Genomic DNA, 72,089 nt, shown 5'->3' with positions numbered 1-72,089 from the left:
TGTTCATTGGCCCCTAAAAGCACCATGGGCCAAAGGCACTGTGCCTAGTGGAGATCAGTCTTACACCAAATACCATTACTTCCACTCTAATGTTAAAAATCTGAAAGATTAAGGGACTTAGTGGAGACTTACATACTTAACAAGTGGCAGAACAGGGATTTAAACTCAAGTTTAACATCAAAGATCATATTCTTCTTCCCTCCACCTGATGTGTCTCAAGCAGCACATCAGAAATAGTACATGTTTTCCTTCACCATTGTCCCTCCTCTCTCACTCAGGGCAAGCTTCTCCTTGTTGACTTTCTTTTGGTAGCATCCCTCTTCCCACTTCCTGTCTCTGAATTTGCCCTTTAAGATTTCGCAGGATTTTTCTCTTCTTTGGAATATCAAATATTCATCCCCTTCTAGGTATTGATTGCATTAAAAACAATCCAATAGACAACCTGTCACAAAGACATTAATGGCTGATAATGACATGTTTCCCGCTGAAGAATGTTCTCATTTTAACAAAAGAATCCTGAAGTTAAAGCTTTTATGTAAAAGAATACCTTGATAATTTTGTTACTGTGTTTGGCCTGCTTTAACAAGGTACCACAGACTGGGTAGCTTAAAAAACAGAAATGCATTATCTCACAGATTTGGAGGTTTGAAGGCCCAAATCAAGATGTCAATAGGGCTTATTCCTTCCAAGGCCTCTGAGCCTTGAATCTGTTACAAGGCTCTCTTAGCTTGTAGAGGGCTGTCTTTTCCCTGTATCCCCACATATTGTTTTCCCTCTGTGTGTGTCTGTGAGTCCAAAAGTCCCCTTTTTATAAGGGGAAGTCATATTGTGTTGGAACCCACCCTAATAAACTTATTTTAACTTGATTACACCTGTAAAAAACCCTGACATCAAATAAAGGCATATTCTGAGGTTCTGGGGTTAGGACCCCCACTTGGGAATTGTGAAGGGACACAACTCCATTTATTATAATAATATTATAGGTTGAAGTGTAATGAAAGTCCAGTGTGGACAAAGTTTTGTGATTGAAATATATGTTCCAGCCTCCCTATCACTCTATTAAAAAAATAATAATAATAACTCACGTCCACGAACAATGCATTCATTCAGACCAATATTTTCTTTTCCCAGTCTGCTCTAAAATTTGCCTTTTTGTGTGTCCGTTTAAATTTGTCACCACTTCTTAAAAATAAATCAAAATGTATTAATATTATTAGGCAAAGAATAGTAGTGCATCAAACCAGAACTAAACCACTTTGGCACTATTGACATTTAGGAGAGACTGTTTTTTGTTGTTGTTTTTTTTTTAAACCTGCTTTATTTTTTTTTAATTTTTTAAATTTATTTTTAGTTTTTTATTTTTTTAATTTTAAAATCTTTAATTCTTACATGCATTCCCAAACATGAACCCCCCTCCCACCTCCCTCCCCATAACATCTCTCTGGGTCATCCCCATGCACCAGCCCCAAGCATGCTGTATCCTGCGTCAGACATAGACTGGCGATTCAATTCTTACATGATAGTATACATGTTAGAATGCCATTCTCCCAAATCATCCCACCCTCTCCCTCTCCCTCTGAGTCCAAAAGTCCGTTATACACAGCTGTGTCTTTTTTGCTGTCTTGCATACAGGGTCGTCATTGCCATCTTTCTAAATTCCATATATATGTGTTAGTATACTGTATTGGTGTTTTTCTTTCTGGCTTACTTCACTCTGTATAATCGGCTCCAGTTTCATCCATCTCATCAGAACTGATTCAAATGAATTCTTTTTAATGGCTGAGTAATACTCCATTGTGTATATGTACCACAGCTTTCTTATCCATTCATCTGCTGATGGACATCTAGGTTGTTTCCATGTCCTGGCTATTATAAACAGTGCTGCGATGAACATTGGGGTACATGTGTCTCTTTCAATTCTGGTTTCCTCGGTGTGTATGCCCAGAAGTGGGATTGCTGGGTCATAAGGTAGTTCTATTTGCAATTTTTTAAGGAATCTCCACACTGTTCTCCATAGTGGCTGTACTAGTTTGCATTCCCACCAACAGTGTAGGAGGGTTCCCTTTTCTCCACACCCTCTCCAGCATTTATTGTTGCAGATTTTTGGATTGCACAGCCATTCTGACTGGTGTGAAGTGGTACCTCATTGTGGTTTTGATTTTGCATTTCTCTAATAATGAGTGATGTTGAGCATCTTTTCATGTGTTTGTTAGCCATCCGTATGTCTTCTTTGGAGAAATGTCTATTTAGTTCTTTGGCCCAGTCCATTCACCATTGCAATGAAAAGAATAAAATACTTAGGAATATATCTACCTAAAGAAACTAAAGACCTATATATAGAAAACTATAAAACACTGATGAAAGAAATCAAAGAGGACACTAATAGATGGAGAAATATACCATGTTCATGGATCGGAAGAATCAATACAGTGAAAATGAGTATACTACCCAAAGCAATTTACAAATTCAATGCAATCCCTATCAAGCTACCAGCAACATTTTTCACAGAACTAGAACAAATAATTTCAAGATTTGTATGGAAATACAAAAAACCTCAAATAGCCAAAGCAATCTTGAGAAAGAAGAATGGAACTGGAGGAATCAACTTGCCTGACTTCAGGCTCTACTACAAAGCCACAGTCATCAAAACAGTATGGTACTGGCACAAAGACAGACATATAGATCAATGGAACAAAATAGAAAGCCCAGAGATAAATCCACACACATATGGACACCTTATCTTTGACAAAGGAGGCAAGAATACACAATGGAGTAAAGACAGTCTCTTTAAACAAGTGGTGCTGGGAAAACTGGTCAACCACTTGTAAAAGAATGAAACTAGATCACTTTCTAACACCGTACACAAAAATAAACTCAAAATGGATTAAAGATCTAAATGTAAGACCAGAAACCATAAAACTCCTAGAGGAGAACATAGGCAAAACACTCTCAGACATAAATCACAGCAGGATCCTCTATGATCCACCTCCCAGAATTCTGGAAATAAAAGCAAAAATAAACAAATGGGATCTAATTAAAATTAAAAGCTTCTGCACAACAAAGGAAAATATAAGCAAGGTGAAAAGACAGCCTTCTGAATGGGAGAAAATAATAGCAAATGAAGCAACTGACAAACAACTAATCTCAAAAATATACAAGCAACTTATGCAGCTCAATTCCAGGAGAGACTGTTTTGTGCCTTGTAGGATATTTAACGACACCTCTGGCCTCTGCTCCCTAAATGCTAGCAACATGTCCTTCCCCCAAGTTCTGAGGACCAAAAGTGTCTCCAGATATTACAAATGTCCCCTGAGGAAAAAGGAGGCAAAATCACCTCTAGATGAGAACCACAAATGCTTAGCCAAAAAGTATTGTTACTTTATTCAGTTCAGTTCAGTCACTCAGTTGTGTCCAACTCTTTGTGACCCCATGAACTGCAGCATGCAAGGCCTCCCTGTCCATCACCAACCCCCGGAGCATTCCGAAACTCATGTCCATTGAGTCAGTGATGCTAGAAAAAACCTTCTAATGAATAGTGAGTAATCATCTTGCATGTCAATCACTTCAGTCCTGTCTGACTCTTTGTGACCCTACAGACTGTAGCCCACCAGGCTCCTCTGTCCATGGGATTCTCTAGGCAAGAATATTGGAGTGGGTTGAGTAATCATCTTAAAAGAACTTAACTGAGAACAAAGCTATAATCTCTACACATGGTAGGCTGTATATGTCAATCACAGTCTCCTAATTCCCATCACACCCCTGCCCCTACCCCGTGTTCACAGGTCTGTTCTCCATGTCTGCATCTTTATTCCTGCCCTGCAAATACAGTCATCTGTACCATTTTCCTAGATTCCACATATACACATTAATATATGATATGTGGTTTTCTCTTTCTGACTTACTTCACTCTAGTGGGAGTCTGCTGTTCAGAGCAGGGGAGCTCAGTTGCTCTGTGAGGACCTAGATGGGTGGGATGGAGGGAAGCAGAAAGGAGGTCCTGGAAGGAGGAGATACTGGGCTTCCTAGGTGGTGCTAGTGGTAAAGAACCCACTTACCAATGAAGGAGACTTAAGAGATGTGGGCCAGATCTCTGGGTCAGGAAGACCCTCTGGAGGAGGGCATGGCAACCCACTCCACTATTCTTGCCTGAAAAACCCATGGACAGAGGAGCCTGGTAGACTATAGTCCATAGCATCATAAAGAGTTGGACATGTCTGTGGCAACGTGGCATGCAAGCACACAGCTGATTCACTTTGTTATACAGTAGAAACTAACACATTAGTTCACAGGAACTAAACCTGAATTAAAACAAAACAAAAAAAATCTACTTATTTCTTGTAAGAAAAAGTGGGAGCTAAAAAGCTTGACCATCAACCTAGTGGTAAATGCCAGGACAGAGAATTCATGGTAATTAAAGAAAAAAAAAAGCTGACTGAAATTAATGATGGATAAAACAAGATGCCTCTCTTGGCATTCTTCTGACACTGGGAGATGAATTATGTGCCCTTTTACATCTCAATTATTTTTCAGAAACTGTGCATGTTTATAACATTGATAAACAATTTATTACAACACATTTATTTGTGTGAAGTGTCGAGGAAATAGTGCCATTTTAGAATCCAAAAGACTTTCACTCATGCTTCTAGTCCTAGTCAGTCATTATTTAAGGCACATGTTTATATTTGCTTGCATCCCTTCATGTGTTAATTCATTAATTCACTTATTCATTCATTTGTCAGATTTTGGTTCATACATACTGAGTACCAGATGCTATGCTCGACATTGTGGAAAGACAATCATATATTACACAGATTACAACTATATTTGATAAGTGTTATTATTGAGGAAACAAAAGATATAAAGAGATCTGAGAACTTGGAAACTAAAATGAATATCCCAATAATTGGTTCAGAGGAGGATAAGTAGAGGCTTATCTAATCTGTGTGTAGGTCAAGATTTTTTTGCAATTAGGAAAAGAAAACTTTTGTTTCTATTGAACCTGAATGAAGATGCCGATAGCTTTGGTTGTGACTGCAGCTGACTTACAACCACAGAGAGAAGCTGTCTCAGGTGAGAAAAGAAGAATTACACAACAGAGAGATGAAAGGACACTTGGTAATTGATGGCATCATTAGGTAACCATATATATATATATTATTTTTTCTGATAATTGAAGTGCAGAAACTATTTTCTGACACTATGTCAATTATTCCTCTTTTCTAAAAAAACAAGTTTTACAGATTTGCTTATAATCTGCAATTAAAAGAGTTCTGCCCATCCAATACTCCATGAACAAATATAGCAATGTTGAGGGGGCATTGCCTCTGTTTTGTTTTGTTTTTTCCTTTGAGCTTCTTTATTTTAATCAAATTAAATATCTCTTCTAGGTTGATGCAAAGCACAGAAAGTTTTAGATGCCCTTTGATATTGATGAGCTGGGGATTCAGCTTCTTCCTTTCTTATCCTCCATAAAAGCAGATGTCTGTGAGTTCTATCCAGGTGTGATTTATTTATGAAAAACAAAGATGCAGCTTTGAGCTTGCCTGAGAACCTCTCATGGAATCATATTGATGGTCTGACTGTTCTAATCCACACGTTCTCATTTCCATAACTCTTACTCTTCAACTCATACCTCAACTCTGTCACCACAGATGCCTTAAGAACAGCTTTGAATGGTAGTCTTTGTGAGCTATGGGATAGAAATATTGAAAAAATAAAATGAAATACAAATTATGTTGACCAGGAAAATATTGTTTCTTACACATGAAAATGCAGGGATTCCAAGTCTTTGAGGAAGTGATAATGAGAAAGGATTCCTGCTCTTTCTGTGTCTATGGTCTGTTCCTGGATAACCATAGGACTGACCCTGCTCTAGGCGGGCCCCAGTGGGTCCTGCGTGCTACTTAGATGTTCCCTGGTCATCTGTGTTCTCATCTTCATTCATTTCGTCTTGGGAGCCCGTGAAACTTCACTCCGGCAGTCTTCAGTCAGCTTGATGAACAACTTTCCAAATATTTCCATAACACCCCCTCTACATCAGTTTTCAGATCAGCAAACTCTGCAGATGGTTTATTTTGATCAAATATATCAGTGTAAAAGACTGCATTTGATAGAGGAAAGTATGAATTTTAAATCCCTGAAAATTGTCATGTTTTCTTTGGTGGCATTCAGTGACAAAATGCAATTGTAAAAGAATTAATTATTTGGCCTTGTCTTTATGGGATCTATCTATCTATCTATCCAACTTTCTGGAAGGAACAACAGGTCTCAGTCACTGCACAAGAACAATGTCGACTGACCTCTACTTGCTTTGTGCCTGGCGGCACTATCTTTAATGTGTTGACAAACAAACCACAGCAAAACCAAAGACGTAAAGTGTATTTATACTTCAAAGAACTTTGAATCTGACTCAGGAAATAATAGCAAACAAAAGCATTTTTTTAAAGCATGATACTGACTCAACCTGCATGTACTGAGGGATACAGCAGTCAGCAAAAGCCTGTGAAGGAGGAAGCATTGGAACAGGTGAAATGACAAATTAAAATGGACAGAAAGATTGAAAGAGAGTATTGCAAATCAGAGTGAGGAAGTGGGAACCAGGCCCAAGACTCAGACAGGAGAGTAGGCACGTAATAGGCACAGAGGAATGATAAGTACAAGGAATGATAACGATAACACAGAGTTTGCAGGTCTCTTCAGCTCAGTTCAGTTCAGCGTCTCAGTCGTGTCCGACTCTGCGATCCCATGAGCCACAGCGCGCCAGGCCTCCCTGTCCATCACCAACTGTCTACCTTGGATAAAGAGTTTACAAGGCATTTTGCATGTGATTTTTCAGCTTGAGAATTGAAACATGTCCTTCCTTATCAGTAAACTAAGGCTGTCAGGGTCATCAGTGACGGCAGCCCTCAAGTGAGCCCTGAGGAAACTCAGGAAGGAAGATAATGCCTACCCTCTAGAGACGTTAGACTGCAGCCACTGTCTATGGTGAGCCCTGAGGAAACTCAGGATGTGAAAATACAAGGATACTGGCCCCACGTAGCTGAGGTGCATATTAAAGGGATGATTTCAGCAAGCCCAGACTCTTGCATCTTTCCAGACATAGAAAAGCACTAAATTCCTTAACTTTATGTCTAGTTTTCTTAGATTAACAATAATCTTCTAATGTTCAGACTACCTGTCCTTTGTTGCACAACTTCTGCATAACCTCAATCCCCCCATCCCATCACCTCTTCAGACCAGAGGTTTATTTGAGATGCTACCTCTTGGGCCAGAAGTACTGAAGCTCCTTGCCAAATAAAACATAACTCTCAAATGTTGGGCTGTGAATATTTTTTAAAGTCAATAAGCCAAATACCTATTATTACCTGTCTACTTTCCATAATAAAAGCCAGGTTTTTTTTTTTTCTTAAATGCAGATCATTATGTTCATCATAAAAGAAGTTTGACTATGTATAAACATACTATATATATATATATATGCATATGTAAATATATGCTATTGCATTGTATGTGCATAGATAAGCATATAAAATGATCTGAAATCTTGCCTTTGAGAGAATTACTTAGCTTTTCATAATTTATATGCTTCTTTTATGTATTTATATACAAAATATGAAAGAGGTTCTACCAAATACTTTAGTAGAATGTGTCTGTGTGTGTCTATTTTGCATAAAGCAATTTGTTGGAGGGAAGCTTTTCCAAAGCTCTTTCCATCAGTTTGTAGTTGTGTTTTTAATTGCTTCTGTTGTTATTTTGGGGGAGATTAGTGTCAGACTCCCTAGTTTGTCACCTTACTGATGTCACTTGCAGTCCTCAAAACAATCTAATAGAAGAATATTACTATTTATGAAAAATATGTTTCTATTGTTATCTTTCTTATATTTATTCACACTTCTTTTACCCTAATTTTCCTGTTTTTCTGTTGATCATTTGTAGAAATATTCTCCGATCAATTTTTCACTTGTAAATGTAGATATCCTATTGCCTTTCAAACTATTAATATGTACATTCCCTTACAATCATGCCTGATCAAACATATTTATATACTATTATGCGAACAAGAAACTATGTATTTTCCCTACTAACTCACTAAATTTCCTCATTGATCCTATATTTAACTGAGTAGAGTAAAATGTTTAGAATTATTTTGTCATTGTGTTAACATCAGATGTGACTTTTAGAATATTATAGTTGCCTTCATTATGAAAAATATTTCATCACTCAGTGATCAGGGACCTGGTTATAAATATGCATATACCTTATTTAAACTAATGAAAAATAACACATGGAATCCTAAAGCAGGAGATAGAAGATCCAACAGAAGTTGTTATGATCAAATGTGCAATTTATTTTTAATGTTTAAAATTTTGTTCAGAATGTAGAATTAAAACTGCCATAAAACAATGAATTTGAGTCAGCTAAAATGAGGTGGATGAACCTAGAGCCTGTTATACAGAATGAAGTAAGACAAAAAGAAAAAAAAAAATAACAAATATAGTGCATGTATATGAAACCTAGAAAAATGGTACTGAAGAACATATCTGCAGGTCAGGAATAGAGACTCACACATAGACAACAGACCCGCGGACGCAGTGGGGGAAGGAGAGGGTGGGATGAACAGGGAAAGAAGCAATGGAATATGTACACTATCATGTGTGAGACAGCTAGCGGAAGCTGCTCTATAACACAAGTTGGTCAATTCTTCTCTGTTGATGACATGGAGAGATGAGATGTGGGTGAGAGAGAGGCTCCGGGAGAAGGGATATGTGTATAATTATAGCTGATTCACATCGTTATACAGTAGAAACTAACACAATATTTTAAAGCATTTATCCTCCACAATTAAAAATACATTTTAAACATTTAAAAGTAATTCATTTAAGTTATGAAGATCTTAATGACAGATAAAATAGGCAACTATTATTTGTAACAACCAAAGTTTTTAGTTCCTATCTAAAATTCAGACAGCATTCCCAGAGCAAAATTTCTCCAGTTTTTTTTTTTTTCTTAAATTCTTCTCTATTAAAAAAAATATCAGGAAGTATCCCATTTCATAAGAAAGATTCGAATAATACTGTACCTCAAAAGGGAAATGACCAGAGAAAGCATTTCCTGCCTCTTAAGAGGCTAATTAGACTTCATGCAAACACACCTATGTCCTCCCCAGGGGTCAGCTTTACTACTGAGGGTCTTTCTACAATGGTCTTCAGTAGACCATGAAGTGTCTGCCACGGAATGCCTACTTACCTGTCATTGGCATCATCTTAAAAATACATTCAAATGTTCTATAAAGAGGAATGAGAATCCCAACTAGGCAAATTTGAAATCTTAAAGAATTGCTTTCTTCTCAAGGCATCACATTTTAAATTCTACCCCATCAGGTAAGGAGTTAGCTGTTTAAATGAGTAATACTCAGAATTCTTACAAGGATCCATATTCATGGAAGTACATACATATATCATTCATAAGAAACAGTTAAGAACAGTTTTTAGACAGCATATGATTTCAGGCATGTAGCCCACAAAAACCAGAAATAATTTATAATCCCTATTATGTGGGTTTTAGCTATCTAATCTTAATTTGTGGTATTTGATGATATGGGTATTTCATAAAAGAAAAATTTATAAATGTCTCTTCCTCCAAGTTAGTTCTGAATAAGTGGCTGAAATGGAGTCAAACAGGATAACTAATTTGGGGATGCGTTCCCAGAGTAATTTGGGATTATATTTATTGCTCAGAAGAGAACTGGTTTCTAGAAGCTGTTAGACACTAGGCTTTGAAAACAATTATAGTAATAAATAGGACTTTCTATGTATGTCTCTCATGTCTGTCAGGGAAAAACAAGCTCTTGGAATTTTGTTTGGGGACTATTCACATCCAATACTCAGAAGAAAATAATCAGATATTTAGGGGAAAATGGATACTCAAGTGGTACCTATAATCATAGAAGACATTCTTTAGAAATATATAAAATAAAAGCAATAAAGTCTAGTTTCTTCTGTTGATGACCTAAGGGGTCATCAGATTTTAGAATAAAGTTCAATGTCTTGGTCCCTAGTCTGCACAAATCAATTTTTTATGTATTAACATGAGATATCTTTTGCTTAGTGTTACAAGGTAGTTTAGAGTGCAGCGTCAGTTTCTAATTTGATAATTCTTGATTCAAAAGAAAGCCACCTCATATCTCAGAACCTCAATATTCTCTTCTGAAAAACATAAGGATAGTGATCTTAACTTTTATATAATTGTGACCATTAAATTATATTGATTATGTACAAGGATCCAACATACTCCCTGTCTCATTTGAAAATTTATTTCCTTGCCATCCTTTCTTGTCATGTGACTCTCTAATTTCAAAAAATTTAAGGGTCTAATAAGCTGTCTCAAATTTTTGACTTGAAGTATAAGCAGGTTTCCCTGAAGAGGTTAAAAAGAATACCCCAAGTTTGGTGTGTTTGACTATTATTTTATCAAAGAATTAGAGATTACAAGGAGAATGGCTCAGATGGCAAAGAATCTGCCTGCAATGGAGACCTGGGCTTGATCCCTGGGTCAGAAGACCCCCCTAGAGAAGGGGATTCCAGTATTCATGCCTGAAGAACCCCATGGACAGAGGAGCCTGGCAGGCTACAGTCCCTGGTATTCCAGAGTTGGACACGACTGAATGACTAACACTTTCACTTTTTTCAAACCATTTCAAAAATAGATTAAGGGACAAACGGGAGTTTATTGAAAGGTCAGAGAGATTTCACAAGGACAGAGAAAGTGCTGAAGGCTGGGAGGAGCTGGTCACAGCACCTGGCATGTCACTGGCTGTGAAGTTGTTGTTAATTCCTTCTGTCTCCAGACCAACTTCTTCCGCACTTTTATGGCTTGACCTGGTGGCCCCAGTTAGTTTTATTTCCCAGGACCTCAAATCATCAAGCGTCATCCAGAGACCACAGATAGCCAGCTGCTTCTGGTCTGAATTGTCAGCTTGACTCAGACTCTCTGGGTTAAAAGTCCGTGTCTAGTTCCATTTTCCCTGGCAAACTGGTCAAATGAAGGAAGGGGACAGGGAGTAGGGAATAGAATGTCATAGACTCCTGTCTCCAAGATTATGAGTCAGATTAAGTTTTCCGTGAAGAGACTTTAGAATGAGGATAGGATGTAGACTATTTCATGTGCATTCACCTTCTGCTAGGGTGAGACATATACAGAGGGCTCTCAGCCACTGATTTTCCAGGAGAAATAACATGGTTACCATTATAAATGACAAGTCACCAAGCGTATGACCTCAAAACACAATCAGAGATCGTTGCAGGTTGTTGTTAAGGCCATATCTTAGTCATATTTCATCTGTCTTGCACTGTTTCTTTTTATCCAGCTCCTTTAAGCTCAGAGCTGCTTTATCTAATTCTTTCTTTGATAATTAGCAAGTGTAAAATACAAATATCATGGTTATTAAAAATTTTCACCTGAGCCGAGCTTTCTGGAGAATGAAAAAAGTGAAAATGTTAGCTGCTCAATCATATCCAACTCTTTGTGACCCCACGGACTATATATAGCCCACCAGGCTCCTCTGTCATGGAATTCTCCAGGCAAGAATGCTAGAGTCGGCTATCATTCCCTTCTCCATGGGATCTTCCCAACCCAGGGATTGAACCCTGCTCTCCTGCATTACAGGCAGATTCTTTACCGTCTGAGTCACCAGGGGACAACACAATATAAATTCACTCCTATAATACTTCCATTTTTCTCCCTAAAAAAAATTGTTGTAAATATCTTATCTCTATTTATATTTAAATCAAGATATATTAAAATGCATATTTTGAGGTGGACTAACCAAGACATTCTGAATTACACAAATCAGACCGTTTTTATGTCATTTCAAGTATATTCTTTCAAAAACTAACAAAAGAAATTTTTTTTCCTCTTGCGCCTTAGCGATGAGCTGATTTTTTTTTTTTTAAGCAACATCTGCTAGGGCTATAAAACAAATGAAAAATTAATTAGGTATTTGAAAATCTCCTTTTGAGACAATGGAGTTTAGTCGTGTCTTAAATCCTCTTACAGCTTAAACTGTGTGTTCAGTCTGGAAAAGATCTTTTCTTGTTTCCTGACCATTGTGTTTTCAGATCATTTTCTTCCTCTTGGCTGGCTTGGGAGTTTTGGTTGGAGGAGCTGCATTGTCCTTCATTAAGTTACAAATGCTTCATCAGCACCCAGAAAGCCAGCTCAGGACGTCTTCATGCCTTCAATAACTTTCTCATTCTTAAATCCTGCAGTACTAAAATAGCTTGTGAAAAATATTTTTAACTATATTTGGTAATTGTTTTGTGACGATCTATTTTGCACCTTATGTCTAACTTTTAAACCTCCTCTTGCCTTCCTCTTGGTTCTCTTAATTCTGAAGTATTAGACCCCAAGAGACTTTGTAGTATGGGAGTATTTTTGAAAATACATACATTAAATACTTTTAAGTACCCGATAGTATGCTGAGTACTAGAATTATACAAATTAAAAACAAACACAAACAACACGGGTTCTGCCTTCTAGGAAGTTTCCACTATAATGCTCTCTGGTTACCTAAATGGGAAAGGAAATCCAAAACAGAGGGGATACTTGTATGTGTATGGTTGATTCCCAGGTGGCACTAGTGGTGAAGAACCTGCCTGCCAATGCAGGAGACGTGGTTTCCATACCTGGGTGGGGAAGATGCCCTGGAGGAGGAAAATGGCAACCTGCTCCAGTACTCGTGCCTGAAAAATCCCATGGACAAGAGGAGACTGGTGGGCTACCAACCACAGGATGTAGGAAAGAGTTGGCCATGACTGAGCGACTGAGCACATAGTTGATTCACTTTGCTGTTCGGCAGGAATTAACACAATATAGTAAAGCACTTACACACCATTTAAAACAATTTAACATAGAATGTAGTGTGTTGAACAGTTTGATAGTAGTTAGTTACAGAGTCTGGAGGATTTTATCTCCAGGGGTATTTCACTCATGTGTGGGATTTAGGTATGGTTTCTAAGAAAAGGAGGCTTCTAGTATGTGTTTGGAAAGATGAGGAGACGTCTTAGAGTGAGGGGGAAGTATCCCAGGCGCTAAGAGAACACAGGCAGCAGCTATATCATGAATGACAAGACACACATTGAATATCGAATTATTTACAATATTTGGAACATAAGAGTTACTATGATACAGTGAATTCACACGCAGACAAACACACAAAGCAAGAGCAATAGAGAACAAAAACCATCTCAGTTCAGTTCAGTTCAGTCGCTCAGTCGTGTCCGACTCTTTGCGACCCCATGAACCACAGCACGCCAGGCCTCCCTGTCCATCACCATCTCCTGGAGTTCACTCACACTCACGTCCATCGAGCCCGTGATGCCATCCAGTCATCTCATCCTGAGTCATCCCCTTCTCCTCCTGTCCCCAATCCCTCCCAGCATCAGAGTCTTTTCCAATGAGTCAACTCTTCGCATGAGGTGGCCAAAGTACTACACTTTATTTATTTTAATAGACTTTGTCAAATCTAGTTAAGGGCTTGGAGAGGAGCTTAGTTTGCTTGACAAACTCCTAAGGAGAAAAGCCCTTTTCCATTTGAGAGTTTGAAGGTGTGGTTCTCAAACACTGTAACCCTTCTTCCTGCCACTGTTAACAACTACAATGAGACTCACCTTGGTGGCCGATGACCAAAACCCAACTAGACCTTCCAAGGCTTGGAATGGTCCAGCCAAGAACTTCAGGAGCTTTAATCCTGGGCAAATAATAAGAGAAATGACACAGAGTGGAGTCACTGTTCTTCAGTGTTCAGGTCATCATTAAAAGCAAACAATCAAAAAATACCCTAATGTAATTACAGTCCTTGAGCTCATGTCCTCTATCTGATCCTCATGGATCAAGTCAAAGCACCAAAAGGCCATCACAGATTTCACTTTTCTCTCTTGCTGCTCCCACATCTACTAACCTCCAAATGGTTATCTTCAGGTTCGTTTTATAATCCCTCTCTCCCTAGATTTTATCAGAAAGGGAATAAGGGAAATAATTGACAGCTATTTTTTTTTTTTTCAAATGGGCTACACAGATGAGATTTAAAGACTCTATGTTTCCAGCACCCATTCCTAAATAAAATGCCTTGCCCTTATGTCTGGTCTCTCTTGCCAAGCCCAGAAGTGTATTAATTATCCTCTCACAGGAATGGCAGAGATGATACAAAATGATAAGAATAATGAAACCCACCTTTTTTGTCACAAAGATCCCTTCCCTTCTGGACATAAAATGTTCTCCCTTATTCTTAAAGCAAAGCATTCCAAAGAGCTCATCCAATCACAGCATTAGGGTCAAAGTTTGGAATCTTGTGGCATTTCTATAGGGCATGCAGATAAGGCTTCTGTTGATGGAGAAAGTGACGAGCTCTAAAGGTAAATTTCAGGCTTCCCAGGTGGCACTGGGATTCCCTGGCAGCTCAGCTGGTAAAGAATCCACCTGCAATGCAGGAGACCTGAATTCAATCCCTGGGCTGGGAAGATCTCCTGGAGAAGGGAACAGCTACCCATTCCAGTATTCTGGCCTGCGGAATTCCATGGACCGTATAGTCCATGGGGTCACACAGAGTTGGACACGACTGAGCGACCTTCACTTTCAAGCGGCACTAGTGGTGAAGACTCCACCTGCCACTGCGGGGGACGCAAGAGATGCAGCATTGATCCCTGGGTTGGGAAGACCTCCTGGAGGAGGGCGTGGCAACCCCCTCCGGTACTCTTGCCTGGAGAATCCCATGGGCACAGAGGCCTGGTGGGCTACCATCCAAGGGGTTACAAAGAGTCTAACACAACTGAGCATCTGAACAAATGTAAATTATCTGTTCCCGCCCCCAGAAAACATAGTCAGTCATGAATAAAGAGCAGAATATACCCAATTAACATTCCTGTTTAGAAAGCTGGATAATGGGAGGCACATGGCAACCCCTGGTCTAAAGCAGTTGTGAAATCCTGTGCAGATTTTTGAAGGGTTTTCAACCCTGAAAGTGCGGGATGCTCCTTGATTAGGTTCTGGTTCTCTTCTCCAGAAATATTAATGTAGTGCCTTGTAGTTCATAATTCTAGTATCAGAGGGAACAGAGAAATGGCAGGACCATGAGATCCCTACACACGTTTCTGCTCATTGCATGGGTCAACACCAATCACATGGACAGGCCTAATGTTAATGGGACAGAGAAGAACTTCTTCACAGGGAAATTCTGCAAGTCACAAGGCAGCAGCGTGCATGCAAGGTCCTGTGGGAGAGTGTGGGGCAGGGGGAGGAAGGAATGCTTGTAAACAATCTTGGAATCTATACCAGTTGATACCATAATACAGAGGTCATTACGATTTGGTCTCTTGCTCAATGAAACAAAAATATGCAATTTTTATTTTCTAAACCTCAGAGTAGAATAATAACCTCTTGGGAAAATAGAGAAATGTCTTTTATTGCTGAGTAGTTAATTCTATACTTTGACCTCTTATACCTCACATAGGCCATTTTCATTTATTAATATTTACAAATTGCTTAGTAAAAAGTTTAAAATAGAAGGAAAGACCATTAAATAAAAAGTAAGCTAGATCTACTCTGATTACTATTGTTGATACCAGTTAGCAACTGCAAGTTTGAGGGTACTGAGTGAAAATTCATGCAACTAGATTGTATATGGTTTAAGTCATAGCTAATAATAAAAATATTTTAAAGGAAAAGAGGAAAAAAAAAAGGTGTTTTCAAACATCGCAGGTCCACCTGTCTTTCTCAAGGGTCAGCTCCTGTGCTCCTGTAATAAGAAGTTATTTTATTAGTTGTGTTCCCAGAAGATTATAGTTATTACTCTCCATTCTTAAGTTTTATTTTTAAAACCTAAGAAGAAAATTCAGAAGGTTTCTGTGTCTTCGAAACCTCTGGCCCTACACTCAATTTTATTTTCTTGTTATTCTGAAAGATAGAGCTGGGTCAATAAAGAACTAGAGAAAACTGAATTTCCTGGAAGGCTCTGTAGCAAGGACATGAAGTTGTGCTGACTCACAGTATACTGGTTTTAAAACTAGAGACGGCTGTTGGCCAGCAGTAAAACTCAGAGGAAGTGGCTCAGAATGAAAGAAACAGAAAAGAAACTCTATTATCTGATAGTAATAAAACACAGTCCCTCACAGATAGCATTGGTATAAGCCAACGGATAAAATCTGTCATGTTCTGAATGAAAAGAAATAGCCCTCTCCCCAGAGTTTGCTAACCCTTGAACAGACGTCTGTCTATGTGGTAAAAGTACTAAAAAAATACAGAACATTTTTCTGACTTGTATATCTGCTTTTGTAAAATGAATTGTTCCCGAAAGTTTATATGAGGACGTTTAAAAGAATCAGTGACAGTGTCGAACAATGCCTCCCTTACGAAGGTGAATCTCACAGCTAATTAGAAACATGGGAAAAATACACGCATTCTTAGATTTATTTAGTGTGAAGCTTATCTGAGAAGAACAGATACAACCAAAGAAACATTTGCTGCTACAAACATCCCTATTGATGTCTGCACTCTGCTATCCACATTTGAAAACATTTTAAAGTTGAGATTCAGACATCATAAAATTTACCCATTTAAATGTGTAATTTTTGTTTAAAGTTATGCAAACATTATAACAATCTAATGTAGAATATTTTTATCACCTCTAAAAAAAGATTCTGTACCCATTAGCTGGCAGGCCCCCACCCTCAACCAGAATCAACCATAACTCTCATTTTGGTCTCTATATAATTGCCTCTGTGTGTGTGTGTGTGTGTGTGTGTGTGTGTGTGTGTGTGTGTGTGTCTGACACACACTCGGATATGCTCAGCTGCTCAATCGTGTCCAAATCTTTGTAACCCCATGGACTGCAGCCTGCAAGGCTCCTCTGCCTTTGGAATTTTCCAGGCAAGAATACTGGAATGGGTTGCCATTTCCTACTTTAGGGGATCTTCCTGATCCAGCAGCGATCAAACCCTTGTCTCTTGTGTCTCCTACATTGGCAGATGGACTCTTTACCACTGCGCCATCTGAGAAGCCCTAAGTAATTGCCACTCTGGACATTTCGTACAAATGGAATAATACAAAATGCGTCCTCTTGTCACTGACATCATTCACTTTGTTGCATTATGTTTTCAAGATTCATCCATGTTGTAATCTGTATCAATACCTTAATCCTTTTTATTGGCCAGTAACAATCCCCTGAATGAATCTGTCACATTTATTTCTCTCTTCCTCAGTTGATGGGGGCATTTGAATAGTTTTCACTTTTTGACTACTATGAATATTTCTGCTGTGAATCTCCATGTTTTGTGAATGTTTTTATTTATCCTGTTTAAACGTCTAGCAGTGGAACCACTGGCTCATATAGAAACTCCGTGTGAAATCTTTTGAGGAACTACCGATTATTTCAAAAGTGGCTGCACTGTTTCTGCTATCCACATTTTGCATCTGCATTTTAAACCCTCCACTTTTTATAATCCTAACTTATAGCAGGTGTGCTGGAATACCAATGAACTACCTACAGATAAGGGTCAAAATGTGGTTGACAGTGTAATAAAGTGAAGGTCAAATTAAATTAGCCCTGAAATCCCATAAGCCTCTTTTGAGAGTGTCAGTAAATAGTCTTCACAATTGCCATCATAACAATGAGCTGTGTAATTATACGCTGACGTCCAAAGAGATCCCGGCTCTCATTAATACTTACAAACCCTTTGGGATTCAGGGAGGACGCCTTCACACTTTTAAATACAGCAGAGCAAAGCAGGTGCTGTGTGTCGATGTGGTCGCCAGCCTATCACTGGAAAACTGCAAAAGGGATTCCCAGAGCATCAGCAAACTTGCATCAGGAAGAGAGATGCTCTGGGTGACTGAAAGTGCTTTATTTGTCACATTTAAAGCAAGAAATACTTTTAAGAATTTGATAGCAGAATGATAAGAAGTCAATCTCTTGTTGCAGGTTTTTTACTTAGGATCCAGAAAAACACTGGTTGTCTGTTCATTTTTAGAGATGGATCTAAAATTTAGGAGCACTGATTTATCTGGCTGAAAATCTAAAAGGAAGGCCTCAAGGGGAAAGTAACTGGCATTATTAAATGAATGAAATAAGCACTAGAAATGTTAGAAATATCACACCGTTAAAGATCAAATAACATTAAAAGGGTTCCATTTAGTCACATAAATTGTTTGCCCAGATGCTAGTTAGGAGCTGAAACGATAAGAATACAAAGGGCTAGCATTTGGAGGACTTGTGTGCCTTTTTAAGCTACAAACTATTGACCTTCCCACTGTGCCCTGTAAGGATTGTATGTATTCTTTTTGTCGCACAAAAATTTTGAAATCTAATCATTTATAGTAACAAACTTTATAAAAGCTTTTTTTGGGTGTGCCCTACATTAATTTAACATTTTTGCTTCTTATTATTTGATCAGTGTGTAATGTTACCTCATTCATTCACCATTTAACATCTCATCCCACTGAATTCTTCCTATTATTTGCACAAATTTAATGGAAAATTTACTCACCATTACTTTCTGTGTGGCCCCCTGAGATTAAATGGCTGTGCTTAGTACAGTTAACCCAAAGTTGTTTCCGTGCCAATATCTTTAATCAAGCTCTTTCTACTATTCTACTTTTCTCTGTATGTCGTATCCCTCAGGGCATCAATCTCAGTCTGCCAGTTCTTGAAAAAACCCATAAAAGCAAGAATTTTTCTTTATAGTCATTAAAATGTGTCAGTTGTATTCTCCTGGCAGTTACCAATTTCCCTCATATCTTAACAGGAATTGAAGTATATATTTTCCCAACTGGAAGCCCAGAGCTGTTGTTTTATTAGGAGTGTCCCCTTCCAGGCATCATACCCTGGAGGTGATGGCAGGAACCCACTGTGCTTCTGTTGAAAGTGGCAGAATTTCAATCGCATTTAACTGATCTATAATCACACCATAACCCAGACAAAACTGGAGATAATAATACAACAGTTTATGCTGTGCGAACATGAAATGCAGTAGAGTGTGGCGCCCACTTTAACCATCGGCAACCCAGCCAGCAGACAATGTTCTGCTTTTTGTGTCCAAATCTGCCAATATCATTTTAGGCCTCTTAACCTAAGAGCTGTGCAGAGCTGTGGAATTTGGGCTTATGGCCAGAGGAGGTGCATTTTATTCCAGCTCTGCCACTAATCAATAAAGGAAACTGAGGCTTCTAACGTATTAATGGTAAGGCTGCTTTCGAATTTTCAAATGGACATGGTAATTAATGACTGTCTTGTCAACAGTGCAAAATCATTATGAGCCTTCAATGCACTGTGTGGTCCAGATATGAGCATATGTTTTAAATTGTTAGGAATACCAGTTATGGTCGGTTTCTGCACCAGGCTTCTTGCTCTTTGTCTGTGAAATTGATGAGAAGATGAAGCTAAATTTCTTTTTTTTTTTTTTTCATTTTCTTTTTTAAAAAATATACATGTATTTCTTTAAGTTTATATCATTTAATAGTACTTTGAGTTTAACGTGAAATATAACATATACAGAAAATAATATATTAATCATCTGAGTGCATTTTTTAATATATTAAAGTGCATAAACTGATCTGCACGCCACCCAGCTTCAGAAAGAGATAACTACTAGGAACTCAGAAGCACTCTGTGTGACCTCCCAGTATTGTCTCGCTGATAACTTTCTTCTTCATGTTTATCGTGCTGCCATCCGTGTGTGGGCCACGTCTTCTTCATGTTTACAGTGCTGCCATCCGTGTGTGTGTCATGTCTACGTGTGTGCATGCATGCTCGGTTGTGTCTGACTCTTTGTGACCCCATGAACTGCAGCCCTCTAGGCTCCTCGGTCCATGGAATTTTCCTGGCATATTTACTGGAATGCGTTGCCATTTTCTACTTCAGGAGCCATGTGTATGTGTCATTTGCCTTTAATGATTTGCTTCATTTAATGAAATATTCTATTATTCTGTGTCTTGCTTCTTTTGAAGAATAGGTATTTTGAATTTATCCAAGTTGATGTGTATACATACAATGCATCCATATCTGTTATCTTGAATATACCACATACATTCATCGTTTTTGTCATCCATGGGCAATTGGATCATTTCCAGGTTTTTGTTATGCAAAAAATTTTCAATGACTATTCTAATATACCCTATCAGATGCACACATATCAGAGTTTCTCTAGTATTTATGTCATATTTCAAGTCTAAGATGCTATCAGTAGTAAGATACATACCATTATTTTGCACAAGAAAGCGAAAGTTTTCAGTAAAACAATATAATGTTTTCTTATTGACTCTAACAGTACATTTCAATTTCAAGACTATTAAACTTTAAAAACAGTGCTTTAGAATAAATGAAATAAAATACCTTGGAGTGGGATTGTTGAACCACAGACAAGGTACAATTTCAAATTTTCTAGGACTCAGTCCAGTGGTCCACAAAAATGATTGTGGGGATAAACATATTCTAGCTCTCACTTTGATCCTGTCCACTGATGCAGGAGACTCGGGTTTGATCACTGGGTCAGGAAGATCCCATAAAGAAGGGAATGGCTACCCACTCCAGTATTCTTGCCTGGAGAATTTCATGGACAGAGGAGCCTGGCAGGCTACAGTCCCTGGTATTCCAGAGTTGAACACGACTGAATGACTCTTTCAATTTTTCAAAGTGAAAAAAGTTGCAAAGAGTCAGCCATGACTGAGCGACTAACACACTCACACACATTGCCTCCTGAGCCAAAACAGCAATTCATTTTAATATTTATTTTAAATTTCATCAGTATTTTAGCACTTCATGGAGAAGAATCTAATCTTCAATCCTGTCATAAATAGAAGCTTCCACCAGTAATCTTCATTGAGGAACATATCCTTTCATGCATCTGATGAAATCTTGTCATTTATTTTCTCTTCACAATTTTTCTCTATTTTCACCCCATGGCCAAATCTTTGGAGTATTTTATAATTTGTCTCCAACTTCATGTTCTCTATGCTTCATTTCTAGTTCCTCCTTGGAAGGATCAAGTATCAACTCTTCCGGTTTCAGAAGCCATATTAGCCCATTGAATTGTGTTTATATGTTTACACTGTTTATTGCAGCCATAGAGTGCAGTCTTAATTTGAATGATGTCCACGTGACGTTCCTGTTTACTTTCTGGCTCCAGGACTTGCTTAGATTGCAATTTCTCATCTCCAGCCACTTATAGGAACATGAAACGCCGCCTTTGCACTCACCTGCTGCAGCTGTGCACAAACCCATAATTATGTAAATTAGTGATAAGTAAGAGGAAAAAAGGAGATATCACCAGGTGTGAAAAAAAGGACATTCACCTGCATGATGCAATAGATTTTAGATTTTGCTTCCTTCCTATTCCTCAAATATGTGCCATCCTTGCCATTGTGTTAGTTTAAATCTCTGCACTTTCACTTCAGTGACTGTGACCGCTCGGAACCAGAGGTAAATCTTCATAACACTTTGACTTTTTATGGTTTTCTTCTCAGGGATTGGCAGAACCATGACATTGTATTTATATGTTTATGTAAAATCTGCAAAATGAAGCTGGGTGGACCATAATCTGTTTAAAGTACTTTCTCTTTCTCCTTCAGTTCCTCCACCACACTTCTAGAGTGCTTGGTCTGATGTGTGGATGAGCATTTTTGGAAGCTAGGCAGAAGGAGACTTACACTAAACACAGATATCAATGAAGAAAATGTAAAATAAATTGTGATGGCAGAGACATCAAGAACAAATAGATTAATTAGTAGTAGCAATAATTTAAGTGGCATTTAATTCCAGCCATTGTACAGGAAACCTTGAGATGCTAGGAAATCTTAGAACTCCTATGAAAAAGAAATTTAAGGGATTTCACCAAATTTTAAATCAATCCTAAAATATTTTTTGCATTATCAATAATGAGTTATTAAACCTAAAGTAACTTTTCTGAATCATCAATTTAAAGAGAAAACAAATTAAATCTTGATCATGCTAGAGAAGAGATTAAAGCATCTTTCTCTTATCTCTATAGAGAAACGTCATGTGAAGAGTTATTCAAAGAAAATATGATCAGATTGAAGCAAGGAAGTATTACAGTGGAATATCAATAAGTCAATTCATGCAGCTAGTATGGGACATTTAATGCATTTTATAATATCTTTGCATAATAGGCAAACATTTCAAAATGTGTAACTTGTTGCAGTTGTGATTTTATAGTTGGAATAAATGTTTACTCATGGACTTAATACTGCATGTTTTCTTAAAAAGTCCATTTTCCTCACTTGCATAAGCTTCAGGCCCCATGCAAGTTGGAGGAAAACTTGGTGCCTTTGGATTTCTAAGTGATTTCTCTTTCCAGGCTTTCAGTGTGCTTTCAGTGTATTCTCTGTGCACGCCACCAGCAATCTCTGCAAAACTCAACACACTCCTGATACATGTATGTGGCTACTGTAGGAGATTCAGGAGACATTTTTGGAAGGAAGGAATGGATGATTTAATTAATCAACCTATATATTATTCTTCAAACACTGGCTTTTTACCCTCCCTTACTGCACTGGTTGCCTACTAAGGGTTTTTGCAGCAAAACGTTAAAATACCTGAACTATAGTATGTGCTCAAGAAGTATTTGATAAGCAGATGAATCAATCAGTGGATTAATAAGTCTATGTCCTAGATAAATCTATGTCATATCTCTGTCCTAGCTGATTCGTTTGTAATGTCCCTACCCATATTATAATTTTTCAGTCTAAGATATTTGAATAAAATTTTTCTCACTGTTACTGCTTTTAGTTTTTTTCCCCCCATGTGTCTTTTTTTTTTAAATTTTAATTGGAGGCTAATTACTTTGTATGTGTGTACTCAGTCACTTCAGTAATGTCTGACTCTTTGCAAGTCTATGGACTGTAGGCTGCCAGGCTCCTCTGTCTATGGGATTCTCCAGGCAAGAATACTGGAGTGGGTTGCCATGCCTTCTTCCAGGAGATCTTCCTGACCCAGGTATTGAATCCACATCTCTTAGGCCTTCCACATTGGCAGGCGGGTTCTTTACCACTAGCCTTAATAAATTCAAAAACATTATGTGACATTCCTAAACAACTTACTCCTGATCAAACTAAGATCTAAGAAACAAACTAAAACAAAAGACAAAGTTAAAATCAAGTGTTATTTCTCTTGTGTCTCATATCCCGATAGCAGTGCATTCATCTCTCTCTTTACTAATGACAATTTCTTTCACATGCAAAAAGTACAATTACATAAGAGCTGAAAGTAATCAATCTTTCCAAGTAAAGAAATATAAAACATCAGTTCAAAACCATCGCTCAACCTGTTCCTTGATGTAAAAGAATAAGATGTTGGCAGAAGAATAAGAATTGGATGGCAAGGTATGATGAAAGAGCTGATTCCGAGGTGCAGAAAGTTTCTGATGTCAATAGGTGAATTTAATGGCTATTGTATCTTGAGAGATAGAGTAAAAAAGAAATTGGATTCTGTTTTTAGAAAACTTTGTTTCTCAGGAAAGTTTTTCTTCCAAGCAATCACTAATAGGCACAGCATGAAGCCTAAAGCCGCAAAAGGAAAAGAATAACAGTAATAATAAAAATGAGGAAACTTATGATCAGGTCAGTTTCTTTGGGCCTGGGTGGACTTTCTCTTCCCAAATAATCTAAGAAGAAGAAGATCAAAGCAACGGATAGAATAAATAGAATAGAATTTTCTTGGAGAAAAGCTGATTTCTGAATATTTTCTTGGAGATGACATGATTAAACCCAATTACTTATTTATCTTATAAAAACTTTGTACTGGAAAATATTCTAGTAATTAATGCCCTGATGGTTTCCTGGTGGCTCAGACAGTAAAGAATAGGCCTGCAATGCAGGAGAGCAGGGGTTCAATCCCTGGGTCGGGAAAATTCCTTGGAGAAGGGAAAGGCAACTCCCTCAATGTTCTTGCCTGGGAAACCCGTAGACAGAGGAGCCTGGTGGATGCCTTTTGCCCACCCTACTACACGGGTAACTACTAGTATGTTCTTTATAACTGTGAGTGTGTTTCTTTTATATATGTATTCATTAGTCTGTTGTATTTTTTGGATTCTGTTAATAAGTGATATGATACAGAATTTGTCCTTCTCTGACTCATTTCACTTATCATAATGCCTTCCAAATCCATCTATGTTGCTGGAAAGAGCAAAATTTTGTTGTTTTGGGGGCAAAGTGGTATTCCATAGTATATGTACCACCTTTTCTCGGTTTATCTATTGATGGACTCTTAGGCTGCTACCGTTTCTTAGCAGTGTTGAATAATGCTGTCATGAATATTCAGTTCAGTTCAGTTGCCCAGTCATGTCCAGTTCTTTCTTTCTGTTCTTTATTGTGCTCATCTTTGCATGAAATATTCCCTTGGTATCTCTGATTTTCTTGAAGCGATCTCTATTTTTTCCCCTTGTATTTGAATCAGCATGACTTTTCTGGAGGGGATATATATAGCAGGAGTGGAATTGCTGGGTCACACAGTAGTTCTGAGGAGGGGGCATGGCAACCCACTCCAGGATTCTTTCCTGGAGAATCCGCAGGGACAGTGGAGCCTGGCAGGCTACAGTCCACAGGGTCTCAAAGATCTGGGGACACAAATCAGTGACCAAGCGCTGCACAGCAGATAGTAGTTCTACTTGAAGTTTTATGGAAAGCTTCTGGAATGTTTTCCACAGTGGCTGCAACAATCTGCATCCCCACTAACAGCGTACGAGGGTTCCCCTTTCTCCACATCTTGCCAATATTTATTTGTGTTGTTTTTGATGATAGTCATTTGGACAGGTGTGAGATGATATCTCCTTGTGGTTTTGACTTGCATTTCCCTGACAATTAGCGATGTTTAGTATTTTTCACATGTCTGTTTGCCCTCTGCATTTCTTTGTTGGAAAAATGTCTGTTCAGGTCTTCCGCTCAGTTTTCAATTGAGTTTTTATTGTTTGCTGTTGAGATGTATGAGCTGTTTATATACGATGGATATTAGTTCTTTATTGTTCATATCATTTCATATTTTCTCCCATTCAAGGAGTTGTCTTTTTGTTTTATCAGTGGTTTCCTTTGCTGTGAGAAAGTTTTAAGTTTAATTAGGTCCCATTTGTATATTTTTGCTTTTATTTCCTTAGCTTTAGGAGACAGAGCCAAAAAAAGGATTGTTCAATTAGTGTCAGAATATTTTGCCTATGTCTTTCTGTAGAAGTTTTATGGTAATCTGTCTTAAATTTAGGTCTTTAATCCATTTTGAGTTTCTTTCTTGTATATGGTGTTAGAGAATGTTCTAATTTCATGTTTTCACATGTAGCTGTTCAGTTTTCCCCGTACCACTTGCTATATATAAATATTAATGCATCCATAGTTGGTAACATTTCTTTAAGTGGAAGGCACCATTGACTCCCCCTGCCTTTCACGATAATACTCTATCATTTGTCATCTTTTCTTATTTTAATAAAAGCTGGGAAGTTGGTAACACAGTGAAGCTGCTAAATCACTTCAGTCGTGTCCGACTCTGTGCAACCCCATAGACAGTAGCCCACCAGGCTCCCCTGTCCCTGGGATTCTCCAGGCAAGAACACTGGAGTGGGTTGCCATTTCCTTCTCCGATGCATGAAAGTGAAAAGTGAAAGTGAAGTCGCTCAGTCGTGTCTGACTCTTAGCGACCCCATGAACTGCAGCCTACCAGGCTCCTCCGTCCATGGGATTTTCCAGGCAAGAGTACTGAAGTGGGCTGCCATTGCCTTCTCCTAAAACAGTGAAGCTAATTCTCACTTTATTTTTTTTTTCCTGTATTCAGTCTTTGTAATACACACTTGACAAATATGCCTTCGGCTTAGTTTAAAAAAAAAAAAAAGAATAAAGTAAAAGGGAAAACGTGAGCACACTGCTCACCTTTAGCTTGCTATTTGACAATGGAGGCTATCAAAATGGTATGTGTTTCCTTGAACGTGTCTTCCTGCCGTGAGATGATTGTGACAGTGTGTTTCATATAGCGGCCAAGAAAACCCATGGGGGTTTGGGAAGATAGAACAAGGGACAGTTGGAGTTTCTGAAAGAGAAATTTGCTTTTTCCATCTTCCCTTTCTCTTGCAGATGCTATTTTGTACATGAGGTGCCCACAAACATCTTTGGCATCAAATAAAATGCTACCCATCAAAAGAGCCTGCACACTCTTTATAAAACAGATGTAATTCTGATGGAGCCAAGCATGAAACAAGAATGTCCCAATAGCATAAACTTGTAAACTGAAAGGAAGTGTAGCAGATACAGAAAACAAGATAAAAAACCAACATATGTGAAAATCTTGTCTCGTTGATTCAGAAAATGTGTGTGGGAGTGGTGGTGATGGAGGCTGATTGAGAAACTAAAAGCATTTGAGTCACCTAATTTATAGAGGAAAAAATAACTATATTTTGAGGGTAAGACACTTTTAAATCTCTTTATCTGTCCTTGTGTGCTGGCACAGTATTTGTGACAAAAGTATTAATAGTGTAACTACTTAACCTCATAAAACAGTTTCTGATTTATACAGACTGTTCATATTCATGTGTGTACCATAGTGATAAAAAATAGATAATAATAAAAATATGCCTAAGGTTTTCCTATGCTTATACAGAAAAACCAGCATTCTCAGGAAGAATTAATTAGTGCACATTGTATCTGTTTGATTTATTCCATGTAATATCACAATACAGTGCCATATCAAAGAGTGGGCATTATTTTTTGCTCAAATGAAGTAGCAAAATGAGGGAAAAATATTAAATATATATATATATATTTACCAAAACCAAACTTCTACTTCATTTTTCTCTCGAGTTTTAGCCACTACAATTTAGTGACTCTGGGAAAATATAAAAAGCGTGGTAGGTGGTGGTGTGAAATGGGTTTTCTACTTTCTTGAGTCATAAATCAGAATAAGAAATTCCCAAGGAAAGAACATCTTAGTTGTTTTATGTCCTTCATCCCATGCACACTCTTTTGTCTCAAGTGAGATGGGGGAGTGGGGGGCAGTAAAAAAAAAAAAAAACAAAAACAAAAACAAAAAACCAGAAAACAAAGCTGCTGCTTCTGTGGAGGAATATAGTTCACATTATGGAATGAGTGAGAGATAACTAGGTTGGCTGACCCTTGAAGATACTGGGAAAGTTACCTTTCAATTATTTGTGACTAATTCAATCTGTTAATTTTTTCATACAACATTAGAGGGTAATTCTAAAATTTCCCCTGGCCATTTCATAAAAGAGCAGGTAAATGATCTCCATAGGCAAAAGTTCCTTGTCTGGCAGCGGAAAGTTGTGGAATGTGTGGATGGAATAATCTAGACATTCTTTTTCCTTTCAAGCATGACATTAAGTGAGTCCTACCGTGTGCCAAGCATTAGTACTGAGTAGAACATGCAATGGCACTAACAATATAAAGTTTCCACTCATGCTTTATTCTGAGAATAAAGCCCTGCCCAGCTGTTTGCAAACCCAGGGACTGCAGCGTGCCAGGGGCTCCCTGCCAGCCCTCACCAGTTTGCCAATCCTCACGACCACTGGACCAGCGATGCCGTCCAGACGCCTCGTCCTCTACCACTCTCTTCTCCTGCTTTCAATCTTTCTCAGAATCGAGGTCTTTTCCAATAAGCCAGCTATTTGCATCAGGTGGCCAAAGTATTGGAGCTTCAGCTTCAGCGTCAGTCCTTCCAGCGTATATTCAAGACTGATCTCCTTTAGGATCGGCTGGTTCAATCTCCTTGCAGTCCAAGGGACTCTCAAGATCCTTCTCCAACACCACAGTTCAAAAGCATCAATTCTTCAGTGCTCAGCCTTCTTTATGGTTCAACTTTCACATCCATACAGGACTACTGAAAAGACCATAGCCTTGACTAGAGGAACCGTTCTTGGCAAAGTGATGTCTTTGCTTTTTAATATGCTGCTAGGTTTATAGCATGTTTGGGGCTTCCCTTGTGGCTCAGCTGGTAAAGAATCTGCCTGCAGTGTGGGAGTCCTGGGTTCGATTTCTGGGTTGGGGAGATCCCCTGGAGAAGGGAAAGGCTACCTACTCCAGTATTCTGGCCTGGAGAATTCCAAGGGGTCGCAAAGAGCTGAACACGCTGAGCGACTTTCACTTCACAGGTTTGTAATATTTCCTTCCAAGAAGCAATTGTCTTCTAATTTCATGGCTGCAGTCACCAACTGCAGTGATTTTAGAGCCTAAGAAGAAGAACGTTGTCATTGCTTCAACGTTTTCCCCTTATATTTGCCACGAAGTGATGGGACCAGATGCAATGATGTTAGTTTTTTTTTTTTTTTTTTTTTTTTTTTTTTTAATAATGAGTTTTAAGCCAGCTTTTACACTCTCTTCTCTCTCCCTCATCAAGGAGCTCTTTAGTTCCTCTTCACTTTCTGTTATTAGAGTGGTATCGTCTGCATATCTGAGGCTGTTGATATATCTCCCAGAAATCTTGATTCCAGCTTGTAACTCATCCACCCCAGCGTTCCACATGATGCACTCTGCATATAAGTTAAATAAATAGGGTGACAATATACAGCCTTGTCAGATTCCTTTCTCAGTTTTGAAATAGTCAGTTGTTCCACATAAGGTTCTAACAGTTGCTTCTTGATAGCATACAGGTTTCTTAGAATCCACACACTCAAAGACTTTAGCAGAGTCAATGAAACAGAGTAGATTTTTTTTGTGTGAAATTCCCTTGATTTCTCTATTATCCAGCAAATGTTGGCAATTTGATCTCTGGTTCCTCTGGTTCCTCTGCCTTTTCTAAACCCAGTTTGTAAATCTGGAAGTTCTCAATTCAAGTACTGCTGAAGCCTAGCTTGAAGGATTCTGTGCATAACCTTACTAGCATGGGAAGTGAACACAATTGTCCAGTAGTTTGAATGTTCTTTAGTACTGCTCTTCTTGGAAATTAGGGTGAAGATTAACTTTTTCCAGTCGTGTGGCCTGGAAATTGCTGGGCTTTCCAATTTTGCTGGTATATTGAGTGCAGCATTTTAAGAGTATCATTTTTTAGGATTTTAACAATGCAAAGAAATAGGCATTCTCCAACACACATTGTGACTCTTCGCCTTCACTTTTTAAAAAGTTTCTTCCCAATAACCTATCCACCTGTGCCTAAATCTTTCCTCAGTATGATACAGGGCAATAAAGAGCTTGAGTCGAAGGGTTGTAGTAACTGCCAAGTGTGTCACAGAGATTTTGGGCTGGGTAAAATGCAGTAACACTGGACATTAGGCATCTAAAGTAAGTGCCAAGATAATCATCACAGATTCGTGAAATTACCCTGGGGATATCCCTTAGAATATCTTGTTGGAGGCTGACAGTTCAGTGAGTCCATTGAAGAAATTTCTCTTTTGTTATGAGTTAGATCATTGTTTCATGGGTCTAACATTAGATGTAGTAGCTGGATTAAGATTAGAGTACATGAAAAAAATACATGTGTCTTAAACACTGCAAGCATTTTAAGGCAGTTAAGATTCTCTCCCTCCAAATGGTGAGAAGACTAAAGGTGTATTAAAGGAAGTCAAACTGGCATCCTGAACCCAGCCTCACTCAGTGAGAGACAACAGGTGGTGGAATGACTTGCATGATTTAAACTTTTATTTTCTCTCCTCTTCTCTTTGCAAGACATATATAGTGGACTTCATGTAAGTTAAGTGTACATAGAATGGGAGTTCATACAGATTAGGCTGCTTGCTTCAGAATGATTGCTTATTTAGAGACGATTTTGAAACATACAGCCTTCTTGTGATGTAACTGATGTTCCATACTCCAAGCCAATCTGCAGGTGCCGTCTGAACTACTGCAAAAATTCAAGAAATATATATATTATTTCTTGTTATATAAAGAATCAAGAAAAACTTATATAACATTATATATATTTAATGCACACTCATATATTGCTTGCTATATTTAACCATAAGCACAACCGAATTGGAAAATGAAGATATAATGGCTCTATGAAGAAAAGTATTATATAAATCAGAGACTAAAAATGCCTGGTGCAACTTTAAATATTAATAACTTTGGATGAACCTATGACAAAAGCAAACGACAAGCATCATGTGAAAGCATATTTCTTAGACACTAATGTGAATATTTAATGTCCTTTTATTCGGCATTACTGGGCTCTCAGAAAGCAATGCATTATTGCCCATTACTTTTTATAAAAGCAATGATCAATGCTAAGTTTACCTTTTCATAGTTTCTTAGCACTGCAGGTTTCCAGATCTTTGCTGGGCCAGTTTCTACTAGTGCTTCCTTCCAGCATAATGCTGCTTTCGCTACTCTGTTTGAAACACTTGACAGTTGTTGACTATTTCATTGCCAGATCAGTTTGCATGTTGACTAGTTTCTTGCCATCTCATGCCCCTATTTGTGGTAATTCATCTAGGATGTTGTTTTGTTTTGTGCCTTGCAGTTCATTTCACACTAATCAATCTAATTCCTGTGGCCAGAATAAATGCCATTACACACTTCGAGTCAAAGCTATGGCTGTTCCAGAGTTATATGCAAATGTGAGAGCTGGACCACAAAAGAGGCTGAGTGGCAAGGAATCAATGCTTTTGAGTTGTGATGTTGGAGAAGACTCCTTAGAGTCCCTTCCTCTCAAGAGGAAATCAAACCAGTCCATCCCAAGGGAAATCAACCCTGAATATTCACTGAAAGGACTGATGCTGAAGCTGAAGCTTCAATACTTTGGCCACCTGATGCAAGGAGCCAACTCATTGGAAAAGACTCTGATGCTGGGAAAGATTGAAGGCAAAAGGAGAAGAGGGCAACAGAGGATGAGATGACAGGAGGGCATCACCAACTCAATGGACATGATTTGAACAAACTCTGGGAGATAGTGAAGGACAGGGAAGCCTGGTGTGCTGCAGTTTACGGGGTAACAAAGAGTCGGACATGACTCAGAGAATAAACAACACATGGGAGTAAAGAATAAAATATATTAGTCATAGAAAGCAAAATAAAGATTTATCATGTGTCTCTCTTTGCAAACAATAGAAACATTAATAAAAGCCTACTTTATAGAGATGCAGGTAGCTTTACGAGGACCAACAAACGTTGGTGAAGAACCAAGGAATTAGCAAAAGAGGCAAGTTATCAGCACCCAAAAGCTGAAGAGATAATGGGAGGAAATAGAATTACCAGGGTGTGCTGAGAATAGAACATTTGGAAGGCGATGCTACAGTCATGTGAGAATGCAGCTGCGGCCAAAGATGTGTCAGTAACTTTGATTTAGGAAGAGAACAAGGAAGAAAGGATTTCCTCTCTTTGCTCACCTCCCTGTGTCTTACTACTGCTTTTCAGTGAATAGCACCAAACACAAACCAGCCCGCAAAGACATCTGAGACCTGCAAAAAGGATCCACCCTTCTGTGTACTTAACAAGACAGAGAATAGTGGAGAAAACTCTAGAAGGACAGAACAGAGGCTTATCTGGCAGTAACGGGAACTCCAGCGGTTCTCTCTTTACCAGGAAAGTGCTAGAATAGCTATATGACCTTACAGTGACCACATGAGACTACTTGTGCACCCCACAAGATTCATGACTAACGGATGGATTTGAGCTAATGGCTGAAACCAGACGCGGCTACTAACCGGCAGACTAATTACGGTCAGCAGAGTTGACATTCTGTTGTCATTTGCTTATGACCATTATTTCCTATTATTTAGCAATGATGCAGCTGAATCTCAACACTGTGTATATTTTACAGATGTAGTCAGTATTTTTACAAATTTGCTGTCACTCAAAAGGATAACATCTTATAAGCAATTAGCCTTCATAGTAGAATTATAGATATGACCCCAGAGTAGGGAGCTAATAAGAGTTGTTACCTGTTTTGAGATTTCTCTTACATAGCACTTGCTAGTCATTGTGTCCTTTTCTTTCATATCATTTGATGAACTATTGGCCATTCATTTCTGGATGATTTTTCCATCCACAAAACTTAGGCTACATACCCTACCGTTTCAAGATTTAAGTAGAGTGCACACTTATACTTCTCATTCTTTGAGTCAGCAAGTATTTATTGAGCTGGTGTGCCCTGCTGTGTCATTTTGCCTGGATAAGTTTCAACAACCTCAAATGAACTGGTCACTCTAAGCACCTACTGTATGCCAGCCTTCAGCAAATTCCTAAGGAGCCATGTAGTAGTGGAAGCAGACAGTAGCATACTGGGTTGTGATAGGTACTAAGTAATGATATGATAGTCATGGAAAGTGTTTCTAATTTGAGTTAGGATGGCCATAAAGAGCTTCCCTGGTGGCTCAGATGATAAAGCATCTGCCTGCAATGCAGGAGACCCAGGTTCAATCCCTGGTTTGGGAAGATTCCAGGAGAAGGAGATGGCAGCCACTCCAGTACTCTTGGTGGGAAAATCCCACAAACGGAGGAGGCTGGGGAGCTGCACTGCATGGATTTGCAGAGTGAGACACGACTGAGTGACTTCACTTTCTATGGCCATAAAGATTAACTTAGAAGGAGGAATTTAAATAAAAGTATTAGAGAAATGAGTTAACAAACATGCTAATATCTGGGAGAAGACATAAGAGGTCAAAGAAACAGCACACCAGGGTCCCTGAGGTGAAGGTATGTCCGATGTATTATGAAAAGTGAGTAACTCAGTCGTGTCCGACTCTTTGTGACCCCATGGACTATAGAGTCCATAAAATTCTCCAGGCCAGAATACTGGAGTGGGTAGCCTTTCCCTTCTCCAGGGGGTCTTCCCAACCCAGGGATCAAACCCAGGTCTCCCACATTGCAGGTGATTTCTTTACCATCTGAGCCACAAGAGAAGCTCAAGGATACTGTAGCAGGTAGCCTCTCCCTTCTGCAGTGGATCTTCCCAACTCAGAAATCAAACTGGGGTCTCCTGCCTTGCAGGCAGATTCTTCACCAAGTGAGCTATCATGGAAGCCAGTGTGTTGTAGGAACGGCAAAGTCAACCTGTTTTGACTCAAGTGACTGAGATGATGAGGTCAGAAACGTAATGAAGCCATACAACATTTGAGAAAATGGATCCTTGTAAGGACTTGGGCTTTGAAAACTTATGAGGAGAGATATAATATGCTCTCACTTACATTTAGGAATGACTGGGCTGCATTATTGAGAAAAGACTATGGAAAGGGGGCAAGAAATAAGAATAGAAATCTGTTTGGAGGCTATTGCAATAATACAAAGGAGTGGCGATAATGACTTAAAACATACAGGTAAATGCAGGGGTGAATGCGGATTATTAGTCAGAGCCTGGACATATTCCGAAGGTAGAGTGGACAGCATTTCCTAATCAATTGGAACGATCTGTGCAGAAAATAGAAAAATCAAACAGGAATCTAGTATTTTTGATCTAAGCAACAGAAAGAATTGAGTTGCTTGTTACTGAGATGGGGGAAATGGAAAGGAACCAGGGCTACAGGGAGTGAAGGAGATCAGAAGTTCAATTTGGGGCATATTATATTTGAAATATCTGTTAGACCTCCAGGTGGGTGTGTCGAATAGGCAGATAGCTATGCAAGTCTGAAATTCAAGGGAAAAAGGATGAGCTTGTTAGGATTTAAGGCGATGAGGTCAGGTGAGTGTAGACACGAAAGGAAAGAGCCACGACTGAGTGCTGGAGCACTCCATGCTGTCGAGGTCTAGAAGGGGAAAAAGAAAACAGAAATAAAAAAGCAGGAGGAAGTCTAGGAGCATATGCGGTCCTGGGAGCTAAGGACGTATTCGAGGAGGAAAGAGCAATCAGTTTTCTTGCACGCTGCTTATAGGTGGAGCGAGGGAAGAACTGAAGGTAGCTTCATAATGAACAGGTCAACTCTGTGATCTGAAGGTTACCAGGGATTTTGAAAAGAGCAATTCCAGTGCAAAAACCTGATTGAAGTGAATTCAAGAGAAAATGGGAGGAAATACATTGAAGAGAGTGAGTATATATAAAACTTTCAGGAGTTTGCTGAAAAGGAAAAGAGATAGTGGAGTAAAAAACCAGAATCGCCAGTCCAGGTTCGATGCATGATACCGAATCCTTGGGGCTGGTGCACTGGAACGACCCAGAGGGATGGTTCGGGGAGGGAGGAGGGAGGGGTGTTCAGGATGGGGAACACGTGTATACCTGTGGTGGATTCATGTGGATGTGTGGCAAAACCAGTACAATATTGTAAAGTAATTAGCCTCCAATTAAAATAAATAAATTCATATTTTAAAAAAACTGGATGCAGAAATGTGGTTAAGACAGAAACATTTTAAGATGGAATTAGCAGCTGTTCTTAGTAGCACACATGGGAGTGTGCCGCTTAGAGAGAAAGAAAAAAGAAAATTTGGCAGCAAGGCCAAGAGAGAAGTTCTAGGCAGAGTCTTTAAGTGGGGCAGAAAGTATACTGTCCAGGTAGTAAGCCAATGTTCTTATAAGCAAAAGGTAGGACCTACTCTTGCCTGCCTGCCTGCCTACAAGCTCAGGTGTGTCCCACTCTTTACAACCTCATGGACTGTAGCCCACCAGGCTCCTCTGCCCATGGGATTTCTCAGGCAAGGATACTGGAACGGGTTGCCGATTCCTTCTGCACAGGATCTTCCTGACCTAGAGATCGAACCCACATCTCCTGCGTCGACAGGCAGATTCTTTACAACTGAGCGACCTGGGAAGCCTCAGAACACACTCTACTTTAAGACAAAAGGGATTTACATGAAATATAAGGACACTCACAGAATCTCTAGTCAGTACAACAGAAACAACGCCCAAATTATAATGTGGGACTCCCATGTTAGAGACCCCACTGCGCCTGCCCCGCCACTGTGCTGGGACCTGGATGGGATGGTTGGAAGGCTGACCATTGTCACCCGCAAGCGGTCCACCGCTGTCACCATCCTTGTTAGAGGGGACTCTGCTCCACTGTTTGAAGAACAGTCTAATTGGGTGAATTTCTGTCACATCTGGGGCCAGATAGCTGGAGAGGACATGAGAGGAATGCTTTCATTTTCTAATTTGAAGAGGTTTGGATTACTTAAATGTGTAAATTTCCCCAAACATAGAAAGGTTGCTCAAATGTATCAAGTGGTCAAGAAGGCATGACAGATAACCTGTTCTAGTGTGGTTCTAAGATTTCGAGGCTTAAAAATTCCTCAGATTTTTGAATAGGACAAAGAAAAGTTGAAGATGTATTTCCCCAAAATGTGCGCATTCATCCAAATGCACTGGAGATCGCATCATTAGAGATCTTTATTTTATTTTATTTTATTTGTGAAGCCAATAATTTGTCCTTCCTACCCCTCAATTTACATATATGCATCACATATGTGTTATACATATATACACTGATTTCATAACTATATCTCTCTGTACATGCATACATACATGTATATATGTATACATATATATATATATACATTCTCATCCTCATATGCTACGAAATAGAGTCTGTGCTCACACATGGATGAGTAACCGTGACCTTAGTAAAGTTACATCCTGTCATTCTACATTGAGGGATTTAGTCAATTTTGGTTCAACGTAGGCAATTTTGATTCAAAGTAGGGCTTCCCAGGTGGTGCTAGTGATAAAGAATCTGCCAGTGCAAGGGACACAAGGGATGCGAGCTTGACCCCTGGGTCAGGAAGCTCCCCTGGGGGAGGAAATGACACTTCATTCCTGCATTCTTGTCTGGAGAATTCCATAGTCAGAGGAGACTGGTGGACTACGCTTCTCGAGGCCGCAAAGAGCTGGGCATGACTGAGTACACACAAGCTCACATGCTAACATACTTTCAGATTCAGTGTCTGTGCTCGTTTGGTTACTGTATCTCTGCATGATGATTCCTATCCTAGAGCAATTGGAAGACTCTGAAGTCATAAGAGATGGCTTGCAAAAAACAAATATATATTAAAAAGAAATTTTTCAAACCTACATGCAACCTAAGCAATACTAAACATCTCATTATTTTACTCAGCAATCCCTCAACATGAAACTCCTTATTTCAACTTTATTTCTATTTAAAGTCTTCACACCAGCAACTGAATTAATGTATCTGCATAATAGAATGTCTCTCTTTGGGATAATAAAACCTTATGTTTTATGTATCCAAACTTTTAAAGAGTCATCTTTTATTTTTTACTCCTAATCTAGAATAAAACTCTAATTGGAATAAAAGTGTACTTTTTGTTAATTTTTTGGTGATACACAACATGATTTGAATGGGGGGATTTAAACAGATTCTCAAATAAAATTTTGGAGTCACTTCACTGTATCTTTCTGGGTTCTGAGATCATTGTTAGTGACTTTCTGTGGACAGATTTCACATTGTGGAAGTGTGCTTCCAGTAGCTTCAGCTAACTCAAACATTTCTGCGCAGAAACAGTTGGTCATTTTATGATCAAAGAATCATGTTATCTCCATAAACCCAGGTCCCATTCCATGCATATATCCTGAGAGTAACCTTGAACTGAATTAGCGACACTCATATCCAGTGACAATTGAGGCAATTTCTATACTTAAACCAAAATCCACTGTTCCCCATTCTCTTAGTGTCTTTGAAGTTTATGTAGTAGCTCTGGTTACATCCTAAGCAGGATTAGTGAATTACTCTTGAGTAGCAAAGACCGTTTGTTCCTCCTCAAATTAACTATGAGAGAGAAATAGCATAACAGGCACCCAAGTGAGAACTGATCTGGGATGGAAAAATTAGTAATAAAATACAGCATTTTGGATTTGATACTATATGGAAGAGTTTTCTAGTGTCAGTTGGTGGAAAAGGGGAAAGATTAAGAAAGATTAAGAAGAACAGTGACCACTCAAACTCTGAAAATTTTAGAGCCTGCAAATGTGTGGAGATATTTTTGTTAGCCAGATGTTTCAGTTTCTGTATCAAAGTGATAGAAAGGTCCTTATTATCCTCAATCTTTTCTAAACCCAACTTTCACACACGCCCGTGCACACACACACATATGTGTGTGCACATGCCAAGTTGCTTCATTTGTGTCCAACTCTTTGCAACCCTATGGACTGTAGCCCTCCAGGCTCTTCTGTCCATGAAATTTCCAGGCAAGAAAATGGAGTGGGTGGCCATGCCCTCCTCCAAGGGATCTTCCCAACCCAGGGATCAAACCCATATCTCCCATGTCTCCTATGTTGGCAGCAGGACTCTACCACTGCTGCCACTGAGGCAGTCCATATATACCACACACACATACACACACATGCACACACACATGCACACATGCACACACACGCACACATGCACACACACGCACACATGCACACGCACACATGTGTGCACACACGCACACACGCACACGCACACACACACACGGTTGGCTACTATTTGATATAAGAAGTAAACGATTTCTATTAGGTTGCTTTTCTTTGGTCATTTTTTTCTGTATTTATTTATTAAATATTAAGTCCTATTAGGGGCTTTGAAGGATGTTAGGAATACCAAAATGAAAAACAAAAAAAGTGTCCTTTAGCATCAGAAGTTTCACGTATGAATCATGACTCCATCGGTTCTTATTTGAGCGAGACAATCTATTTGTATCTGAACTTTTTTATCTGAAACATTATGGATAATTATATATTGCCTAGAAAGTAGGCAGAAGGTGAAATTAAGTTATGTAAGCAAGGTAACTGATGTAATACAGGCCAAATAAAAAGCTAGTCATGTTTCATTCATCCTATTCCTTGGATGTGAAAATTGTGGATATGGACCTGTAAAGAAAACATTTAATTATAGTGTGACAAATTTTAATAGAGATGTATGATATGGAAGAGAAGTACACAAAAGCTAGAATGACTGTTTTCCCTGAGAAGAATCTTTTGATATATACAAGTTCACCTTGAGGATGAAGCTTGTTTGAGTTTTTTAATGATTTAGGATTGGCAATATGTTTGTTTAATGAAGGTTCTAAAGTTAAGAAGGAAAATGGTGATCCGAAACACTGAAATATTTTCCAAGTCTCGTGAAAAGGCTGGAGTTGAGAGGAGGCATACAATAAATAGATACCCAGGCTAAGAACATCTTTGTCCCTTCACTCATTCGGTACTTACCTGGCCTCTCTCATGGCCAAGCAGGTACAGGAGCTGGGTTCCAGGAGAATGAAGGACATTAATGACCTCTGTTTAAGCAATCAAGTCTGTCTAATGGCCACACATCTGCCCCTTAGAGCTTGTAATCTTGCAGGGGAGCACCGGTATATACATACCACTTGCATAATTTTGGTGCTCGTTCAGGGAGAGAAAGACCATCCTAGTCCCCACACACTTACACTCACCTGCACATCTAACCAAACTACTAGATTAGAGTTGACAGTGGGTCCCGAACAATGTGATCAATGGAATAGAACAAAGAAAATGGGCAGATTTGGAGTCTCAGGATGTTTACTCACTCCACTCAGAATGTAATAAATATCCAGGTGACTAGCTAGGATCTCTTGTTAGTTTCTGAGTAACAGTGTATTCTATATCCAGAAAATGATCTCAAAACTGATTCTACATACATTTGAAGGATGTTATCCTTGTAACTCAGATGTTAAAGCATCTTCCTGCAATTCAGGAGACCCAGGTTCAAGCCCTGGGTTGGGAAGATCCTCTGGAGAAGGAAATGGCAACGCAATCCAGTATTCTTGCCTGGAGAATTTCATGGACAGAGGAGCCTGGCAGGCTACATACAGTCCATGGGGTTGCAAAGAGTGGACACCACTGAGCAACTAACACACACATCTTGGATCAGTCTGAAAATCCCCAAAGCTTGATCCTGAAATAAGATGAGGAGGAAAATCTTGCAGTTTAAGGACACAAATGACTTGATTCTGCATGATATCCTGGACCAATAGCTCTCTTTGGCCATTGTGAAATCATCTTCTTTTAACCTAGCTCACACTGAGAAAGTGGAAGTGTTATTTGCCTTAGCATCTTATTGCTTGTAATGGCATTAGTGTAGAAGTACATAAGTGCTACAGGATATATATGTGAGATCATAAGTGATGGTTAATCCCTTCAATAATGGGAATCATCCTAAGATTCAGTTCAGTTCAGTCTCTCAGTCGTGTCTGACTCTTCACAAAGCCGTGGACTTCAGTATTCCAGGCTTCCCTGTGTATCACCAACTCCTGGAGTTTACTCAAAATCATATCCATTGAGTTGGTGATGCCATCCAACCATCTCATCGTCTATCATTCCCTTCTCCTCTTGCCTTCAATCTTTCCCAGCATCAGGGTATTTTCCAATGAGTCAGTTCTTCCCATCAGGTGGCCAGAGTATTGGAGTTTCAGCTTCAGCATCAGTCCTTCCAATGAATATTTAGGATGCATTTCCTTTAGGATGAACTGGTTGGATTCCCTTGCAGTCCAAGGGACTCTCAAGAGTCTTATCCAACACCATAGTTCAAAAGCATCAATTCTTCAGCGCTCAGCTTTCTTCACAGTCCAACTCTCACATCCATACATGACTACTGGAAAAACCATAGCCTTGACTGGACGGACTTTTGTTAGCCAAGTAATATCTCTGCTCTTTCAAGGAGCATGCATCTTTTAATTTCATGGCTGCAGTCACTATCTGCAGTGATTTTGGAGCCCAGCAAAACAAAGTCAATCATTGTTTCCCCATCTATTTGCCGTGAAATAATGGGACCAGATGCCATGAGCTTAGTTTTCTGAATGTTAAGCTTTAAGCCAACTTTTTCACTCTCCTCTTTCACTTTCATCAAGAGGCTCTAGACTTCACCTTCTGCCAAATGGATGGTGTCATCTGCATACCTGAGGTTATCGACGTTTCTCCTGGCAATCTTGATTTCGGCCTGTGCTTCATCCAGCCCAGCATTTCTCATGATGTATTTTGCATATACGTAAAATAAGCAGGATGACAATATAAAGTCTTGATGTACTCCTTTCCTGATTTGGAACCAGTCTGTTCCATGTCCAGTTCTAACTGTTGCTTCCTGACCTGCATACAGATTTCTCAAGAGGCAGGTCAGGTAGTCTGGTATTCACATCTCTTTCAGAATTTTCCACAGTCTGTTGTGATCCACACAGTCAAAGGTTTGGCATAGTCAATAAAGCAGAAATAGATGTTTTTCTGGAATTTTCTTGCTTTCTCGATGATCCAACGGATGTTGGCAATTTGATCTCTGGTTCCCCTGCCTTTACTAAATCCAGCTTGAACATCTGGAAATTCACAGTTCACATAATGTTGAAGCCTGTTTTGGAGAATTTTGAGCATTACTTTACTAGTGTGTAAGATGAGTGCAATTGTGTGGTAGTTTGAGCATTCTTTGGCATTGCCTTTCTTTGGGATTGGAATGAAAACTGACCTTTTCTAGTCTTGGGGCCACTGCTGAGTTTTCCAAATTTGCTGGCATATTGAGTGCAGCACTTTCACAGCATCATCTCTCAGGATTTGAAATAGCTCGACTGGAATTCCTAAGATTAAAGGAGATTATTGAATTAGGAAAGGAGGAATAGAACAAGATAATCTTACATAAACTAACTTTCAAGAGTCTTTTTATAGTAAAAGAAAATCAAATTCTTTAATAAGAAGCATTACTCAGTATACAAGTTTGTCCCCAAGCCCAGTGTTGTCCAATAGAACCTTCTGCAATGGTCGTGTATCTGTGCTACCCGACACAGTAAGACACTAGCCACATACAACTACTGAACACTTTAAATGTGGTTAGTGTGATGGTGAAATTGATCTTTAATTTCCTTTAATTTTAATCAATTCAAATCTAAATGGCTACAGGTAGCCAATGTCTACCATTGAATAGCACCAACCTAAATTTTACAAAGGTTTGTCTTGATGGCTCAGATGGTAAAGAGTCTGAAAGCAATGCAGAAGACCTGGGTTCAATCCCTGTGTCTGTAAGATCCCCTGGAGAAGGAAATGGCAACCTCCTCCAGTGTTCTTGCCTGGAAAATCCCACAGATGGAGGAGACTGGCAGGCGACAGTCTACGGGGTCGCATGACTGAGAGACTAACAGCTTAACTTGGGCTTCCCTTGTGGCTCAGCTGATAAAGAATCCGCCTGCAATGCCAGAGACCTGGGTTCAGTCCTTGGGTTGGGAAGATCCCCTACCCACTCCAGTATTCTGGCCTGGAAAATTCCATGGACTGAATAGTCCTTGAGATTGCAAAGAGAAAGACACAACTGATGACTTTCACTTTCAAATGTTACAAAGAGGTGAGCAAAGTTAGAGCATGGGATCATTTTGACTGGAATGCGTCCAGTCCTGTTCTCTCAGAAAGAAATGAGAAATCAATGAAGGAAGTATATTGGGGGGAATATGAGCTGGGGGTGTGAGGGAGGTCCAGAAGGGAAGAGGTGTATATCTATGCATATGGCTGATTCACTTTGTTGTGCAGCAGAAATGAATACAACATTGTAAAGCAATTATACTATGAAAAGAAAAGAATATATCTTGTACTTAATGAACACAGTCCTAAAGCAGCAATGTAGCTGCCTTGCAGGTGCTCATAGGGCCCAGACCTCAATATCATTTGGCCAAATAGAGAAATTATTATCCTTTGGTTCCAAATGAGAGCTACTCAACTTGAATCTATATGTTAAGCTTCTTTTATGGAGAAAGTTTAGATACAGAACTTGTAGCAGCCAAAGAATAAGACTGAAGAGAGACTGGTAGGTAAATATAATACAAATGCTAAGTGTTATGTAGTGATGATTATTTATTAGCACACTGTTTAAGTAGAGTTTCATTTCTTTTACTCTTCTTTCTGGATTCCCACTGAGTCTCATAGTTTGTATTTTAACAAACAGCACATGGCCATTTCCTCTGCCTTTTTAGGCAACCATGGTTTTTTTTTTTTTTTCCATGCTATTTAGCTTGGGGCTTTATTGATACTTTTACTATTACAAATAAAAATCTGCACATCTCATTTTTAGTTTTCTTTATTTAATGTGGATTAGCCTCACTCATCCTTTGCTGCCCTTTTAAAATATTTTTGTCTTTTTTTTTGAAAATAAGAATTAGATATATATTTTCAAACCTGTTTTTTTTCCTTCTGTTGTCAGTAATAGTTATTTATTTATTATTATTATTTTTTTATTTTACAATAATGTATTGGTTTTGCCATACTTCAACATGAATCTGCCACAGGTATACACATGTTCAATCTCATATGAATGAAGCTTAAGTTAAATTAGGAAGCATTGGTAAAAATTAATGTAAAAGAAATACACACCACTGAAGTGTAAGCTCTTAACTGATACATAACACTTTACCTGATGTGTATTTTTTGAACGAAGATGAATTAATTTTTGGTAAGTCTTGTTTTGACATATTCTTCAAAATCTTTGCTGTTGCTGCTAAGTCGCTTCAGTCGTGTCCAACTCTATGCGACTCTATGGACAGCAGCCCACCAGGCTCCTCCATCCACAGGATTCTCTAGACAAGAATACTGGAGTGTGTTGCCATTTCCTTCTCAAAAGCTTTGGAAGGAAGTTATTCCTAGCCATTCAATAGCCTATGAAGTGGGACAGAGAGGAGCATGCTGATGTTCAATATTTTTTTTTTGATAGAACCAGAAGACAGTTTCACAGTTACAGATCAGTCTACTATCTGAAATTGATTAAGCTCAGACCCATTCATCCTTAAATTTCTCTTGATCACTGTCTGTTCAAAGTGTTATGCTATTCTTTCAATCACTTCCAGTCTCCATGAAAAAAAGAGGTCAGGAATGACTTCCCATCCATGCTTTGATGAAACAGTGCTGGGGACAAGCATACCAATGCACATTTCACACCAATGCACCATACAGACACGCAGTGAGCTCCTGTTTGATTCATGGAAGAACATCATCTATGTAATACAAAGGGGACTGTGGGCTGCTCAGTAATGGCTGGTTAGCGTAAACTGCTCTTCTGAGAGGTTGTCAACCAGCCCTGGACCAACAGTCACCAACAAATGAGGATTCTGAAAGGGAACCGAGGTCTGAGGACGGCAATTTCTTTGAGTAAAGGACCTAGCACTCATACCTAGGGTGTGGTTCCAACAGCAGATTTCAGTGCAATATGGCTGTCCTTGAAAGACAGATCAGAAGCATCAAGGGCAATTAACGGCAACAACAGGATTATTTGCCCACTTACGCTTCTCCCAGTTCCTCTACAGATTTGTGATACAAATACAGTCATTTTCCCCTTTCTGTATGTATTGCTCCATTGGGAATTCACAACTGATGTCATCAAATGGGTGCTTGCAAGAGGAATTTGAAAATATTCACCTAAACCTCACAGGATCTGAAGTTAGTGAAGGTTGTTCTCTAAGTTAAAATGGGAACTGAAGTCATGCCATATAGATTCATCTGTTGAGATTTTGAGGAAACATGACTCATTTGGTTTAAAAAGTCAGTGAATGCTGAACGATAAGGATAACAATGATGAAGTTAAAGTTTCAAGATGCTAGAAGTACCTAGATTAATAAAATTATATATCTTGGCATCCAGTTTCAAGTTTACAAATGAAATTAGTAACGAAAATGAAGCTGGGAAATTATATAGCATCCTCCATTATATTACAGGATGGCAGTGGTGTGTTAATAATACTCTGGAGCTAGTTCCAGCCTTCAGGTTTAACCACATGCTAACCCTATGGGGCACTGGGCATGACTTAATTTATAAAGCTGTGTCAAAAAGGGGCTTATAAGAAGAATATCTATTTCATAAGGTTAATGAAATTATTAAATGAGTTAATACATTAAAAATACTTTTAAAAAGCTCAGTATATAGAATAACACTCAATAAAATATTTACTATTAATATTAGAAACATATATCTGCTAGGCAGTTAGAATAGGAAAAAGGAGTCCAGAATGGCGATGGTTAAAAGACAAGGAAGGGAAAAGCCTGTGAAGACAGAACAAAGGAAGGCAGAGGACTGGGGTGAGGGCCTCAGGGGAAACAGACAGCACCCCTGGTTGGCCCGGTACATAGAGCGGGCCCAGGGGGAGGAAAACACAGAAGAGGAACCTCTCCTGGCGTCGGCATGCCCTCATGCCTCAAGGGTGCATTTTCCTTTACTTTCTAAATAAACCTGAGCTGTAACATAGAGCTTTAACACTGGTTCGTCTGAGGGCTCTAACGCTGGTCCATCACTTCAAATTTTTTGTTGCAATGAGACAGAACGAAGGAAATTACAAACTCCCTTGACACATATATAAAGTCAAGACAGATCCTACTTAGCACTGGTTCCAGAGATTAATAAAGATATGTAGAAAAAAACACAAAAACTGTGTTTTACCAATTCCCTGATCACCTCAGAATGCTTTTGAGTTCTTCATATAAATGTTGTTTATACCTTCTTGGGGGGATGGTTCCCTGGTGGCTCAGAAGGTAAAGAAGGTGCCTGCAATGCAGGAGACCCGAATTTGATTTTGGGGTCGGGAAGAGCCCCTGGAGAAGGGAATGGCTGCCATTACAGTATTCTTGCCTGGACCATGGACAGAGGAGCCCAATGGGCTATAGTCCACAGGGTCGCAAAGAGTTGGACATGACTGAGTGACAAACACTATATCTTTTTGAAATCATTCCAAAAGATGACATATTCCTTTTTTTCTTAAATCCCTCACTTGATTCTATGAATATTGTGAAATTTATGGAATTTTTACTAAGTATTCGTCTTTTCACTCCTGTACTCTTGCCTGGAAAATCCCATGGAAGGAGGAGCCTGGTGGGCTACAGTTCATGGGGTCACTAAGACTCGGACACGACTGAGCGACTTCACTTTCACTTTTCACTTTCACGCATTGGAGAAGGGAATGGCGACCCACTCCAGTGTTCTTGCCTGGAGAATCCCAGGGACGGCGGAGCCTGGTTGGCTGCCACCTATGGGGTTGCACAGAGTCAGACACGACTGAAGAGACTTAGCAGCAGCAGCAGTCTTTTCACAGCTACGGAGCCTCGGTCAACAACCTAGACTTTGCACTATCCTTCTAGACAGTAAAGCACTTCATGTCAGAATGCTATGAGTTGAATTCACGTGATCTTCTTTGTTGAATTTGCTTTTGTCCCCACCGGTTATACAAGAATGGACATATGTTCTCTAATTTGATTTATTAAAGAATAATTTTTGAAAGAAGCCTCTCATCGTCAGATGCACACAGGCATGAAAATAGCAAGGATTTGTCTTTCTCTTTTTTAGTCTTCTTTTCATTGTATTCAGAAAGCAGCAGACTAAGGAGGTGCTGGTGGTGAGGCAGAAGGCAGTCATCGAAGACAGCAAATGCACCATGCCGTTTTCAGCTTAGAAAAGCTATTTTTAAAGACTTTGTAGAAGGAAACTTCATTTGCAGAAAATCAAGGAAATTTCATAGCTTTCATTCTGTGTTCTGTCATTTGAATACAAATGAGATCAATGGAAATATTCTTGTCTTAGCTAGAAAATTTCAGATCAAGCGCAGCAACAGTCTGAAGTCCTGGAGTGACAACTGGGGAGGAAGGGTTACAGGCTAAGTAACTGTGCTGAGAAGAGTAGTGTGGGAAAGAGAGGACAGTCAACATCTTCTGTGGCTTTCAGATATTAATGCTGATATATTGGAGGCATGGCAATGTTTCACAAGTGGAGAAAGTGAAGATAAGAAATATGAATGCTTTGCCTAAAGTCTCAATGCTACTTTATCAACAGAAATATAACTAAATCATTTTGATTCATTGACTTTAATATTATCTTTCATAAAATTTGCACTTCATTATTTTCAAAATTATTGCTATCTTTCTATCCCAAGAATTTTGCATTCTTAATTTTTAATGCCTACCTCACCTACAAGCAACTTAGCAGCAGCAGCAGCAGCACCTACAAGCAGACTATTTTCTAGTACCATTTTTCAGAAACTATAATTTATTTTCTAAATATCTGCCCCACCTTCTACATGACTACTTGTGTATAGATTTCTTTTATCTTGTATCTGTCAAAATTCTAGAGATACTGCTGTATAGATTTGTAGTCTTTGTTCTTCTGAATGTGATTCCTTCACAGGTATTATGCTTTACTAACATGCTTAAAAAATATTTTTTTCCATTAAAATTGAAAAAGGATCTTCAAGTTATAGATTGATGTTGTTGCCATTGCAGTAACCCTAATGCTGGGAAAGATTGAAGGCGGGAGGAGAAGGGGATGACAGAGGATGAGATGGTTGGATGGCATCTCTGACTCAATGGACATGAGTCTGAGTAAGCTCCAGGAGTTGGTGATGGACAGGGAAGCCTGGCATGCTGCATTCCATGGGGTCGCAAAGAGCTGGACATGACTGAACGACTGAACTGAACTGAACTGAACTGAATATTTAATGATGTTCTTTTATTTATTGATGTATTTAAATCTGGACACAGTCTTTTCACTGGCTCAGGGGGAAAAAAAAGGTTAATTACAGTTTTGCATAATGCTTCCCTTCCAATTGTCTTTCTTAACTGATGTGTTATTATGTTTATACTTATTTAATCCCTTATATCCTCTCAAATTTTCATCAGTTTCCTTTAGCAAATCATTTTTAATGATAAGTTTTTCATAGGCATATTCTTTGGTGGAAATATCAGGGCACTATTTATTACTCCATTCTACTCATTATCATTTCGAAGGCCTAGTGCAGCCTTGCTCTCTGTTTACTCTTCCCTGGGTGGCAGGTGGTATGCTCAGCGTTTGACTGATGTTCAACATAGGTTGATGGAGTGTCCTTAATGTTAATATTTATGTGAAAACCTGGTGCTTTATCATCTTCATATCCTAATAGTCATCTATTCAGGTTAGTTGTCTGATGGATCTTCTCCAGTTTGATTTTGGCAGTCTTCTAACATTTCCTTTTAGGCAGGTGTAGGTATTCTGTTTCACTGAGTTAAACAAGGCTGTGGTCCATGTGATCAGATTGGCTAGTCTTCTGTGACTGTGGTTTTAGTCTGTCTGCCCTCTGATGCCCTCTCTCAGTGCTTACTGTCTTACTGGGGTTTCTCTTACCTAGGACGTAGTGTATCATGTGCAGCCGCTGTTCCTTATCTCTGACATGGGGTATCTACTCGCAGCCACCGCTGCTGACCTTGGATGTGGGGTATCTTCTCTCAGCCATGCACCGTTCCAGCGCTGTGCAGCTCAATGAACTAACTGAATGAACTAACTCAATGAAACTAAACCATGCCACAAAGGACCACCCAAGACAGACGGGGCATGGTGGAGAGTTCTGACGAAATGTGGTCCACTGGAGAGGGGAATGGCAAACCACTTCAGTATTCTTGCCTTGAGAACCCCATGAACAGTATGAAAAGACAAAAAGATAGGACACTGAAAGATTAACTCCCCAAGTCGGTAGGTGCCCAACAGGCTACTGGAGATCAGTGGAGAAATAATTCCAGAAAGAATGGAGGGATGGAGCCAAAGCAAAAACAACACCCAGTTGTGGATGTGACTGGTGACAGAATCAAATTACGATGCTGTAAATAGCAATATTGCATAGGAACCTGGAGTGTTATCTCCATTGAATCAAGACAAATTGGAAGCAGTCAAACAGGAGACAGCAAGACTGAACTCAACATTCTAGGAATCCGAGAACTAAAGTGGACTGGAATGGGTAAATTTAACTCAGATGACCATTACATCTACTACTGAGGGCAGGAATCCCTCAGACGAAATGGAGTAGCCTTCATAGTCAACAAAAGAGTCCGAATGTGGTACTTGGATGCAATCTCAAAAATAACAGAATGATCTCTGTTCATTTTCAAGGCAAACCATTCAATAATAAGTCTATGCCCCGACTAGTAATGCTGAAGAAGCTAAAGTTGAACAGTTCTACGAAGACCTACAAGACCTTTTAGAACTAACACCCCAGAAAAGATGTCCTTTTCATTATAGGGGACTGGAATGCAAAAGTAGGAAGTCAAGAAACACCTAGAGTAACAGGCAAATTTGGCCTTCGAGTACAGAATGAAGAAGGGCAAAGGATAATAGAGTGTTGTCAAGAGAATGCACTGGTCATAGCAAACATCCTTTTCCAACAACACAAGGGAAAGCTCCACAAGTGGATATCACCAGATAGCCAACACTAAAATCAGACTGATTATATTCTTGGCAGCCAAAGATGGACAAACTATACAGTCAGCAAAAACAAGCCTGGGAGCTGACTGTGGCTCAGATCATGAACTCCTTATTGCCAAATTCAGACTTAAATTGAAGAAAGTGTGAAAACCACTAGACCATTCAGGAATTACCTAAATCAAACCCCTTATGATTATACAGTGGGAGTGAGAAATAGATTTAAGGGACTAGATCTGATAGACAGAGTGCCTGATGAACTATGGACAGAGGTTCGCAACACTGCCCAAGAGACAGGAATCAAGACCATCTCCGAAAAAAGAAATGCCAAAAATCAAAATGGGTGTCTGTGGAGGCTTTGCAAATAGCTGTGAAAAGAAGACAAGCAAAAAAGCAATGGAGAAAAGGTGAGATATACCCATTTGAATGCTGAATTCCAAAGAATAGCATGGAGAGATTAAAAACAAACAAACCTTCCCCAGTGATTGGTGCAAAGAAATAGAGGAAAATAATAAAATGGGAAAGACTAGAGATCTCTTCAAGAAAATTAGAGATACCAAGGGGACATTTCATGAAAAGATGGGTTCAATAAAGAACAGACAAGGTATGGACCTAACAGAAGCAGAAGATATTAAGAAGTGTCAAGAATACACAGAACTGTACAAAAAAAGATCGTCACTACCTAGATAATCAGGATGATGTGATCACTCACCTAGAGCCAGACTTCCTGGAATGCGAAGTCAAGTGAGCCTGAGGAAGCATCACTATGAACAAAGCTAGTGGAGGTGATGGAATTCCAGTTGAGCTGTTTCAAATCCTCAAAGATGATGCTGTGAAACTGCTACACTCAATATGCCAGCAAATTTGGAAAACTCAGCAGTGGCCCAGACTGGAAAAGGTCAGTTTCCCTTCCAATCCCAAAGAAAGGCAATGCCAAAGAATGCTCAAACTACCGCACATTTGCACTCATCTCACACGTTAGCAAAATAATGCTCAAATTTCTCCAAGCCAGGCTTCAAGAGTAGATGATCCATGAAACTTCCAGATGTTCAAGCTGGTTTTAGAAAAGGCAGAGGAACCAGAGATCAAATTGCCAACATCTGCTGGATCATTGAAAAGCAAGAGAGTTTCAAGAAAACGTCTATTTCTGCTTTATTGACTATGCCAAAGCCTTTGCCTGTGTGGATCACAACAGACTGTGGAAAATTCTAAAAGAGATGAGAAGGCAGACCACCTGACCTGCCTCTTGAGAAATCTCTATGCAGATCAGGAAGCAACAGCTATAACTGGCCATGGAACAACAGACTGCTTCCAAATAGGAAAAGGGGTATGTCAAGGCTGTATACTGTCACCCTGCTTATTTAACTTCTATGCATCATGAGAAACACTGGGCTGGAAGAAGCACAAGCTGGAATCAAGATGATGGGAGAAATGTCAATAACCTCAGATATGCAGATGACACCACACTTAGGGCAGAAAGGGAAGAAGAACTAAAGAGCATCTTGATGAAAGTGAAAGAGGAGAGTGAAAAAGTTGGCTTAAAGCTCAACATTCAGAAAACGAAGATCATGGCATCCGGTCCCATCACTTCGTGGGAAATAGATGGGGAAACAGTAGAAACAGTGTCAGACTTTATATTCTTGGGCTCCAAAATCACTGCAGATGGTAACTGCAGCCATGAAATTAAGAGACACTTACTTCTTGAAAGGAAGGTTATGACCAAACTAGAGAGCATATTAAAAAGCAGAGATATTACTTTGCCTACAAAGGTCCATCTGGTCAAGGCTATGGTTTTTCTAATAGTCGTGTATGGATGTGAGAGTTGGACTGTGAAGAAAGCTGAGCGCCAAAGAATTCATGCTTTTGAACTGCGGTGTTGGAGAAGACTCTTGAGAATCCCTTGGACTGCAAGGAGATCCATTCAGTCCATCCTAAAGGAGATCAGTCCTGGGTGTTCATTGGAAGGACTGATGTAAGGAAACATTAGGAGACTGAAGCTGAAACTCCAATACTTTGGCCACCTGATCCAAAGTACCAACTCAAAATTATGGTGATGAACTGATGCTTACTTTCAAGAATATCTTAAATTCAAGTCATGTCATATGCAGAGTTCAATTTTGTTTTCTGCTCAGCTAGTTAATATTATATCCTCACAGACCAAAAATTATCAAATATATAGCTTTTAGCTGAATTTTTCCATAAAATTTGATATTTTCACTATTTCATCTAATTCAATTTTGAACATTTCATATCATAAACATTTTCTGAACAAAATAACACATTTAAAATATTTATCCAAACTTAAAGAGATCTTAAACTTCCACTTTAAAAGTTTAAACCAGGGGATGATATGATTTTATTCATCAAGTATATCTCTAAAATATATATTTCCCTTATTTTGAATAAAATATCAGAAACAGAAGCTTTAAAATGGTAAGAGGTTATTGTTTGTTTCCTTGTTTTTCTCTTTTAATTTGACATTTATAGTCTGACAATTATCACAAAAATAAAATAGCGCAGCATCTTGACTATCACATAAGTCCAATAACAAAATAACTATTGCAATGAAATTAAACAATAAACTATTAGCTCTGCAGAAGAGAAGTGAAGGGGAATCATTAGAGAGGGGCTTCCGTGGTGCCTCAGGTGGTAAGAATCTGCCTGCAGTGCAGAAGACCCAGATTCGACCCCTGGGTCAGCAAGATCCCCTGGAAAAGGGCATGGCAACAGACTGCAGTATTCTTGCCTGGAGGATCCCATGCACAGAATGGCCTGGGGGACTACATTCCATGGGCTCGAAAAGTGTCCAACACACCTGGACAACTAGCACTTTCACTTTCAGTAGAGAAAAAGCTACGTCCATATAAAGTGGGAAAATATATGAGTGGCGTTCTGAGGAAAGCTATTTTGTGTTTGGAATATGAATATATGGGCTCAATTCTGAATACACAGACAGTTGTCTGTAACCTTGGTCCAGTGACTTAACGGATCTGACCTGATGTCTTCATATTGAATACTGAAGAGAACTTCACAGCCCTGCTTACTTTCCAACATTCTTGTGAAATCAAAGAACAAAATGCACATGAGGGCTATTTTTAAACTGCAAAATGCTATGCAAATGTAAATTACTTTTGTTAGCCTTAATGAATATGCATCATGGCATTGTAAATTAGAACTGGAATTCTTGGACTGAAAGAGAAAGTGTAGATAATGAAGTGATTTTAATGGTATGTCCAGGAAACTCACAGCTCATTTTTGTAGTCCTAACAGCCAGGACATATAGCATTTTTCCCAGTTAATAAACACTTGAATAAAAGTGAAGAACATTTAAAAAAAAAAAAGCAACATTTCTTTCTGCTTTTATTGCCAGTGTCCTCATTGAGCATGACCTATTTTGATGGCCTTCAAACCAACAAGCTTCCCTTTGTGTTCTAGCCAATTAGCCTACAGTACTGCAAGATATCTTCTAGAGTCAGTATTACTGTGTCATTGACTTGCAATAACTAATGTCTCTTCATTACCATAAAAAAATTCTAAAATTTTCAACATAAGATTAAACTATCCAGCTGAGCCTTCCACGTCTATTTTCCCTATTTCATCATACAAAAGTAATGTCTCAACTAAAATCAGTTACTGCTTTTTCATGAATATTCACTACCTTTTCTTTTACTTAAGAATGATAATATTTATCACAAGCTGTGACAAGGGTGTATTTTCCTCTTGCTAAATAGCATTGCATTGACAATCTTACATGAAAGAAAAGGAAAGGAAGTCCAAATAAACAGTTTCGAGTAACTAACTCTTGTGTTCAGCAGATGAGAACTACTCGGAAGGGACAAAAGACTGTCAGTAATCATTGATAAATTATTGGTTTGGATTGTCAGAGTTATTGGGAATTTAAAGAAAAAAGCTTCTGAGTATTGACAGGAAGTTTTAGAAAATAGAAAATAAGCAGATTTGAAATGACTCTGAATTGATGACAAAAATAATATGTCTATGTCATCTGCATACAACTGAACATTCTCATTCAAAAGAAAAATTGGAATCTGATGGGCAAAATGATTGTGATTACAAATACCTCATGGCGTTTTAAATTTACATATTCATCCTTTTATTTATTCATTAATTCAAGAATCATTGTTGAGCACCTACTATGTGCTTGGCATTTTCCCGTCCCTTAGGAATAGACAGTAAACAAACAAGTTCCAGCTCTCAAAGACCTTTCATCGCAGTTGGGACTGGCCCACCAAAGCCAGGACACAGAACGACATCAGAGCCCCGGTTGCAGTAGGTGCTCTGAAGACAAATAAAGCAGAGGGTGGTGCTGGAGGGTAGGGGGACGGAGTGGCAGCTCTTTTACTCAGAGAGTTCAAGAAAAAACTCTTCTGGCCAGTGTGTGTCTGAGAGAGACCTGTGTACCTGGAGGAGGGATCCAAGTGCATATCTGGGAGCTCAGTCTGGAGGAGGAGAAGTGCCAAAGCCCTGAGGCAAAGGCAGGCTCGCAAAGTTCTGGAACAGTCGCAGGACTCTAGCTGCAGCAGAGTGAGCCAGGGAAAAGAGGGTTAGGCGAGGAGGCTGGAGAGGTGGCTGTGCACACCATCATCAGAGGCGTTGAGGCCAGAACGTGGACTTCAGATGCTATTCTGGGAAGGGCAGGATGTTAGTAATTGGCTGTGAGCAGACAAGTAACAAGATCTGACCTGAGTTTAATCAATCCCTCTGGCTGCTGCTGAGAATAGACCTTGAGAGGCACAAAGAGGAGGCAGGGAGCAGCAAGGGGGACTGAGTCATATTCTGGTGAGAGAAGCTGGGGATAGCCTAGGGCAGCAGCTGCAGAGATGGGGTGGTTCCCTGCTGCCTTTGGGATAAAGCAAACCTCCTTCAACGGGCTTAAAGGCACGTTCTTTCCTGTGTCCACAGCCACATTCGCCTGCTCCTCTTGTTCCCATCACGGTCCACCCGACATTTCTCTGTCCCAGCCACCTGTCAGCGCGTGACCTTCGTAGGCTACTTTCCGCACAATCAATATTCTTCCTCTCTTTATTCATCTAGTTGGTTATTCTCACCTTTTAACAGTTAGTTCTTCAGAAAAGTCCTCTCCAATCTAATACTCTGGCTCAAATTCTCTTAACATAGGCTCTCGTTGTGACTTGTTGTATTTACACTTCAGGGCAGTGAACGTAAAGATAGATTTATACCTATTTATGTGATTTACAAAAATGTTTCTATCTGACCAACTGTGAGTGTGCTTAGGGAAGGAACCATATGGTTTCTTTGTTCACCTTTAACTTGTTCAATACTTAATATTTGTGGTGCTTTTATTTGCTTAGAAAGAGGAAATAAACTTCAAGTAGATAACTGAACCAAAGTGTCACGCAAAGAGAAGTTGCATTTGGCATGAGAATACATGGATTAATATCAGTTTTTCATGTCAAAACTGAAGAGCTTTGGTTTCTTCATGTATAAAATTAAGAACTTTGGGGATGACTGGGCCAACGGACTGAGTTTTCTGAGGCTCTAAGATTTAAGACAAATAAGTAGTATTACAGATAAATTTCATTTTCTCTTTTGATTACAGCATGGTATCTGCATAACTCTAAGAAATTGAATAAATGTAATTAAATCTTTGTTTTTAAATTAGTCTAAAAATATAAGTATGTATGCACAGTGAAAGTAGAAGAGGTTACCAATTACAAAGGACATGAACTTGTAGCAAACAAATTACACAAGAAAGCTCGAGAGAAGATGAATCTCCTGAAAATGTTGCTGGCTCTACGCGCTGGCCGAGGAGACTGGCGCCTCCGTGTGGTGACTTGAGGGATGTACACTGAGGAAGCAGGATTTAGGGGCCCCAAAACAGTTCTTATTGAATGGAACCAGAATATATGCACCTTAGTTGGATTTATCAATAGCTGTCTCATATTAGAGACTAAAACACTCCCCTAATGGCCTTATCAGTACCCAGGAAAGAGATCAGGTTACCAGCTTCTTATCTACCCACTGCTAGAATAGAAGTGTCCATTTACAAATGTCCCCGTGAAGGTGATTTCTATGGTGGTTCTGTCGGTTAAGAATCCACCTCAAGGCAGGAGACCCGGGTTCAATCCCTGGGTCAGGAAGATCCCCTGAAGAAGGAAATGGCAGCCCTCTCTTGCATTCTTGAGAAATTCCATGGACAGAGGAGCATACTGAGAACATATTCCTATATGTTAACATATAGGAATTGCCCTCAAAATATTTGATCTGAGTGAAAGCAAGAAAAGGGAAATGTACACTGTAAATGTTGATCAGATGAACGCACTTGAATCTGCCTGTTGTGTTTATGTGTGTTTGGGAGTTGTTGGTCTTCATTGCTTAGTTGCTAAGCTGTGTCCAACTTGTTTGGACCCCAAGGACTACAGCCCGCCAGTCTTCCCTGCCCCTGGGATTGTCCAGGGAACAATAGTGGCGTGGGTTGCTGTTTCCTTCTTCAGGGGATCTTCTAGACACAGGGATGAAACCTGCATTTCCTGCATTGACAAGTGGATTCCTTACCACTGAGCCACCAGGGAAACCCGGAGAGTTAATACATATTCACTCTGAACAAAATTTTAACAAGTGTCAGAGCAATGAGGGCAAAAAGAAGAAAAGTACTTGAGAACGCACACGTTTTTGTTTTGTTTTTCATTATCTCCTATTAAGAACAAAATAATTTAACTGATGCATTAATTCATACTCTAACACCATTCAGTTCAGTTTAGTTCAGTCACTCAGTCGTGTCTGACTCTTTGCGACCCCATGAATCTCAGCACGCCAGGCCTCCCTGTCCATCACCATCTCCCGGAGTTCACTCACACTCACCTCCATTGAGTCCGTGATGCCATCCAGCCATCTCATCCTCGGTCGTCCCCTTCTCCTCCTGCCCCCAATCCCTCCCAGCATCAGAGTCTTTTCCAATGAGTCAACTCTTCGCATGAGGTGGCCAAAGTACTAGAGCTTCAGCTTTAGGATCATTCCTTCCAAAGAAATCCCAGGGTTGATCTCCTTCAGAATGGACTGGTTGGATCTCCTTGCAGTCCAAGGGACCCTCAAGAGTCTTCTCAAACAACACAGTTCAAAAGCATCAATTCTTCGGCACTCAGCCTTCTTCACAGTCCAACTCTCACATCCATACTTGACCACTGGAAAAACCATAGCCTTGACTAGATGGACCTTAGTCGGCAAGGTAATGTCTCTGCTTTTGAATATAATATCTAGGTTGGTCATAACTTTTCTTCCAAGGAGTAAACGTCTTTTAATTTCATGGCTGCAGTCACCATCTGCAGTGATTTTGGAGCCCCAAAAAAATAAAATCTGACACTGTTTCCACTGTTTCCCCATCTATTTCTCATGAAGTGATGGGTCCAGATACCATGATCTTCGTTTTCTGAATGCTGAGCTTTAAGCCAACTTTTTCGCTCTCCTCTTTCACTTTCATCAAGAAGCTTTTGAGGTCCTCTTCACTTTCTGCCATAAGGGTACTTTTATCTGCATATCTGAGGTTACTGAGATTTCTCCCGGGAATCTTGATTCCAGCTTGTGTTTCTTCCAGTCCAGCATTTCTCATGATGGACTCTGCATAGAGGTTAAATAAGCAGGGTGACAATATACAGCCTTGATGTACTCCTTTTCCTATTTGGAATCAGTCTGTTGTTCCATGTCCAGTTCTAACTGTTGCTTCCTGACCTGCATACAGATTTCTCAAGAGGCAGGTTAGGTGGTCTGGTATTCCCATCTCTTTCAGAATTTTCCACAGTTGATTGTGATCCACACAGTCAAAGGCTTTGGCATAGTCAATAAAGCAGAAATAGATGTTTTTCTGGAACTCTCTTGCTTTTTCCATGATCCAGCGGATGTTGGCAATTTGATCTCTGGTTCCTGTGCCTTTTCTAAAACCAGCTTGAACATCAGGGAGTTCACGGTTCACGTATTTCTGAAGCCTGGCTTGGAGAATTTTGAGCATTACTTTACTAGCCTGTGAGATGAGTGCAATTGTGCAGTAGTTTGAGCATTCTTTGGCATTGTCTTTCTTTGGAACTGGAATAAAAACTGACCTTTTCCAGTCCTGTGGCCACTGCTGAGTTTTCCAAATTTGCTGGCATATTGAGTGCACCACTTTCACAGCATCATCTTTCAGGATTTGAAACAGCTTCACTGGAATTCCATCACCTCTACTAGCTTTGTTCGTAGTGATGCTTTCTAAGGCCCACCTGACTTCATATTCCAGGATGTCTGGCTCTAGATGAGTGATCACATCATCATGATTATCTTGGTTGTGAAGATCTTTTTTGTACAGTCCTTCCGTGTATTCTTGCCACCTCTTCTTAATATTTTATGCTTCTGTTAGGTCCATACCATTTCTGTCCTTTATTGAGCCCATCTTTGCATGAAATATTCCCTTGGTATCTCTAATTTTCTCGAAGAGATCTCTAGTCTTTCCCATTCTGTTGTTTTCCTCTATTTCTTTGCATTGAACACTGAAGAAGGCTTCCTTATCTCTTCTTGCTATTCTTTGGAACTCTGCATTCAGATGCTTGTAGCTTTCCTTTTCTATTTTGCTTTTCACCTCTCTTCTTATCACAGCTATTTGTAAGGCCTCCCCAGACAGCCATTTTGCTTTTTTGCATTTCTTTTCCATGGGGATGGTCTTGATCCCTGTCCCCTGTACAATGTCACGAACCTCATTCCATAGTTCATCAGGCACTTTATGAGATCTAGGCCCTTAAATCTATTTCTCACTTTCACTGCATAATCATAAGGGATTTGATTTAGGTCATACCTGAATGGTCTAGTGGTTTTCTCTACTTTCTTTAATTTGAGTCTGAATTTGGCAATAAGGAGTTCATGATCTGAGTCACAGTCAGCTCCTGGTCTTGTTTTTGTTGACTGTATAGAGCTTCTCCATCTTTGGCTGCAAAGAATAGAATCAATCTGATTTCGGTGTTGACCATCTGGTGATGTCCATGTGTAGAGTCTTCTCTTGTGTTGTTGGAAGAGGGTGTTTTTATGACCAGTGCATTTTCTTGGCAAAACTCTATTAGTCTTTGCCCTGCTTCATTCCGTGTTCCAAGGCCAAATTTGCCTGTTACTCCAGGTGTTTCTTGACTTCCTACTTTTGCATTCCAGTGCCCTATAATGAAAAGGACATCTTTATCATCACAAGCATAGGGCTTCTTTGGGGGTTCCGAAGGTAAATAATCTGCCTGCTGTGTGGAGGACTCAGGTTAGGTCCCTGGATCAGGAAGGTCCCCTGGAGAAGGGAATGGCAACCCACTCCAGTATTCTTGCCTGGAGAATGCCATGGACAGAGGAGCCTGGTAGGCTACAGTCCTTGGGGTCAGAAACAGCTGGACACGACTGAATGACTAACGTTTTATAGGCGTGAGAGAAATCTGCATGTTATGAACATCTGCCCCTCCCCCGACTGCCAGAACTGACTGGAAACACCCATAATGTGATACTATGCTTCCTCATTTTGAGAAGTGACCTGGGAATATGCTTGCGGAAACAAAGACAAGGAAATACACGTGTACCATGTGTCACATTTGCAAACTAAGCTGTATATAGAATATAGGCGAATAAGATGCATGTGTTACATTTAAAATGTGGTTCTGTGAGCAATCTGTGTGTGTATAAATGGTGGCTGCCCATCTATTTAAACAAAAGCTAGCGAAAACAAACAGCTACCTATCTGTTCTGCTAGCAGTCTTGAGGAGGCAGTTCACAGTTCTACCTTGGGTCATTAGTTGCATCAGGTTTCAAATAAGTCTGTGCAATCATTTGACTTGAATTGGAGTCCTTTTCTCTATTTGCTCTAATATCCAGACTCCCTGACCAGTCACTGTTGGAAATTCAGTAGCATAACCCTTAGAAACAATATATCAGTGACATTATTTATATTCAGAGAAAAAGAATCTTCTTTGAATAATGCATACACTGTTTCGCCTGCTCTCCATTTCCTTTTTCCTTTCTCTTTCATCACATGATCTTTTTTCAATTCTATCAAATTTCCTGGGAAACAAAACTCAATGAAATTCTCCATCTGGTGGGATAACATCTTGAACCATTAGGAAACAAACAATCTTTAGTTTCTAAGCACATACTATTTATTCTTGTCATTGATAGCTTGTTGTTGTTGTTGTTGTGTGTTTTTTGCTTTTTTTTGTTTTTTTTTTTTTAGTAACTGGACCTTTTATTTTTTATTTTTATTTTTTTAAATATAAATTTATTTAATTGGAGGTTAATTACTTTATAATATTGATAATTTTCTACTGATCATGATAGCATTAACCACAGAAACTTAATATTATCCAGCGCAATAAAGGCAAAGTAAGGGAAGGAAATGACTTTACTAGCGGCTGAGGAGGGCTTCCTGTGTTTCACTATAACTCAGAATCAAGCACGTGGCACACATATATTGACTCTAGTCAAGGAGACACTTGCCTAAAGATTTTTTTTTTCTAGTATACTTTATTTATTTATTTTTAATTTTACTTTATTTTACTTTACAATAAAGTAAAGACTTCCCTGGTGGGTCAGATGGTAAAGCATCTGTCTATAAGGCGGGAGACCCAGATTCGATCCCTGGATTGGGAAGATGGTCTCCCTGGGGAAGGAAATGGCAATCCACTCCAGTACTACTGCCTGGAAAATCCCATGGACAGAGGAGTTTGGTAGGCTACAGTCCATGGGGTCGCAAAGAGTCAGACACGACTGAGCAACTTCACTCACTCACTTACTTTACAATACTGTGTTGGTTTTGCCATACATCAACATGAATCCGCCACGGGTGTACATGAGTTCCCCATCCTGAACCCCCCTCCCACCTCCCTTCCCATATTTTTACAGAGCAGTAGTGTAGTCTTGGCTAAACAGTATGCTGAAAGGAAGGTGCAGTGATTTCCTATGTATATTTTGCCTCCACACATGCATGGCCACGTGCCTGCTCAGTTTAGTCATGTCTAACTCTTTGTGACCTCATGGACTGTAGCCCACCAGGCTCCTCCAGGCAAGAATACTGGAGGGGGTTGCCATTTCCTCCTCCAGGGGATCTTCCTAATCCAAGGATCAAACCCGCATCAGATTTCCCCTGCATCTCCTGAATTTGCAGGCAGATTCTTTACCACTGAGCCACCTGGGAAGCCTTCTTCCACACATGTATAGCCTCTCTGAATATTAGCATATCCTACCAAGTGGTTAATCTGTTAACCATCAATGAGTCTACATTGACATATCATCATCGCCCAAAGTCTAGGATTTACATTAAGGTTGACTTTTGGTGATATACATTCTATAGATTTGGACAAGTAGATAATGACGTGTATCCATCACTACCAGATACAGAGTATTTTCAATGTTTTAAAAGTCTTCTGCATTCCACATATTTATCTACTTCATTCCCAACCCCTGGAATTCACTTATCTTTTTTTTTTCCTGTTTCCATGGTTTTGCCTGTTTTAGGAAATGTAAAAGTTGGAGTCATGTATATGTCATCTTTTCAGATTGGCATTCTTCATGTAGTAATAAACATTCAAGTTTTGTGTGGCTTAAGAGCTTATTTCTCTTTAGTGCTGAATAACACTCCATTGTCTAGGTATACAAGAGTTCATTTATCCATTCACCTACTGAAAGACATTTCGATGGCTTCTATATTCAGGCACATGAATAAAACTGCTATAAACATCCATGTACAAGTTTTAGTATGGACATAAGTTTTCAGCACTCTGGGGTAGTGTGAATTGCTGGATTAGATGTGGAGTTGTTTAGTTAGAAGCTGCCAAACTCTCTTTCAGAGTGGCTCGTAGAATCTAGCGTTTCCACCAGCAGTGCATGGGTCTCTGACTCTCTGGATCCTTACTAGCACTGGATGTGGACACTGTTCCAGATTTTGATCACCTAATCATGTGTGGACTTCCCAAGCGGCTCAGTGGTAAAGAATCCTCCTGACAGTACAGAAGGCACAAGAGACGGGAGTTCAATGCCTCGGTCGGGAGATACCCTGGAGCAGAAAATAGCAACCCACTCTAGTATTGTTGCCTGGAAAATTCCACGGACAGAGCAGTCCATGGGGTCATGAAGAGTCAGACATGACTGAATGACTGAAAACGCACAGGCACACACACAAAAGGTGTGTAGTAGCATCTTGTTTCAATATGCTTTTCCCTAATAAGATACGATGTTGAACATTTACTCATATGCTTACTTGTCATCTGTATCTCTTCCATGGTGTAGTGTCTGCTAAGGATTTTGGCCAATATTTTGGTGGGGTTGGTTTTCTATTGTTGAGATTTAAGAGTTATTTGTACACTTTGGATTGCTTCTTTATCAGATGTATCTTTTGCAAGTATTTTTCTCTCAGTCTGTGGCTTGTCCTCTCATTCTCTTGACACCATATATAGGAAAGTATTTTTATTTTGGTGGGATTTATTGTACATACTGCTGTGTTTCATGTGCAAATTTCTTTTGCTTATTTCTAGAATGTGGGAAAGCAAGTGACTTTTGCATATTAATCCTTATCGTGCAACTTCGTATAAACACTTAACAGTTGTAACAGATTTTTTGTTGTTTATCCTTTCAGATTTTCTACATAGACCATTATGTCATCTCTGAACAAAGACGTATTTTTTTTCTTCCTTCCCGATCTGTATGGTTTTTATTTCCTTTTCTTACCTTATTGCATTAGGCTTCCCTGGTGGCTCAGAGGATAAAGCATCTGCCTGCAATGCAGGAGACCCAGGTTTGATCCCTGGGTTGGGAAGATCCTTTGGAGAAGGAAATGGCAAACCACTCCAGTATTCTTGCCTGGAGAATCCCATGGAAAGAGGAGCCTGGTGGGCTACAGTCCATGGGGTCACAAAGAGTCGGACACGACTGAGAGACTTCACACACACCTTATGGCATTAGTTAAAATTTCCAGTATAATGTTGAAAAGGAGTCATAAGAAGGAACATTCTTGCTTTTACCTAATCTTAGTGAGAAAACTTCAAGAACTTCACCACTGAGTTTATGTTCAGTTCAGTTCAGTCACTCAGTCGTGTCCGACTCTTTGCGACCCCGTGAATCACAGCACACCAGGCCTCCCTGTCCATCACCAACTCCCGGAGTTCACTCAAACTCACATCCATCGAGTCAGTGATGCCATCCAGCCATCTCGTCCTCTATCGTCCCCTTCTCCTCCTGCCCCCAATCCCTCAAAGCATCAGGGTCTTTTCCAATGAGTCAACTCTTTGCATGAGGTGGCCAAAGTACTGGAGTTTCAGCTTTAGCATCATTCCTTACAAAGAACACCCAGGGTTGATCTCCTTCAGAATGGACTGGTTGGATCTCCTTGCAGTCCAAGGGACTCTCAAGAGTCTTCTTCAACACCACAGTTCAAAAGCATTCAATTCTTCAGTGCTCAGCTTTCTTCACAGTCCAACTCTCACATCCATACATGACCGCTGGAAAAACTATAGCCTTGACTAGATGGACCTTAGTCGGCAAAGTAATGTCTCTGCTTTTGAATATGCAATCTAGGTTAGTCATAACTTTTCTGCCGAGGAGTAAGCATCTTTTAATTTCATGGCTGCAGCCACCATCTGCAGTGATTTTGGAGCCCCCCAAAATTAAGTCTGACACTGTTTTCCCATCTATTTCCCATAAAGTGATGTTAACTATAGACTTTTTGTGTAGTTTTTTTTTTTTTTAAAGCCAAGTTAGGCAGTTCCCCTCTATTCCTATTGTACTGAGTGATTTCATCATGAGTGCAAGATTTGGCCAAATGTTTCTTCCATATCTATTGATATGATCATGTGATTAATCTTTAGTCTGTTGATACAAAGAATTACAATAATTGATTTTTGAATGTTGAACCAGTCTTACATTCATGGAACAAATTACACCTGGTTCGGTTCAGTTAAGTCACTCAGTCATGTCTGAATCTTTGCAACGTCATGGAGTGCAACAGGCCAGGCCTCCCTGTCCATCACCAACTCCCAGAGTTTACCCAAACTCATGCCCATTGAGTCGGTGATGCCATCCAACCATCTCTTCCTCTGTGTTCCCCTTCTCCTCCTGCCTTCAATCTTTCCCAGCATCAGGGTCTTTTCAAATGAGTCATCTCTTTGCATCAGGTGGCCAAAATATTGGAGTTTCAGCTTCAATGTCAGTCCTTCCAATGAACACTTAAGACTGATTTCTTTCAGGATGGGCTGGTTGGATCTCCTTGCAATCCAAGGGACTCTCAAGAGTCTTCTCCAACACCACAGTTCAAAAGCATGAATTCTTTGGCCCTCAGCTTTCTTTATAGTCCAACTCTCACATGCATACATGACTACTGGAAAAAAATACCTTATACACATATATAATAAAATTTTTTCCCACACAGTCTCCCACATTGCAGGCAGATTTTTTTGTCATCTGAGCCACTAGGGAAGCCCAATAAAACTTTATGTATAATAAAATATTGATAGTTTTTTTGGTATTATTTGGAACAAATTGTTATATTTGTTCAGTTAAGAGTAAGAAAATCAAGCTGCATTTTGCCTTCACTTAATCCTTCTTTGATGCACGTTTTTTACTGTATATATTGAAATTTCTGACCTTCCTTATTCTCCTTATATCTAAAAAGCTTCCTGATAGCTTAGTTGGTGAAGAATCCATCTGCAATGCAGAAGACCCCAGTTAGATTCCTGGGTCGGGAAGATCCTCTGGAGAAGGGATAGGCTACCCACTCCAGTATTCTTGGGCTTCCCTTGTGGCTCAGCTGGTAAAGAATCTGCCTGCAATGCAGGAGACCTGGGTCCAATCCCTGGTTTGGGACGATCCCCTGGAGAAGGCAAAAGGCTACACCCTCCAGCATTCTGGCCTGGAGAATCCCATGGACTGTATAGTCCATGGGGCTGCAAAGAGTCAGACATGCCTCCGTGATTTTCACTTCACCTCACTTCAAAGGTCTTTTAATATTTCTTGTAAGGAAAGTCACTTGCTTTGATTTTTTTTTCTCTGTAATTTCAGAATATGTGTGCTAAATTGTTTCAGTTGTGTCCAATTCTTTGTGACCCTATAGATCATAGCCCAGCAGGCTCCTCTGTCCATGGGATTCTCCAGGCAAGAATACTGGAGTGGGCTGCTATGCCCTCCTCCAGGGAATCTTCCCAACCCAGCGACAGAACCCACGTCTCTCACATTTCTTGCACTGCCAGGTGGGTTCTTTACCACTAGTGCACCCTGGGAAACTAATTTTAGAATATTAGTTGTCAAAAACTGACAGCTTTGAAGCAGGGCTTTGTAGAGTGCCAAGGTTCCGGAACTGGTGTGGCAAATACTATGAATAGCAGTCCAAATGGAAATTAATCCCAGGGTGGTGAATAGATTTTTTTTTTTCCTGTTTAAAAACAGAGGTACTAGCCAACTACACATGGATCAGATTAGCATAGTGCATAAATGTTGCGTTATAGCTAAGTAGTAGGCAATTTAGGGAGGGGATTCCCTTAAATTTATTAGCATTACTCTTATGTAAAATAACTGTTCTTTGAAGCATTTGAGATTTAAACTGAAAACTCTAGACAAAAATGATCTCTAAGGTCTTAGAAAATAGCTTAGGTTCTACCAAGTGTACAGGTTATTTTCCCCAGGATGGAATCCAAAAGGTATTAAGAAGACTCAGCTATCACCAGCATTGGATGTTGTCGGAGTTTGGGATTTTTCCATTCTAATAGGTGTGTAGTGGTATCTCATTCAGTATTAATTTTCAACTCCCCAATGAAATACAATGCAAAGCATCTTTTAATATTCTTATTTACCATCTGGATATTTTCTTTTGCAAGATGAATGTTCAGATCTTTGACTGATTCTTTAATCAGGCTGTTTGTTATATTATTGTTGGGTTTTGAGAGTTCTTTGTATATTTTGCATAACAGATCATTCTTAGACATATATTTTGCAAATATTTTCTCCCAGTCTGGGGCTTATCTTCCACCTCATTTTGCAGAGCAGTTTTAATTTAATGAAATTCAGCTTATCAATTATTTATGGTTCCTTTGTTGTTACATCTCAAAAGTAATTACCATTCCCAAGGTCATCTAGGTATTCTCCCATGTTACCTTTTAAGAGTGGTTTCGTTTGGCACTTTACAATAAGTCTATGATCCATTTTTAGTTGTTCTTTGTGAGTCCTGTTAAGCATCTAACTTCATTTTCCTGCATGTGGATGTCCATTTGCTCCAGAATCATTTGTTGAAAAGAAAGTCTTTGACGCAATGTACTGTCCTTGCTCCTTTGTCAAAGATCACTTGACTATATGTGAATCTATTTATGGAATCTACTTTCTCCAAGGATCTATTTATTTATTCTTTTGCCAATATTAGATCGTCTTTATTGTTGTTGTTCAATCTCTAAATCACGTGTGACTCTTTCCCCCATGGACTGCAGCATGCCAGGCTTCCCTGTCCTTCACTATCTCCCTGAGTTTATTGAACCCATGTCCACTGAATCAGTGATGCCACCCAACCATCTCATCTTCTGTTGCCCCCTTTGCCTTTTGTCCTCAATCTTTCTCAGCATCAGTGTCTTTTCCAATGAGTCAGCCCTTTGCATCAGGTAACCAAAGCATTGAATCTTCAGTTTCAGCATCAGTCCTTCCAATGAATATTCAGGACAGATTTCCTTTAAGATTGACTAGTTTGATCCCCTTGCAGTCCAAGGGACACTCAAGAATGTTCTCTAGCACCACAGTTCAAAAGCATCAATTCTTCGGTGCTCAACCTTCTGTATGGTCCAACTTTCACATCCATACATGACCACTGGAAAAACCACAGCTTTGACAAGACAGACCTTTGTTGGCAAAGTGATGTCTCTGCTTTTTAATATGTTGTCTAGGTTGATCATGGCTTTTCTCTCAAGGAGCAAGTGTCTTTTAATTTCATGGTTACAGTAATAGTCCACAGTGACCCTAGAGCCCAAGAAAACAAAATGTGTCACAATTTTACTTTTTCCTGATCTATTTGCCATAAAGTCATGGGGCCAGAGGCCATGATCTCAGTTTTTAGAACGTTGAGTTTTAAGCCATTCTCCTCTTTCACCCTCATCAAGAGGCTTTTTAGTTCCTCTTCACTTTCTGCCATTAGAGTGGTATCGTCTGCATATCTGTGTTTGTTGATACTTCTCCAGACAACCTTGATTCTAGCTCATGCTTCATCCAGCTTGGCATTTCACATTATTACTCTCCATAGAAGTTAAATAAGCAGAGTGAAATATATACAGCCTTGATGCACTCCTTTCCCAATTTGGAACCTGCCTGTTGTTCCATGCCCATCCAGTTTTAACTGTTGCTCCTTGACCTGCATACAGGCCTCTCAGGAGACAGGCAATGTGGTCTGGCATTTGCATCTCTAAGAGTTTTCCACTTTGTTGTGATGCACACCACCTAAGGCTTTAGTGCAGTCAGTGAGGCAGAAGTAGATGCTTTTCTGGAATCCCCTAGCTTTACCAGCGATCCAGCGCATGTTGGAGGTTAGTTCTCTGGCTGTCTTCAGTACCCTAGCTTTATAGTAAATCTTTTGTTTTTTTTGTTTGTTTGTTTTTATATATAAATGTATTTATTTTAATTGGAGGTTAATTACTTTAAGCCAGGTTTTGTAAGTTCGGCAACTTTGTTCTCTTTCAACATTGTGTTGACTATACTGCTTTTTTTAAAACCTCTCTACAGCAACTTTAGAATCAGTTTGCCAATATCCACAGTTGCTCAGTTTTAATTGATATTGCATTGAATCTCTAGATCAAGTTGAGCAGAATTAACATCTTGCAAATATTGGTTCTTACTATCTATGAACTTGGACTATTTCTCCCTTGATTTTGTTCATAAGAGCTTTATAATTTGTCTTATATTTTGTTCATCAAAGTTTTGTAATTTACCTTAGAGTCTATAATTTGACTTTATATATATTTTAGATTTAAGCCTAAATATTTTATTTTGAAAGATGTTAATGTAAATGATGTTGTATTTTTAAATTTCTAGTTCCAACTGCTCTTTATTCAGGTATATTTTTAAAAAATGATTCACTTTAATTTAGACACAAAGTGTTTTTTATTCTATATTTTCTTGATTACTTCATATAAGATAGAAGCTATTTATTTAAGAAAGAAGCAAAACTGAAGTTTTATTTGGATAGTTTGTGTAAATTGCTGACTATAATATAATTTCTCAAAACTTTCAGGTGTATTTATGAATGTTCTTAGTAAATTTTAGAATTTTCTCTACAATAATACTATATATGATGATGTTTCCTTTTTTGCTTTAATCTTTGTCTTTCATTATGTTGAGATGAATCTTTTTTATTAGCAAAGTTGATTTTTTTAAAATTTTCTTCATGAAAGTTTGTCTTTAAAATGTCTTGTACAATGTATTAGTTTTTTATTGTGCTGTTAACAATCTTGAATGTTTTCCTCCATATTACTTTGTGTTTTATATTTTTCATGTCTTTCTTTAATTTATATGTATAAGTATATATTTCATATTTCTTCTTAGTTGCATGAATTATTATTTACTCAGGATTATTTTTAAACTCCTGTAGATATCATGTGTTCATATTTTATTACTCATGTTTAAATGTTTAACCAAGTTTATTCAATATCTCAAAATGATTCAGCATTACCTGAGATACATTGGTTAACGCTCTTGTTACCTGAACAGCAGTATGGAGCTTGTAGATGGTTTTTACCTATTCAATCCTGGCACATCTTCCTTGATTGCTTATTTGTTTAGGGCTTTGGTTACAACTCATTTTGGCATTTTCCAATGTACATATTATTATCTGAGCTATCATCAATGCTTATTTAGCACTGTAATTTCCTGAACTCTATTATATTTGATAAGACACTCTCTCTCATTTGAATTTTTATAGTGTTTGTGTTTAACAGATGAAGTTTCCTCAGTAGATTAGTCAATGATTTTTAGTGACTTGAGTATTTTGCATTTTAATAAAGTTTGTGTAAAAATAATGATTATTGTTTATCCTGCTCTGTACCTGATGTGATTCTTTGGCATGAGCAGTCTTGCTCTCGTGATTTCTGGAGCATCTTTTCCTAATTTGTTAGTGAATGTATTTTGCTGTCCTGGGTCTTTGCAGCCTGTGTGATCTTTGCTGCTGCACACAGTCTTTCTCTAGTTGTAATGAGTGGCTTTCTCATTGTGGCAGCTTCTCTTGTTTTGGAACATGGGCTCTAGGAAGCATGAGCTCAGTAGTTGCAGCCCATGAACTCAGGAACGTGGGCTCAGTTACCCTATGGCATGCAGTATCTTAGCTCTAGGATCGGGAGTCAAATCTGTGTCTCCTACACTGACAGAGTCTCAATCATTGGGATCACAAGGGAAGTCCCCTCTGGAGTATTTTTTATTAGTTAAAAATTATTTTTAAAATGTTAACACTTGCCTATTCTTTTTGATTCCTCTTATGAAAGTAGTTTGGGGACAATGTGTCTTCTGTGTGTCTTTTAATGCTTTTTTTACCATGTTTCATCAAATCTGTGTTCAGCTGTGTCTAATCTTATTGAGTTCATGATATCAAATGTTATGTGTTTTAGTAAATACTATATTTTGAAGAATTTTTCTTAACTTTTCCTCCTTTTATCCACTTTCTTTCAGTCTTTTGCTTTTACTTTTGGAGTTGTTTTTTCTCTTTTTTTTTCAGATTCTTCTATAATGTAAATTTATTTTGTGCTAAATTCTGTATTACCTCTGTTGTCCTAGCTTCATATATATTATTTCCTCATGCTTTTGTTCTTTGATTTTTGAGCTCACTTTTTTCCACCTAGGAAGATCCCGTCAACCATGGGTTGAAAAATTATCCCCATATAGTAGCTCTGTGCACTTTCCAGATGGTGCTAGTGGTAAAGAACCCCACCACCAATGCAAGAAATGCAAAAGATATGGGTTCGATCCCTGGGTTGAGAAGATCCCCTGGAGGAGGGCATGGCAACCCACTCCAGTATTGTTGCCCAGAGAATTCTATGGACAGAGGAGACTGGCAGGCTACAGTCCACAGGATCACACAGAGTCAGACAGGCTGGAGCAACTTAGCATGCACGTAGTAGCTTTGTACATTTCTTTTTGACCTAGTGTTGCCTTCACATATGTCTCATGGCTTAGAATTTCCACTCCTTGGAACAATATAAACCTAGAACTGACCCATAAATGTGCAAACCTATATTTTTTTTGTTCTCAGTAGATACATTTTTCCCCTTTTTATGCAGAATTCAAATTCAAAGTCTCATAGATTCAACGGTTTAAGAGAAAAGTTTAAAAGAGGGGAGAGTAATTCCAGAGTTCTCGTTAAGCAGAAATATTCTATAATTTTGAAGGTCCAAACACATAATCATGTTTCTGATAGAGCTTCTATATTCAGCTGCAACATCCCCCTACTTCATTAGATTACCAGCTTTTGAGTTTATTTCTGTATCTTTAGACAGAAGTAAACTAAAATTAAGTAGAACCTGACACCGTTTCTATTATATATCCTTTGAGTTCTCTTCGTTTTCTGGATGACTACATTTTTTTAAACTTAGTTTGTCAACCTTATTTGTGTTCATCACAAGTGAAAATGTCTGTGTTTTTCAGTCCACATGTTAATGAAATAAGAATTTTAAATAGAACTTTACCTTGGGAAAGTCATTTAATTCCTTTAGCCCTCATTCCTTTATTTTTACAGAAAAAGTTTTGAATCAATAGTGGTTTAAGAGCCTATCTGAAAAAATCAATAAATTAATAACTTTCTAGTGTCTTAGCTAACAGCCGGAATGAAGAATGTATGCCCGAGTAGAAAAAATATTATATTCAGCAATTGCAAGTATATTTTAATGCCTCTTTCCCATGGACTATTATATGAGATTTTTATAGACATATATGTCTATTTTTAACAGATAGCTTTGATAAAAAAAGTTATCTGAAGAAAGACATGGAAGCAAAGATAAATGGGAAGGACATGAAATTTTATATATATATATATATATATATATATATATATATGTATCATTGACCTTTGAACAATTCAGAGGCTAGGGGCACAGATCTTCTGTTTGGTCATAAAACCATATGTACTTTATGACTGGCCACTTTCATATGTAGTTCCACATCCAGGATTTAACAGACCTTTGACTGTGTGGCACTGTATTACATACTTAGTGAAGAATATCCACAGTTCAAACCCATGTTGTTCAAGGGCTAATGGAATACAGATCTATATACAGGACATAAAATATATATTATAGACCTTCCTCAACCAACCTCCTCTCTGCCAGGTAGTACCTTGTAAGTTCTTGTTCTTTATTAATGACATTGGTACCTAGTGAGGATTCCCGGTAGCTCAGCTGGTAAGGAATCTGCCTGCAATGTAGGCGACCCCGGTTCGATTCTTGGGTCCAGAAGATACCCTAGAAAAGGGATAGGACACCCACACTGATATTCTTGGGCTTTCCTGCTGACTCAGCTGATAGAGGTTCTGCCTACAATGCAGGTGACCTGGGTTCAGTTCCTGGGTTGGGAAGATCCCCTGGAGAAGGGAACGGCTACACACTCCAGTATTCAGGTCTGGAGAATTCCATGGACTGTATGGTATATGAGGGCACAAAGAGTCAGACACAACTGAGTGCCTTTCACTTTCACTACCTAGTGAGGTTGTTCATTTCTTAAACTACTTGAATACCACTTTCAAGCAATTTACTGGGACTGCAACCAGGGAGAAGATTATGTAAACTGCATTATTGCCCTATTAAATATGTTTCTATGCTTTCTTGATCTCTGTGGTTTTATTAAAATATGGGACTCTGCTGTCTTAACTGGTATGAGAATTTTGGATGGATGTCTATAATTCATCTTACTACTTTAAGGAGCAAAAAAGTCACCACTCCTGCCCTTCAGTGGCAGTTGCTCTAGGTTGGGGGTTATAATTACATGCATTTGAGCCTATTATCAAACAAGAAAAGTTTAGGTTTCTTGAGGAGGCCCTCAAAAATTCACATTTTTGTTGGATAGTTGAAAGCACCATTGCAATATTTGTCATTGCATTTAGTGAGATATAAAGAAAGTGAAATTCTTTCATTGATTTATGTACATTTTTGTAAGGCAGTCCCTCAAATGGGATATAAATGGCCCAGTCTGTATTCTTGACAAGGGAGAGGAAGCAGATCTCAATTTGGCAGGCAATTTAACTCAAGTATTTAAAGATAATTAAATACATGAAAGGTCAGTTTGCACCCATCCCAAAGAAAGGCAGTGCCAAATACAATTGTAGTCATTTCACACGCTAGAAAAGTAATGCTCAAAATTCTCTAAGCAAAGCTTCAAAAGTAGGTGAACAGAGAAACTCTAGAGGTTCAAGCTGGATTTAGAAAAGGCAGAAGAACCAGAGATCTAACTACCAACATCCATTGGATCATAGAAAAAGCAAGAGAATTCCAGAAAATCATCTACTCTGAATATGCTAAAGACATTGACTGTGTGGATCAGAGCAAACTGCGCAAAACTCTTCAAGAGATAGGAATACTGGACGACCCTACCTGACTCCTCAGATCTGCATGCAGGTCAAGAAGTGACAATTAGAGATGGACATGGAACAATGGACTGGTTCAAAATTGGGAAAGGAGTATGTCAAGGCTATATGTTGTCACCTTGCTTATTTAGATAATATACAAAGTACATCATGTGAAATGCTGGGCAGGATGAAACACAAGCTAGAATCAAGACTGCCGGGAGAAATATCAATAACATCAGATATGCAGATGACACTGCTCTTATGGCAGAAAGCAAAGAGAAACTAAAGAGCCTCTTGATGAAATTGAAAGAAGAGAGTGAAAAAGCTGGCTTGAAACCCAACATTCAAAAAATGAAGGTCATGGCATCCTGTCCCATCACTTCATGGGAAATAGATGGGGAAACGATGGAAACAATGACAGACTTTATTTTTGGGGGCTCCAAAATTACTGCAGATGGTGACTGCAGCCATGAAATTAAAAGACACTTGCTCCTTGGAAGAAAAGCTATGACCAACCTAGTTCAGTATAGCTCAGTTAAGTCACTCAGTCATGTCCAACTCTTTGCAACACTATGGACTGCAGCATGCCAGGCCTTCCTGTCCATCACCAAATCCCAGAGTTTACTCAAACTCATGTCCATTGAGTCGGTGATGCCATGCAACCGTCTCATCCTCTGTTGTCCCCTTCTTCTCAAGCCATCAGTCTTTCCCAGCATCAGGGTCTTTTCCAGTGAGTCCACTCTTCTAATCAAGTAGCCAAAGTGTTGGAATTTCAGCTTCAGCATCAGTCCTTCCAATAAATATTCAGAACTGATTTCCTTTAGGATGGACTGGTTGGATCTCCTTGCAGTCCAAGGGACTCTCAAGTCTTCTCTGACACGACAGTTCAAAATAATCAATTCTTTGGCACTCAGCTTTCTTTATAGTCCAACTCTCACATCCATACATGATGACTGGAAAAACCATAGCCTTGAATAGATAGACCTTTGTTGGCAGAGTAATGTCTCTACTCTTTAATATGCTGTCTAGGCTGGCCATAAATTTCTTGCCAAGGAGCAAGTGGCTTTTAATTTTATGGCTGCAGTCACCATCTGCCCCCCAAAATAAAGTCTGCCATTGTTCCCACTGTTTCCCCATCTATTTCCCATGAAGTGACGGGGCCAGATGCCATGATCTTTGTTTTCTGAGTGTTGAGCTTTAAGCCAACTTTTTCACTCTCCTCTTTCACTTTCATCAAGAGGCTCTTTAGTTCTTCTTCACTTTCTTCCATAAGGATGGTGTCATCTGCCTAATTGAGGTTACTGATATTTCTCCCAGCAATCTTGATTCCAGCTTATGCTTCATCCAGCCCAGCATTTCTCTTGAGATAGTCTGCATATAAGTTAAATAAGCAGAGTGATACTATACAGCCTTGATTTACTCCTTTCCCTATTTGGAACCAGTCTGTTTTTCCATGTCCAAACCAGACAGCATATTAAAAAGCAGAGACATTACTTTGCCAACAAAGGTCCATCTAGTCAAAGCTATGGCTTTTCCAGTAGTCAT

The sequence above is a fragment of the Capra hircus genome, chromosome 10 (genome assembly GCF_001704415.2).
Source record: "Capra hircus breed San Clemente chromosome 10, ASM170441v1, whole genome shotgun sequence".
Taxonomy (NCBI): domain Eukaryota; kingdom Metazoa; phylum Chordata; class Mammalia; order Artiodactyla; family Bovidae; genus Capra; species Capra hircus.
The sequence above is the reverse complement of the archived record's forward strand: the minus strand, read 5'-3'. Positions refer to the sequence as shown.